This window comes from Oreochromis aureus, linkage group 3, assembly GCF_013358895.1.
Source record: "Oreochromis aureus strain Israel breed Guangdong linkage group 3, ZZ_aureus, whole genome shotgun sequence".
In the NCBI taxonomy this organism is placed as follows: domain Eukaryota; kingdom Metazoa; phylum Chordata; class Actinopteri; order Cichliformes; family Cichlidae; genus Oreochromis; species Oreochromis aureus.
This window is the reverse complement of record NC_052944.1, coordinates 129,798,250-129,870,338: the sequence shown is the minus strand read 5'-3', so window position 1 is coordinate 129,870,338 and position 72,089 is coordinate 129,798,250. Positions and strand designations below refer to the sequence as shown.

At 41.0% G+C, this 72,089-nt stretch overlaps 1 protein-coding gene and 1 long non-coding RNA gene across 3 annotated transcripts; both read left to right on the top strand.

The window, feature by feature from the left end:
* The first annotated feature begins 16,220 nt into the window (after nt 1–16,220).
* LOC120438080 lies at nt 16,221–19,860 on the top strand. Its single transcript, XM_039608534.1, has 4 exons — nt 16,221–16,931; nt 17,098–17,253; nt 18,055–18,147; nt 18,417–19,860. Exons 1-4 carry the CDS (start codon nt 16,587–16,589, stop codon nt 18,726–18,728), a joined length of 906 nt encoding a protein of 301 aa, XP_039464468.1. The 5' UTR covers nt 16,221–16,586; the 3' UTR covers nt 18,729–19,860.
* A 17,672-nt stretch (nt 19,861–37,532) lies between these two features.
* LOC120438082 lies at nt 37,533–41,293 on the top strand. Of its 2 annotated transcripts, XR_005611649.1 has the most exons (5): nt 37,533–38,126; nt 39,904–39,932; nt 40,495–40,791; nt 40,903–40,935; nt 41,176–41,293. It is a non-coding gene; the product is annotated as an uncharacterized LOC120438082 (long non-coding RNA). The 2 variants fall into 2 exon arrangements; XR_005611648.1 differs by lacking the exon at nt 39,904–39,932 and having other exon boundaries at nt 37,542–38,126.
* Nucleotides 41,294–72,089: the final 30,796 nt, after the last annotated feature.

Genomic DNA, 72,089 nt, shown 5'->3' with positions numbered 1-72,089 from the left:
AGACTGAACTATCTGTTCAACAGTCAGAGTGTTTCTGTAACAGGAGGACACTCTTTACACTCGTCTGTGAAGGTTCTCAGTCATCCAGGTCATCGTAGTCAAAGGAGTTTGCAAAGAAAAGCGTCTGGACTTCTTTGAGTTGCTTGAAGATGTTTCACTTCTCATCTGAGAAGCTTCTTCAGTTCTAAGGTCAAATGGCCGAGAGTCCCAGATTAAAACCTAGTGGGAGTATCCCCCCAAGGAGGGACAAAGGACCCCCTGGTGATCCTCTAATCACATGCGCCAAGGTGTGAAAGCGGGTGTGGGACCTAATCAGCCAGTGTTTCGGGTGAGCCCATTGTGAAACCTGGCCCCACCTTATCATGTGATTTCCTGAGGTCAGATGGCCCAGGATGTGAGTGGGCGTTAAGGCGTCTGGGGAGGGAACTCAAAACTGGATTATAGATGGCAGACAGTCCGTAGTCTTGAATTGTCCGAAGTCCGTAAATGCAGGGTACGGACTTCCTAAAATCCACAAGGAAGGGGTCCCACTCAGACCCATAGTCAGTAGCATAAACTCAGCCACTTATAGCATCTCGAAACACCTTGCTACCATCCTTGCACCTGTTTACGACCCCCTCTGCTAGGCGTCAGGGGAGGAGTAACATACACAAGCCCCCAACACAAAACTGATTAAAAAAAAGGTTTTAATTTCAATCTTTAAACAGAAAACCGACAGGGCTGTTCAACAGACCACAGGGCAAACAATTGCTACATAAAGAAAAAACAGTCAAGAGTAAAAACTAAAGGTTAACTAAGGCAAGCTGGCAGCACACAAAATAAAAGCTAAGGATTAACTAAGGCAAGCCAGCATCACAAAACTCTAGTGAAACTAAGTTCAGCTGGTTTAGCAAACAAAGGGCAACACAGCAAAAAGTTTCAACAAACAAAGTTCAAGTGTGAGGCAACAAGGAGGATACTACATGTCACTTCAGAGCAGCAGTTCCCCATAGTGTGAAGGATCTTCAGCCTTTTATACTCCCAGGTGCAGACAATCAGCCAGTCAATTGGTCTTGGAGTGGTCATGGGATCTCCAGGCAGCCAATCGTCCGCGAGGTCTGGCACACTGTGATCTGCATAAAAGAAGGCTGGCCCGGGCCTCCCAGTAACCAATCACCCACAAGTCATGGCACACACGGATTTGCATGAACACAAATAGGCAGTCTCACTCCCTCCGAGGCCCAGGGCCGTAACAGCACCTCTCGTGGGGAACACCCCACACCACATCAAGAACTCCACCGACTTCGCTGACAAGGTCCAGAAACTTACCCTGGATCCAGATGAAACCATGGTGTCCTTTGATGTAGTCTCTCTCTTCACTTGCATACCCACCACGGAAGCAGTGGAGACTGTCAGAAAATGACTACAAGAAGACAGCTCCTGATCAAATCTGCACACTGTTAGACCTCTGCCTTACCACTACATATTTCAAATACAACGAGGGTTTCTACAGACAAAAACATGGCTGCGCCATGGGCTCATTGTAGCCAACCTTTACATGGAGGAAGTGGAAAGGAAGGCTCTTAGCTCTTTCAAAGGAAGAGTACCCAGCCACTGGTACAGATATGTAGATGACACCTGGGTCAAAATCAAGACACGAGAAGTGGAATCCTTCACTGCGCACATTAACGCCGTGGATAAAAACATCAAGTTCACCAGGGAAGACACAAAGGATAACTGTTTGCCTTTCCTGGACTGCGCTGTGCACATTGAAGAGAATGGCAACCTCAACATCGAAGTTTACCGGAAGCCCACACACACGGACCAGTACCTCCTCTTTGACTCCCATCACCCTCTGGAACACAAACTTGGAGTAATTAGGACCCTACACCACCGGGCAGAACATGTTCCCTCTAAGCCTGAAGGGAAAAAGAAGGAACACACACATGTAAAGGAAGGACACACATGCGGTTATCCTAACTGGGCGTTCATAAAGTCAGCAAAGAGGCACAGAAAAGAAGATCAGACACCAGCGAGGGAGGATAAGAAAGACAGACGCAACAACGTTGTCATCCCCTATGTAGCCGGTGTATCAGAGAAACTCAGGAGAGTTTTCTCCAAGCACGACATCCCAGTGTACTTCAGACCCAGCAACACACTCAGACAAAAACTGGTTCACCCATAAGACAAAACTCCAAAACACAGACTTAACAATGTGGTGTATGCTGTACAGTGCAGTGAGGAATGCCCAGACCTCTACATTGGAGAGACCAAACAGCCACTTCACAAGCGCATGGCACAACATAGAAGAGCCACCTCCACAGGACAAGACTCAGCAGTCCACCTGCATCTTAAGGACAAAGGTCACTCTTTCGAGGATGCCAATGTTCACATTTTGGACAGAGAGGACAGATGGTTTGAAAGAGGAGTGAAAGAAGCCATCTATGTCCACTGTGAGTGACCATCTTTGAACAGAGGCGGTGGTTTACGACACCAACTGTCTGCCATCTATAATCCAGTTTTGAGTTCCCTCCCCAGACGCCTTAACGCCCACTCACATCCTGGGCCATCTGACCTCAGGAATTCACATGACAAGGTGGGGCCAGGTTTCACAATGAGCTCACCCAAAGCCCTGGCTGATTAGGTCCCACACCCACTTTCACACCTTGGCTCATGTGATTAGAGGATCATCAGGGGGTCCTTTGTCCCTCCTTGGGGCGATACTCCCACTGGGTTTAAATCTGGGACTCTCGGCCATTTGACCTTAGAACTGAAGAAGCTTCTTGGATGAGAGGTGAAACGTCTTCAAGCAACTTAAAGAAGTCCAGACGCTTTTCTTTGCAAACTCCTTTGACTCTTTACACTCAACTCAGCACGGGGACACTGAGCAACCAGGAGACAAGACTGTAAACCCAGGATAAAGGGTTTCAGTGAATGTGGTGTTGAAGGTGTGGAGGTGGATCAGAGTGTCAGAGGAGACTCTGTAGAAGGACAGAGTGCCAGCAGGACAGTCCACATACACTGCTACTCTGTTAGAGACAGAGGAGGAGGAGGAGATCGATGTTTCTCTGTTATTGTGCCTGACGTGACGAGGACCATCATCATAGCAGAACAGACTCCAGGACTGATCATTGTGTCCAAACAAACAGTCATCACTATCTCCTTTCCTTCTGATTCTTCTGTAACTCACTGATATATAAACCCTTCCTTTCCACTCGACCTCCCAGTAACAGCGACCAGTCAGACCATTTCTACACAGCAGCTGAGCCCAACGATTAAACCTGTCTGGATGATCAGGATATGACTGAACCTCCATCACATGCGTCACCTTCCTGTTGTTGTCAGACAGTTTGAGTTTTCTGCTCACTGTGTTTGTGTCGATTGTGAGTTGACAGGAATCTGATGGAGAGAACAAACACAATCCAGCTGCAGTTATTGATCCATCATCTGTTCATTGATTGACACTTTTATGATGACTCCTGACATCAGAAATGTGAATGAGTGATGTGACAGTTTAAAGATGGTTGAATGTGTGCTGCTTTGTTTTCATGAATCCCATTAAAAACACACTTACACTTCCTCAGACCTGGTCTCAACCATCGGACTCCAGCAGGCTCCACCCTGAAAGGAGGAGGGGTCAGAGCAGCACAGTCTCTTTCAGCATGAACACATGGACATTACATGGCTGTCATACACATACTGTTAGACACTGAGGATGGCTCAAAGCATGGCTCCACTGTTTCATGTCGAAATATATATCGACATTTATTTATAAGCACATTTAAAACAACACAGGTTGATCCAAAGTGTTGTACATAGCAGAGATAAAATAGCAAACATACACAGTAATTACCATAAAGACTCGTCAGAATTGAAAGCTACAGAGTACAAATGTGTTTTCAACCAGGTTTTAAAAATGTCGAGTGTTGGTGAAGACCTAATGCGAAGGGGCCGACTTTTCCTCATCTCTGTTTTTACGTCTAGTTCTGGGGATAGTTAGAAGGAACTTATATGCAGACCTGAGGGATCTACTTGGATTATTTTTGTTAAAAGATCAGAGAGGTAAGAGCTATACGATTCAGAGATTAAAACACAAACAACTAAATTTTGAAGTCGATTCTATGACGAACTGGTAACCAGTGTAAACATGCCAGGATTGGGGAGATATGATCAAATTTGCGAGTGCCTGTCTGGAGTCAGGCCGCCGCGTTCTGCAGACGCGAGAGTAGGGTCTGGTTATTACCAAAATAAAAACTATTGCAGTAGTCAAGCCTAGAAGAGATAAATGCATGTATCACTCTCTCAAAGTCGTCCGATGACAACATGGTCTTGTTTTTGCAATGGCCCTCAGCTGGAAAAAGCTGTTTTTAAGAACAGAATTTATTTGTTTCTCAAATAAGAAAGAGCTATCGCGAAACACTGCTAAATCTTTAGCAAACAGAGTTCTGAACTTGTCCAGTGGGCCAAGGTCAACATTAAGGAAAGAACAGGGGTGAGAGGGCCTAATAGTATGATCTCCATTTTTTGATCATTTATATGCAAAAAATTTAACACAAACCATGATTTAATGTCATCAAGACAGTCAAGTAAAACTTTAAAGGTGTCTGCAGAGTTCTTTTTAAGGGGAAATAGATTTGATAATTGTCAGCATAACAGTGGAACAAGATTCCATGTTTTTTAAAAATATAACCTAGCGGGAACATACACAGGGAAAAACGTATCGGTCCAAGGAGAGACCCTTGTGGGACCCCACAGGTAAGTGGGGTGGATGTGGAAGAAGAGCGTTCAAACCTGACAGAAAAACTCCTATCAATTAGGTAGGATTTGAACTATTTAAGTGCAGTACCCTTAATGCCCACACAATTTTCCAACCTTGATATGTTCCACTGTATCAAATGCCACACTTAATTCTAAAAGCACTAAAATGACAGAATTACCAGAATCAGTAATCAGTAAAAGATCATTAAAAACTCTTATGAACACAAGCATAAGTAGAGTAGTATGAGCATAAGTAGGCTGCCGTTAACGGCTAATGCTAATTTGATGTGAATTAGCATTATCTGCTAATGGTAACACTCTTTTCCCTTGCTTTTAAACAATGTGAATAGCTAATGCTAATACTCTTTTCTCTTGCATTATGATGATGTGAGGAGTTTACGCAAAGTAGTCTGCCATTAGCAGCTAATGCTAATACTGTTTTCCCTTGCTTTCTAACAAGGTGAACAGCTTGGCTAAGTAAGCGCTTTGCTCCACTCTGGATTTGTGTGACCATGATGCACTCTGACAAACTCTACATTCACAGCTGAATCGACAATAAATGTGTTCTCAAGTGCATATTTTTCTGTTATTGTTCTCAAACAACAGAATGATAATAAAATATTGATTTTAACACGGCCCATTAACAGCAGCACCACTATCACATTGGTACATCCCTCCAGGTAACCATTGTCTTGTACAGTAGAGCGGGACATTAGATTTACTTTCAGCGGAATTGACCGGAGAAGGCATCAGTTCATGCAATGCACTGGCCTGCACCATGATTAGTATAAGGTAAGAATGAATGAATTTTGTTCTATTCATTATTTCCACGGTTGCATTTGAATAACAGTAAAAAAGAAAAAACACAAACTCGTTAATGTACAGTTTCGGACAAAATGTGAGAGCCCGAAATTGTGTCTACTTTCATCTTACAATTTGGCAACAAATAAATTGCACTGTGAACAAAGTCTTTCAACAAAGAAAACATTTCCGTTTCATACTTTTCCATTATATTCCCTTACAAAGCTAGCTTTAACACTTCGAGGGTTCCTTTGTTCTTGCCGTCGCCTCGGCGCTTGACCCAGACTTTCGCTTTGTAGTTGCTTTTTAGCATAGTACTACAAAAAATTGTAAATCTGTGATATATGATTGATAAACGTAAAGTTAACTGTATAAATGTGTTCAATGACTTTGTTACTTTTAATGATTGGAGAGCACCCGCTTCAATTCGCACTCAATTCAAACTTTAAGCTGCACGCTCACCTAACTTGCATTTGCACCTTTTGTGCACACGTAAACTGCGTTTTTGTTAACTGAAAACTGAGATTTTTAAAGACGCCTGCCAAGGTGGATATTTTCCAAAACTCCATTTTTGCATTTACGTGTGGATGAGGAAAACGGAGAAAACGCAGCGTCAAAGGTGTGCGCGTATTTTGACGTCACACTCTGCGCCACGTTTTTGTATCAGTGCCATGAATTCCTACAATGGCAGACTTAGACAAAATACTGTTAACTAGTGATGTGCGATACCATTGATTTCCTTTCCGATCCGATACCAAGTAATATTCAGGGTGGTATCAACTATACTTTGTACAAAAACTTATTTTATTTATTGTATCTCAAATTATAGCGTCATAATGATTACAGGACATCAGATTACTTGTTCTTATCACTTAATAATGCAGAGTTCATCATATAGAAATAAAAAAAAAACTGAAGATGTGCTATATTTGAACACCTTGCCTGGCTGCAGCACTAAAGGACTCCGTGAGAGACGTCTGTCTCGCCCTAGCAGCAACTGTCCCTGTTCATCTCTTCAGTTCGCCTCAATTTACGCTCAATATATGCTCGTCATATTCTGTGATATGATTTACTCTGAGGTGTTTGACAAGGTGATGTTGCCACAACCATACATGCCAACCCTCCCGATTTTTCACTGAGAATACCGAATTTCAGTGCCCCTCCGGAAAATCTCCAGGAGCCACCATTCTCCCGAATTTCTCCCGATTTTCCACCCGGACAACAAAATAGAAAAACCATATCGCAGAATTCATAGCGCGGCCCAGCCAATTTCAGTCTCCAACAATGGCAGCAGCGACTTAGTTTTAATATTACTCTTATTTCTCTTTTTGGGTCGCAAAAAAACTTTTAACATATCTTCAGGTGAGAATGTAGCTGTGTAAACTTCAAATACCTGAGCCGACCGACACATCGTTTTCAAACCCTCGCGGTCTTTCACTATTCAGGTTAAACATGATATATAAGTCACTTTGATAACTTACAAATGCTATTGTTTGGCTTTTTCAGTGTTTTATTTGTTCATTAAATCGGTTTGGCTGAGATTAAAGTTATTAGATTAGATTAAATTAAATGTAACTTTATTAATCCCTCAGGAGGGTTCCTCCTGCGTTTTCACACAGCTGAATAAACGTCAAACAGAAAACTGATTAAACAGAAGTGTGAGACGGTCGAGAATTTACGCCAGTAGAATGTAGACAATACGAATGTTATAGTTTCTTTCCACTGTGTTCCTGTTAATGATAAACTACAAATGTCCCCCCAATTACTAAAATATCGATATTTTAATGTGAGAATCGATTCTAGAACATAAATGATTGGTATCAGAGGAATCGATATTTGGTAATGTTGTTTGTGATGGGAGCTTTGTGATTCTCTGGATTGGAGACAAGATGGCGCCAGTATGTTCGGCTCGCCGTCACTCCACCTGCTTTTTGGTTTTCTGTTTGCTGTTCATTGCCTTAACTGTGGAAATTAATTCGCTCCGGACCTATGACCGAAAAACTCTTTTTATCATCCGAGACTCAGCAGTGACAGCACCTTTGTCCTTTGTTTTTGATGGGCAAACAAGCAGTGCCCCTCCACCGCTCGATGGCATTTCGCCTTACCTACGTCGCACCTGGTTCCTCCCTCCCAAGCTACACCGGAGAAAACGCTGGAGAAGACGAGGGATAGCGAAGTGGTCTCCTGGCTCGTACAAAGGCATTCCTGTCACTTTCTTGCCTGGCTGATCCTCTCCTTGTACTAATGGGTTTCTGCTACTCTGCTACTGTGAGAGGCTCACTCCAACCCAGAGGACCCTGGGTGCGCACCTGGATCCATCTATACTCTCTAATTATAGGCTCATCTCCAATTTGCGCTTTCTGTCCAAAGTACTGGAACGAGTTGTCCTCAGGCAGCTCCAGTCATTTTTAGACAACAACAGTCTCTATGAGAAGTTTCAGTCTGGTTTTAGAGCTCGTCACAGCACTGAAACCTCCTTACTGAGAGTTTTTAATGATTTGCTTTTAACTGTAGACTCTGGTCGCGCTGCTGTCCTAGTAACCTTAGACCTGACAGCAGCCTTTGACACTGTCGATCACAACATACTGTTATCCCGCCTAGAACACTGTGTCGGTTTGAAAGGTACTGTTTTAAAGTTTTTCCAGTCCTACCTGGATAACAGGAGCTTTTCTGTTCACCTCGGTGAACTGTCATCTCCCAGAGCTCCCTTAACTTGTGGTGTACCTCAGGGGTCCACTCTAGGCCCCCTGCTGTTTATTCTGTATTTGCTCCCTCTGGGCGATGTGCTGCGCAAACATAATGTGTCCTTCCACTCCTTTGCTGATGACATTCAGATCTACCTCCCTCTGAGGTTAGACTGTAAGGACTCTCTGCAGCCATTATTCTCCTGTTTGTCTGACATTAAGACTTGGATGGCTCTTAACTTTCTACATCTAAATGAAAGTAAAACTGAAGTCATTGTGTTTGGGCTTCCTAAAGACCCCAACCTTTCCTTTGATTTTATGGGACCCCTAACTTCTGAATGTACTTCCTCCATTAAGAGCCTCAGTGTTACTTTTGACAGCGCTTTTAAATTTGATAAACAAATCAGCTCCGTACTCAAGGAATCTTTTTATCATCTACGGATTTTAGCTAAAGTCAAGTCCTACCTGTGCAGGAACGATCTAGAAAGGGTGGTCCATGCTTTTATTACTTCACGGCTGGACTACTGTAACTCCCTTTATGCTGGTTTAGATCGTTCCTGTCTGCATCGCCTCCAACTGGTGCAGAACGCTGCTGCTCGCATGCTGACCGGTTCCAAAAAGAGAGAACACATCACTCCGGTCCTCTGCTCTCTCCACTGGCTCCCAGTTGCTTTTAGGATTGATTTTAAAATTTTACTGCTGGTTTTTAAGGTTCTTAACGGTACTGCACCTCCTTACCTGGCAGAGCTTCTTAGCATTTACTGCCCCAGGAGATCTTTGAGGTCAGCAGACTTGATGCTTTTAGATATTCCCAGGTACAGATTAAAGACTAGGGGAGAGAGGGCTTTTGCTGTGGCTGCACCCAGACTGTGGAACAGTTTACCCCCTCACATCGGATTCTCCACAAGCCTAGGAACTTTTAAAACTGCTCTTAAAACTCACCTCTTCTCATTGGCTTTTAGCAAGGTTTAACCTATTGTTTTAATTTATTGTCTTATCAGTGAGGTATTTTATTTACCTGTGTTTTATTGTATTTTATATTTGTATTTTATTGTACAGCACTTTGGTCAGCCTTGGTTGTTTTTAAATGTGCTTTATAAATAAACTTGACTTGACTTGACTTTAGGATCGATTCGCACATCAGTACTGTTAATTTTATTATCTTCAGTGTTTAAATGGTTACATATACACACGCAGTTACTGTCCCTTCACACATAGGACTCGGTTCAGCTTCTATGAGCCGTCTTTGTATCTAGTTTTCCCTCTTTATTGACATTGTGCCCTATTTTTCCTCTTTTTTTCAGATTTGATTTGGTAACTACCACCCACTTCAAAAAATTAACTTTTTCTAAACAGCCCTCACCACTCCGCAGTCTTCCCCCCGACTGACCGCGGGTATCATAATGCCCCGCCCAGCTTCCGGCACCTTTCGCCACTCTGGTAGAACACACAAAACGACACAGCTTTGCGATCTCCCCAGCATGCAGAGTCTGATGTCGAGGACTTCCCTATAGATGGTATGCTTTTAAAATTGTTTTAAAGCTGAATAACAATGTCATTGTACTCTTATCTTCAAAACACCAATTTATACTCCTGAATGTCATCTTGTTGTGATTTCTTTTCTGTAGATTCCAGAGACTCTGTGAGGCCACTATTACAAGGCAAGTTCGAACATCTTGGAATTTCAGATTTTACATGGTATAAATGGTAAATGGCCTATATTTGTACAGCGCTTTAACTAGTCCCTAAGGACCCCAAAGCGCTTTACACATTCAGTCATCCACCCATTCACACACTGGTGATGGCAAGCTACATATACAAATATCAAATATATGTGACAGGCAAAAACTAGTAAACACTTTTAGCAGTTAAAACAACTAATACTTGAATGCAGAATGTTACACCATCACTTATGGATATATTAGTTTTTTGCCTCTCACTGCTTAAGCCATTAATCTTTCTGGAATTGCTCTTTGAAACAGATGAGACCTCACAAAAGATGTTAACTATGCTGTCAGACCTGACCAGAGCAGTTAACGAACTCCGTGAAGAGGTCAGAGCCATCCGCCATCCCTGCTGCAATGAATCGGTAGATGCTGGGGTACTGCCTCTGGATTTGCCCTTGCACAACATTGAGGAGCTAAACAATGCAGAGGCAGCTCTTCAATCACAAGAGGCAAATAAGGCAATGGTAATTACACTCAAAAAAATCAACTAGGGCATGTGTTTGATTAACAAAGTAGTAATATGTTTACATTACATGAAGAAATCATTTTTATGCTCATTAAATGATTCATTCTTTTTTGTTGAATATAAATCAAAGAAAACTTCGATGAGTTAAATTCGTTCATGGCAATCCAATGAGAATGAGGTCCATCAAACCAACGGCTCTGATAGTGTCATTTATTGCGCATGCTGCACGCCCACCGGATGCGGAAAGGTCCGTTGAGAAGTTAATGAGCGCACGTGGAGTTACTACGTGGAGTTACTTCTTTGGCATACCTGATAGTGAGGTAAGTAATTCACATATTTCTTGATATATTTATTTAGGTTAGTGGTGTGAGAGATAAATACTAGTAGTTAAATTTTTTTACCTGTGTAGTGTGGTGACTTAGGAGTTTTATATATAGCAGGGAGTGTGTAGAGCCAAACATTTTTCAAATGTAAGTTTTTGATTTTTTTAAAAACTTAACCAGAGTCGCTAATTGTTGCAACAGAGCAAAAACTGATGAGGTTATTTTGGTAAGTTCGTTTTTTTTGTTTCCATCAACTTTGAATGAGGTGTGTTTCATGGTTATCTGCATGGTTAGGACTGTTTTTTTTCTCTGGAGTTAGCTAACTTTGAAGAGCGGGAAAGCCGCGTAGAGCCGTTATGTCTTCGCTCCGTGAATGACGGGTTACTTTCTGCTTAACCGGAGTTGGTGATTGTTGGTAGTAGTGGTGAGACTGACCGACATGGTTTTGGTGATTTTTATGAGTGTTTTATGATGCTCTATCTACAATTCCTGTTTTTGTCAGTGAAGTTTAGTGGCGGGCAACCGCATTAACTGGATTGATGAAAGGTTTAATTCAACTAAACCACCGTTTAGGGGAGTTAATAACAAGGAGTAAGATAAAATCTGTCACAATAATTGCATGTGCATTTTATTTTTTTGTAATATATTCACTTAGTTTTTGAATTCAGAATGATTTAGGTGGATAATTGTTCCGGTTATAGTTTCTCTGGTGCTCTGCATTAAGGCTGACTAACGGTGCGTTCACACCGAACGCGATAGACGCCCCTAGCTGATCGTGTGCACATTTGCACCTCGAAGCGCGTCCAGCGTGAACTGGTCGAGCTTTAAGATATGCAATTTTCACGCGTATGAGGAAGAGATCTGGGAGGAAGTAGTGCCAGATGGTATGTTATTAAAATGGCAGCTGTCAATCTAGCGTTTGAAGTAAGAGTCTCCCTTCTCTATTTGCTGTGGAGAGAGAGCAGTGCGTAAAGGACGTCCTCACCGTACCTGGGTCCATCAGGTCTTCCACAAGCGTGAGCAGTTTGGTGAGTTTCACCACTTGCTCCAGGAGCTGCGTCTGGATGACGGCCGATTTCAGCTGTACCACCTTCTGTCCCTTGCCGAGTTTGAGGCGCTGCTGTCCCGCAGATTTTACCAGCTCGAGCGGTAGACGTGATAAGCGCGAATGCACAAAATGCACCACACAAACTGCAGCGCGTATTTTACTTCGCGCTTCAAAGGCGTCAGTCATGTGAATTAGGCAGAAAAGCGTTTTCACGATGCAAATCTGCTTCCGAAGTTTAGCTGGACCCCCAGTCGCGCTTCATCGTGCTCCTCCATTGACTTTACATGTAAACCTGAAGCTCTGGTCGAGTCTATCGCGTTCGGTGTGTATGCACCGTAACAGTCTTCACATTTCACAGTATGTAGATATTAACACAAATTTGTCAGAGTAATAACTTTGTTTTAATTAATTTCTCTCCCCAGAAATACATCACAAAATAAAGCCACATCCCCATGCTCTGAGATTCTTATGCACCTCCTCAACAATACATGGTAAGTTCATGTTTGCCATATTATTATTATTATTATTATTATTATGTTATTTATTTATTTATTTTTGGATGATGCAGAAGTTTAATTTCCTTGACATATCTAATGCATATTTCATTTTTTTTATCAGTGACGTGTATGTGGCAGTGCAAGCATTGTGTTACCAGAGAGAGCAGCAGGTACAAATTACTTCAACATTATAAACTACATCATCATTACGGAATAGGTCAACATTATCTGTGCATATATGTTAATTGTCCGTGCACATTTAAGACTTGGAGTGGACTGAACACTCATGTGTATAAAGCTCATTCATCTCAGTTTACACAGACAGCTTCAAGTTCAGTAACTTTTAAATGTGAGTTATGTGACTGCAGTGACGTCTTCTCTGAGAGAGATTTTTTTGTCCATATTGGAACACATCTGCGAAGTAACGAGACAGTTAGTTGTGTGTTTCTTGGTTGCCCTTTCAAGACAAATATTTACAATACATTTTATACACACAAAAAGAGGAAGCATCATCCACACACACTTAAAGATTTTAAAGGCAGTGTAGTTACACGTGTGGACCCAGTTCAAGTGATAGAGTCCTCTGATAACGTAAGGGCTAGCTGTTCTGAAGATGTATCCTATGGTGAATTTGAAAGTGAGTCAGTGACAGAATGTGATAATAGTGCTGTTGAAAATCAGCCCGAACTAATTGAACGGAAATTAGCAGTAATATTGTTGAAATTGGAATACATATTTCATGTTCCAGCAAAAGGATTAGATGAGTTCTTAGAGGAGTTAGTTTTTCTGTTGAGTTCAGCTAGTGTACCTCTGACAAAGCGTACAATTACAGAAATTTTTAAGAGCCATAACCTCCATATTAGTCAGGCTGTTATTGAAGAGCTTGCAAATTCTGTATGTGTTTCTAACCCTGTGGCTAAAATATTGGGAAAGTGTGGCCCTCTTGCCACTCCTTATAAAAGAAAACTATACTACATACAAAATTTTAGGGTTGTAGAGCCTGTTGAGTATTTTTTATCGATAGACCAAAGGAAGTCATTTCAGTACATCCCTTTATTACAGTTATTGCAGGAAATATTGAGTCACAATAAATTGCTGGATAGAGTGATTGAAGAACAAATAGCTCAAGAAAATAGAGAGAATCTGAATGGTGATCAGAGGGTTTACAGATCTTTTCGAGATGGTGAGCATTATAAAAGAAATAGCTTTCTAGATGGTGAGAAGTTGAGAATTTCTATTAACCTTTATATTGATGATTTTGAGGTTTGTAATCCTCTTGGGACCTCACGGAAAAAGCACAAGCTTTGTGGTGTATATTGGGTCTTGGGCAATTTACCACCTGGTTCTCAATCAGCCCTTTCATCCATTTATTTGGCAATCCTTTGCAAGAGTGAAGATTTGATGTCATGAAACGCTGTGTGGCAGGCAGAAGTAGGACCCAAGGTGCAGACACTCGGACTCGAGGGATGAACTCAAAACTCAGCTTTATTCGCTGGCAGGGGAAAGCATACAAAACTAAACTGGGAAATATACACTTACACTTGACGGAGAGGCACACGAGGAAACACACAGCTTGAGGGACGACGCGACACTGACACAGAGACACACTGGGCTTAAATACACTGAGGCAGTAATCAAGGGATAAGAGACAGGAGGGAGACACAGCTGGGGGAAATTAGGCTAACGAGACAGGGGAGAGGTGAAACTGAACACACTGACAAGAGACAAAGACTTTCACAATAAAACAGGAAACATGAATACTAAACAAGCACGCAGACTTGACACTGAGAGACAGAAAATAACACATGGAACTCAAAATATAATAAACTCAAAATACTGGGTCCAACGGACCCAGAACCGTGACATTTGAGGACATTTGGGTTTGAAAAAGTCTTTGATCCACTTTTGAGAGATCTGGTAACTTTGGAGCAACATGGTGTGTTCATCAGTACGAGTGTATTAAAGCAACTGTGAGCTGCGTCATAGCTGACAACCTAGGAGCCCATGGGCTGGCAGGTTTTGTGGAAAGTTTTTCTGCTGAATACAGAAAATGCAGATTCTGTACAGCTAAAAAAATCTGAAATAAAGTCAGTGACTGCTGGTGATTTTGAGAGTAGAACACCGGAACTTCATGAATTCCATTTGATGTGTGCACAAGAAACAGCAAGTGCTTGTTGTGGAGTTAAACGAGATTGTATTTTGAGTAAGAATCTGAGCCATTTTCATGTCACTGCAGGCTACCCTCCAGATGTAGCACATGATCTGCTAGAGGGCATAATACCAGTGGAGCTTATGATTGTTTTTCTTTTAATCTCTAAAAGTATTTCACCTTAGAAAAACTTAACAACTTGATCCAAAATTTTGAGTATAAATGGGCAGATAAAACCAACCGGCCTCATGCAATTCCCCAGACTTTCTCATTAAAAAAAAATATTGGTGGAAATGCACATGAAAATTGGTCTCTACTTCGTTTGTTGCCTCTAATTATTGGTCCACTTGTTCCAGAGGATGAACCTGCATGGCATATTGTTTTGGATCTGAAGGACATTGTGGAGCTTGTTGTAGCCCCTGTCCAGTCTGATGAGTCAATTTCATACCTTGAGTGTAAAATCAGTGAACATCGCCAGAGATACCAAGAACTTTTTCCAAACAACAGTCTTCTCCCTAAACATCATTATTTGGAGCACTACCCTGCTCTGATTCGGCATTTTGGGCCTCTTGTCCACAAATGGACAATGAGATTTGAGGCGAAACATAGTTTTTTTAAACAAATTGCTCGCCATACAAACTGTTTTAAGAACATACCTGTTACACTTGCCAAAAAACATCAGCTCGTGATTGCCTCTGACTTGCACTCTTCTGACCATAAGACACCTTTAATGGTAAATGTTGGATCATCAGTACCAGTTGATGTTCTGAAAAGTGATATCGCAGTAGCTATAAAGCAAAGATTACCAGATGAAACTGATGTCCATATTACAAAAAGCGTGTCATACAATGGCATGAACTACAGCACAGGAATGATAGTTGTTCATGGGCAATTATTTGGTTTGCCAGAGTTTGCAGAAATTCTGCAGATTTTTATTTTGCATGGCAGAATATACTTTTTTGTAAAAAAGTTCTCTCTCTATCGAGAGCACTTCAGAGCTTTTGAACTTGACATGTCACATGTGAGAGAGGTGTCTCTGATTGAGCATGGGGAACTACTCGATGACTACCCGTTAGCTGCCTATTCAGTGGGAGGCCTCATCTGGTTACTCTGAAGAGACACACTAACTTGCAGGGTAAACAGGAGTGATGTTTGTAAGTATTTTCCCCCTATATCACCTGGCACAGTAAATAATACATCATACTTTGCAGACCAATTGCTACTTAATTTATTGAGAGTAGATTTCTTTTAAGCATCTTATGCAAGAATTGTCATTAATTAGAAGAATGCAAGACAAATCTGGAAAATGCACTATTCACTTTTCCTTCTCCAGTAAAAAAAAAAAAAATCTAGAGGCCATGGTGACATCATCAAATTATCGTTGACATTAGGATTTGTTACACACACTCGCACAATAGTCAATAAGTACATCTTTATTTATTTTTTAAATATTTTATATTTGTCCAGGTCAACATGATGGTCCAGCCCATAAGACTGAGGATCATTCTCGGATATGATGATGCCAGGAAACTAATTTTACCAGCTGGGATATCAGACTCCATTGAGGAATTGTGTCAGGAAGTAAAGACAAATTTTGGAGTGCAACAGGATTTTCGTCTTCAATATCAAGATCCTGATTTCGGAAATGAGTTCGTAAATCTGACTGCGATCTCTGAAATTAATGATAAAGCAACTTTAAAGGTTGTATACTTGGATAGTGTGCAGTTGTAAAGTTTTACAGAAGATGAGGGAGTGACGTGTCAACCAGTGCGAAGTCCACCACATTCCTTTTCAAGCTCTTCAGCAGACACAGACAATACAAGGCCCGTTTCATCGTCAGGTTCATCACCGTCTACAAGACTGTCAGTGTGGCCAAGTGTCTTCACAGTCCCTCGTTTCAGCTATGAGGCTGAACTGCAACTTGAAAAGGCCAATGCTGAGTTCATTGCTGGTGGAACTCATTTGAGCCCCTCACCAAAACTGAAATCCCACCTTTTAGAAAGGCTGGCTGAAGAAATAATAAAATTTAAAGTCTATCCAACTGACAATGACCTGAATGAAGTTGCAGAAGCCCTTGTCAAACAGCATCCTTGTCTGAGGGAGCAGGGATCCTTCAATGGCTGTTATGGTTGGAAAATTAGCCTCAAGTATAAAATGGCCAATGTCCGGACCAAACTGAGAGGCCTAGGCTGTGCTGAGGTGTTGGTAAATTCACTAAAGAACAAGGCCCAAGACAAAAGTCAGGCAGCATTGAATATGAAAAAGCCTAGAAGAGCAGAAGTCAATTACTGTCCGCAGTATCCAAAAGGAGAAACTACTGACAGCCTGGAAAAAGAGAGAATTGCACTGCTTTCAGAGGTTCAGAAGAGAAACAATGACAATATAGTGACAATGAAAATGCAGAAGACTTTTTCGTATAGAAGGCAAGAAGTTATTCAAGGACAGCCCTTCATTGCAGATTTTAAAAGCAGATGGCCAGCTCTGTTCACCGAGAAAGAGGTGCATGTCCTATATGTCTAGCTTTATGTCGCAAGAGTGTGTTTATGGTTGACCAGTTATTTCTTGCTTCACTAATATTGACATAACATAGTGATAAAACAGCTAATAATTCCTGGTATGTTCTTCCTCTGGTGCATATTGTAAGTGCATTGTTCATGTTTTTCAGATTGACAAGGAATTCCTGCGCATATCGACAGTACCGCTGCTATCTAGATTCTTTTATGAGCTAGACTTGTACACTCCACGCATGATGGAGCTCTTTCGAGGCAAAGGTGGGGTGGCTGGCAGAAAAATGAGACACATCATGGTGGCCATTTCCAAGGTGGGTTAGATCTGTGCTTAAGAACTTTTTATGCCCATAATCTGGCAATTTTATGAGCAAAGATATCTATACATATGGTAGGCAAAAGTCCTAAGAGATTTTCATATTTTATACGAATTATATAAGCATCAGTCTTATATTAATAAGTAATTGATAAAATCGTATGGTTAATTTTTATCAAAATAAAAAAAACAAAAAAACATTAGTGTTTAGTTGCCTCATTTTGTGTCTGATTTGGTTTAGACAGATGTTTGGAGGTGGCTGTAGCTCAGGTCGTAGAGCAGGTCAGCTACTAACCAGAAGGTTGGCGGTTTGGTCCCAAGCTCCTCCAGTCTCCATGCCAAATATCCTTGGGCAAGATACTAACCCCAAGTTGCTCACCGATGCATTCATCAGAGTGTGAATGTGTATGAATGTTAGACAGTAAGCACTAAACCCGGTGGCGCCAGTGTTCGACAGCCTCGCCTCTGTCAGTGCGCCCCAGGGTGGCTGTGGCTACAATGTAGCTTACCACCACCAGTGTGTGAATGGGTGGATGACTGAATGTCTAAAGCGCTTCGGGGTCCTTAGGGACTAAGTAAAGCGCTATATAAATACAGGCTATTTAAACAGTTTAGAAAAAGTGATTGGGTGAATGAATTGTTGTATAAAGGCAGCTTTGAGTGCTCCGAGTAGAAAAACGCTATATAAGAACCAGTCTATTTACCATGTGGCCTTTTGGACTCTTCCAAACCAAGTATTCCTTTTTCAAACTGCTGCCTAAAAGCTAAATATTGTCATTATGGATTCCTTTTTTCTTAGGATGACACAATACATACAAGGCGAGCATGCATCCTGAAGTCCTTGTGTGTCTACCTGAATGAAGACCATGAGAAACTTGTGAAGGAATATACGATCAGTTACATTCACAAGATGTTCTGTGTTATGTAATTTGCTGCAGGAGTTATGGGTAATTTCGATATATGAAATGGTAAAATGTGACACCAGGTGTGAATAAAAGATATTGCAATTGGTCCTTGTTTTGTTTCATGTCAAATTTCTGAGGTGTGAAACCAGAGACATAGAATTTAGTAAATATATCAGCATATTCACGCTGATTGCTGAATTCCTTTTTTTTTCATATCTAGACTCAAACAAATGTATTATTATATTTTACGTCACAGAACACTGAGGCCAACACTGAAGCCATGGAACAAACTGTGATGGGAGTGTATGTCATACATCAGGAGGGTGCGGAGCCTGGAGATGACCCAGAGAACATCGGTGTCCTGATTGAAGGCGTTGAGGTTCTCACTGGTTTGAGGAGCATTGCAATTGCTTGTGCTCTGTTATTTGGACTGATATACTGTCTGAACCTAAGCTACCCACCGGAGCTCAAATGCACTTTTGAAGTCTTGCAAAAGATTATCATGAAGCTGGATGGGCAGAGGTTGTCATCTAAGGCACAGTTCCTAAAAAACAAGCTAATGGGGTGAATGAGCTTGAAACAGACTCAGGCAAGCCAGATATTTTTTTCAAGGTTTCTGCAATGCAAATATGTGTTTACCGTTTTAAAGTTTAAAATTGTAAGTTATAAAATGTTCATATAAACTATGTGGTTTGCTCTGTGGCTATTAGACAAAGATTGTTCGTTCATAACTTAAAGTCTTATACACTTGAAGTGTAAACACTGATTTTTGCCAGATGGGCAATTGTTACAAAGGCAAATGCACACTGGTTTTCGCAAATTGTTTGAGTGGAGCAGTTATACTCAAAATTGAATGTTTTCTCCACACGTTAAATAGCATAAAGTCACTATTAATGGATACAGCCTGATTAAATGGAGTACTAATGTATGCAAGCAACATAGTAATGTTGTAATGTTATAGTAATGTTGAATGTTATGTCTGAGCTTTAAATTGTGTTAAAATTCATATTGTTGTTTGCAATGCATCTTTTACGAAAAGTTGCTTTGGGGATAATATTTTTGTCTGCAAACTATTCAACAGACTTATTTCATTTTTATTATTAGGGTTAGGGTTATTTTATTGTATTTTTTTGTTTCAGTCAGCATGTCTTGATCTGGAAGTTCTGTGGTCTTAGTATGAGATGGTTAAAGGGGAGAAAGCTAGGCTGAACTGGGATCCTGCCAACTGTTTTAAGAATGTTCAAGCAAAATAAAAGAGATGGTTTTGCAAGTTATCATTTATGTATTATGTTTCATTAATTTAATTAAAAGTAATGTTTACATAAGCAATACAAACACTAACTGAAACATGATTGGTGTAAGTACTACAGACATAAATTACATTTGTTCATTCAACAAGATTAACATTGGTGTAACAAACAAATATTTTACTAGTTCATGTAACAAGACTGACTTTTGATGTGCCAAAGTGTTAAAACAATATAACATGAATTTAAATTAATTTAATTAGACTAACTTGGTACAAACATGTTAACTGAATAAAAATCAAATTAACTGAATGTTAATGTTTAAATTATGTTACACTTACAAAGATATTTATTGTTGAAACAACACAATCAATATGGATTAATATAACATGATTTGTTTAGATGGAATATAGGTGGCAAGATAAAATTAAGTTCATCCAATGAATTATTTTTTTGAGTGATCAACCTATCTCTAATAATCGGCTATGTACCAGAGGCCTTCAAGGTGGCTGTAGTTAAACCTTTACTCAAAAAGCCATCTCTAGACCCAGCTGTCTTAGCTAATTACAGTGGCTTGCAAAAGTATTCGGCCCCCTTGAACTTTTCCACATTTTGTCACATTACAGCCACAAACATGAATCAATTTTATTGGAATTCCACGTGAAAGACCGATACAAAGTGGTGTACATGTGAGAAGTGGAACGGAAATCATACATGATTCCAAACAGTTTTTACAAATAAATAACTGAAAAGTGGGGTGTGCGTAATTATTCAGCCCCCTGAGTCAATACTTTGTAGAACCGCCTTTTGCTGCAATTACAGCTGCCAGTCTTTTAGGGTATGTCTCTACCAGCTTTGCACATCTACAGACTGAAATCCTTGCCCATTCTTCTTTGCAAAACAGCTCCACAACTGCCCTGTGACGGCCTCAGAGGTTTTCTAAGAGAATATTTAGAGCAACAACACCATTAAGTCCAAAGAACAACTGCAAAGTGGGGTGTGTGTAATTATTCAGCCCCCTTTGGTCTGAGTGCAGTCAGTTGCCCATAGACATTGCCTGATGAGTGCTAATGACTAAACAGAGTGCACCTGTGTGTACTCTAATGTCAGTGCAAATACAGCTGTGATAGCCTTAGAGGTTGTCTAAGAGAATATTAGGAGCAACAACACCATGAAGTCCAAAGAACACACCAGACAGGTCAGGGACAAAGTTATTGAGAAATTTAAAGCAGGCTTAGGCTACAAAAAGATTTCCCAAGCCTTGAACATCCCACGGAGCACTGTTCAAGCCATCATTCAGAAATGGAAGGAGTATGGCACAACTGTAAACCTACCAAGACAAGGCCGTCCACCTAAACTCACAGGCCGAACAAGGAGAGCGCTGATCAGAAATGCAGCCAAGAGGCCCATGGTGACTCTGGACGAGCTGCAGAGATCTACAGCTCAGGTGGGGGAATCTGTCCATAGGACAACTATTAGTCATGCACTGCACAAAGTTGGCCTTTATGGAGGAGTGGCAAGAAGAAAGCCATTGTTAACAGAAAACCATAAGAAGTCCCGTTTGCAGTTTGCCACAGGCCATGTGGGGGACACAGCAAGCATGTGGAAGAAGGTGCTCTGGTCAGATGAGACCAAAATGGAACTTTTTGGCCAAAATGCAAAATGCTATGTGTGGCGGAAAACTAAGACTGCACATCACTCTGAACACACCATCCCCACTGTCACATATGGTGGTGGCAGCATCATGCTCTGGGGGTGCTTCTCTTCAGCAGGGACAGGGAAGCTGGTCAGAGTTGATGGGAAGATGGATGGAGCCAAATACAGGGCAATCTTGGAAGAAAACCTCTTGGAGTCTGCAAAAGACTTGAGACTGGGGCGGAGGTTCACCTTCCAGCAGGACAACAACCCTAAACATAAAGCCAGGGCAACAATGGAATGGTTTCAAACAAAACATATCCATGTGTTAGAATGGCCCAGTCAAAGTCCAGATCTAAATCCAATCCAGAATCTGTGGCAAGATCTGAAAACTGCTGTTCACAAACGCTATCCATCTAATCTGACTGAGCTGGAGCTGTTTTGCAAAGAAGAATGGGCAAGGATTTCAGTCTGTAGATGTGCAAAGCTGGTAGAGACATACCCTAAAAGACTGGCAGCTGTAATTGCAGCAAAAGGTGGTTCTACAAAGTATTGACTCAGGGGGCTGAATAATTACGCACACCCCACTTTTCAGTTATTTATTTGTAAAAAATGTTTGGAATCATGTATGATTTTCGTTCCACTTCTCACATGTACACCACTTTGTATTGGTCTTTCACCTGGAATTCCAATAAAATTGATTCATGTTTTTGGCAGTAATGTGACAAAATGTGGAAAAGTTCAAGGGGGCCGAACACTTTTGCAAGCCACTGTATAGGCCAATCTCCAACCTTCCTTTCATTTCGAAAATCCTTGAAAGAGTATGTCTGTGAAGGTTCTCAGTAATCCAGGTCATCGTAGTCTAAGCAGCTTGGAAAGAAAAGCGTCTGGACTTCTTTGAGTTGCTTGAAGACGTTTCACCTCTCATCCAAGAAGCTTCTTCAGTTCTAAGGGTCAAATGGTGGAGAGTCCCAGATTTAAACCCAGTGGGAGTTTCCCCCCAAAGAGGGACAAAGGACACCCTGATGATCCTCTACCTAATCACATGAGCCAAGGTGTGAAAGCGGGTGTGGGTCACAATCAGCCAGGGTTTCGGGTGAGCTCATTGTGAAATCTGGCCCCACATTATCATGTGATTTCCTGAGGTCAGATGGCCCAGGATGTGAGTGGGCGTTAAGGCGTCTGGGAAGGATCTCAAAACTGGATTATAGATGGCAGACAGTTGGTGTCGTAAACCCCGCCTCTGTTCAAAGATGGTCGCTCACAGTGGACATGGATGGCTTCTTTCACTCCTCTTTCAAACCATCTGTCCTCTCTGTCCAAAACGTGAACATTGGCATCCTCGAAAGAGTGACCTTTATCCTTAAGATGCAGATGGACTGCTGAGTCTTGTCCTGTGGAGGTGGCTCTTCTATGTTGTGCCATGCGCTTGTGAAGTGGCTGTTTGGTCTCTCCGATGTAGAGGTCCGGGCATTCCTCACTGCACTGTACAGCATACACCACGTTGTTCAGTCTGTGTTTTGGAGTTTTGTCTTTCCGGTGAACCAGTTTTTGTCTGAGTGTGTTGCTGGGTCTGAAGTACACTGGGATGTCGTGCTTGGAGAAAACTCCTGAGTTTCTCTGATACACCGGTTGCGTCTGTCTTTCTTATCCTCCCTCGCTGGTGTCTGATCTTCTTTTCTGTGCATCTTTGCTGACTTTATAAATGCCCAATTAGGATAACCGCATGTTTTAAGTGCTTCCTTTACATGTGTGTGTTCCTTCTTTTTCCCTTCAGGCTTAGAGGGAACATGTTCTGCCCGGTGTTGTAGGGTCCTAATTACTCCAAGTTTGTGTTCCAGAGGGTGATGGGAGTCAAAGAGGAGGTACTGGTCCGTGTGTGTGGGCTTCCGGTAAACTTCAATGTTGAGGTTGCCATTCTCTTCAATGTGCACAGCGCAGTCCAGGAAAGGCAAACAGTTATCCTTTGTGTCTTCCCTGGTGAACTTGATGTTTTTATCCACGGCGTTAATGTGCACAGTGAAGAATTCCACTTCTTGTGTTTTGATTTTGACCCAGGTGTCGTCTACATATCTGTACCAGTGGCTGGGTACTCTCCCTTTAAAAGAGCCAAGAGCCTTTCTTTCCACTTCCTCCATGTAAAGGTTGGCTACAATAGGTGACACGGGGGAGCCCATGACATAGCCAGGTTTTTGTCTGTAGAAACCATCGTTGTATCTGAAATATGTTGTGGTGAGGCAGAGGTCTAACAGTGTGCAGGTCTGATCGGGTGTGAAGTTGGTCCTGTCTTCCAAGGAGCTGTCTTCTTGTAGTCGCTTTCTGACAGTCTCCACTGCCTCCGTGGTGGGTATGCAAGTGAAGAGGGAGACTACATCAAAGGACACCATGGTTTCATCTGGATCCAGGGTCAGTTTCTGGACCGTGTCGGTGAAGTTGGTGGAGTTCTTGATGTGATGTGGGGTGTTCCCCACAAGAGGTGCTAGGACGGTAGCAAGGTGTTTCGAGATGTTGTTAGTGGCTGAGTTTATGCTACTGACAATGGGTCTGAGTGGGACACCTTCTTTGTGGATCTTAGGAAGTCCGTAAATGCAGGGTATGGCCTCTACCCAGGGGATGACCCTGGGTAGAGGCCATTGTCAGTAGCATAAACTCAGCCACTTACAACATCTCGAAACACCTTGCTACCGTCCTAGCACCTCTTGTGGGGAACACGGTTCAATATTCTCAGGAGGTGCCACCAACGGCTATACCTCCTTGGGAAACTCAACTTCTTTGGAGTCAGCACACCCATCATGATGACTTTTTACTATGCCTTCCTGGAAAGCATCATGACCTTCTCCATCACCTGCTGGTTCCACTCCCTCAGCCTTCAGAACAGGAACAGACTGCAGCACACTGCATCAGTGTGTTCTAAAATCATTGGACTACCTGTTAGAAGTCTGGCACAGGCTTTCAGCCAACAGGCCCCCTTAGACAGGCAGCCAAAATCATCAGTGACCCCTCTCACATTCTTCACCCCACATTTCAATGGCTCCCCTCTGGGCGGCGCCTCCGCTGCACTTCCTGCAGGACTGAGAGGAGGAGAGCCACCTTTGTCCCCAAAGCCACTCTGCTTTTTAACTCCAGCCGATAAGACCATTTCCCACACCAGAAATATAAACTACTCTAAACTCTTTTTATACTGCCAACACTTTACTCACTTTTAGTCACTTACAGTTATTTATTCACCTTTCAGTTACTTTAATTTTAAAACTGTGTATATACTGTATATTCTGTGTGTTTATTATCTCACTTGTGTTTATTATCTCACTATTACTGCCCTGTCCTTATCTTCAATGCCTCTTGGGGATAAATAAAGTCTTTCTGATTCTGATTCTAAACTTACTAAGTGTGTTTGACAGTAAAGTGAATGTAAATGTGAGCCACTGTGTGCTCACAGCTAAAGGCTGCAGTCAGCTGTGTTAGAGCGTCTTTCACACAATCATCCTTTAATAAACACTCAGAGCTCCATTTTGATGAAGCTGTCATGTGTGAGCTTGTGTGCTGACATGTTGACAGAGTGACCTCAGAGCTTCTATTGAGCCATAATGGCCCCTTTAAACTGTTGGACACTTCACAGATTTTTGAATAGCACAACAAACTGTAACTTTGAATGGGTACAACATGATTCAAGAGTGTAAACTAAGATTTATGATGTGTATTTTATGATGGTATTGTAGTATTGGGGTATTAGACGTAATTCTTAAATTTACATATTTTTCAGTGGACTCTGGTGGCAGCAGATTTTACTTTTGCAGTGATTGAAGGATACCCCCCCCCGTTGTACCGTAGAGCCGACAGTCTGCTGCAGGACCCTGAATGCATCATAAGTGTACAGGTAAACTCTCAGGTCAGGAACATGAATGTGATCCTGGATCAGTGTGTTTAAACACACAGTGAGGATGCGCTGCTTAAATTTCATGTATTTTCAGGGGTTATTGCTGCTGTCTGTAGATTGCTGTTGTCTCCAGTCTGTTAGGGTTAATAACAAACACATAAATGAACAATTGTTTCACTGTTTACAGAGAGGAAATCTGTTTCTACATATCTCTCTGCAGTACAGGAAGTCATTACATCACATCAGCTCACTTCCTGTGGTCTCAATCAGGAATGTGGTTGCTAAGCAGCCGTTATTCCAAATATGGACATTTTGGCCTGGTTTTGGACCTCTCCCAGTTCCCTTCATTGTTTGCTTCCTCTGTGTGACCCCCACCCAGATTAAAGAATGGATTTAGGAGTCTCCGTGCCTCCGTGTATCCTGTGTTTGCTTCCTCTTTCTCTGTGACTGTTACATAAATGTCAGTTTTCTCCATCACTCTGACTTGTTGACTGTTTCCACATCTGCAGGACTTTCCCTCAAATCAACAAATCCAAAAGTGTGGTTAAAATATGGTGTTCATTACAGCCTCTTTGCTCTTTATTGAACACCATAACCAAGATCGTAGGACATGTGGAAATGAAATTAAAATATTGTTTCATCTGAACTCTGTTCAGTGTTATAAGTAAGCTTTTCCAAAGTCGTGCATTTTACTAGTTCAGTTTTACAACTGTCCAAAATGGCTTTCAGTAACTCACAAAGCTCTATTCAGATTCTTTTCATGACTTTGTTCAGCCTCCTCCAGATTAAATAGACGTAGAGCTCAGGTAATAGACCAGACTGACAGCGTACACTCCACATGGGCTGTGTCCCAATTCAGGGTCTGCACGCTTGAAGTACGCATTTTAAGTGTGATTACGTCACCGCCACGCGACGACAGCTGTCCCAATTCGAAGTGTACTTCAGATGCATACTCCAAATGCGCCGTCCGATTTCCCCAAATATCAAGCGTGGTCCGTGCACGCTTTGTGGTCCCATATATCCCACAATCCATAGCGCGGCGGTGGGTGTGGATAATTTTACCGTAAAATACGGCAGAAGGGAGCGGCGTGAGAGAGTGAACTGTCAAAAGTAAGTACTGAATATGATGTCACTTATTTATGTACGAATGTTTAATAACAAAGAACATTAAAACATTATATTAAAACATATATATATCATAATAATCTGACAATACTATAATATTGGCCATATTATGTGAGATGATTTTAGTCTCATGAACAACGTTAGCTAATTGTTATTTACTAACTAATCTTAAATGACTGTTCAGTACAGAAATGAAGACCAACAATCATGTTTTACAGTCCTGTGGTCTCAGCCTCAGATACTAAACTAATCAAAGTGATGTCATGACAAAAATGAATGACCAACAAAACATTTTTTCGCCTTCATTTCTGTCAAACAAAGCTGTATGAAATATTTCTCGCGGTTAGTATCATGGTTGCTAGGCAACATGAGCAGCACGACGAAGGCTAGACCATCCCATTTCACAAGCCTCTCACTTCTGCACTTCTCGTACTTATAGTACGCACCGTACGTAGTACGCGTAGTGCGCGTACTTCAAGCGTGCAGACCCTGAATTGGGACACAGCCATGGATCAACCAGTCAGAGTTTTTTGTCCTCCTGCAGCCACCATAGCTAGGACTATGCACTTTGGAGGGGCAAGACAACAGAACTCAGCTGACTGCAGTCTGTAGTCTACTGACATCTAGTGGTGACTGTTCCTGTTAGGTTTTGTATTGTTGATTGTCATTTATGCTTAGAAATATCTACCCATATATGCTTAGAGGTTTATAATTAGTTGTAGATTGGTAGAGGTTTGATCCTTAATAGTCTGCAAACTTTGTGTGCATTCCAGAGCACTCTGGGAGCATGGGAGAGGTCGTACCTTGTCTTATTGTTTTATGGTAAGATAAACGTATCTATATCTGTTTTAGGCTAAGTGCCTTTTGTTTAGATGAACTGCTGGACTTCCAGGCCAGCAGGTTTAGGGAAGTCATTTATGGGGTCACACTCTGACCCCACACACACACACACACACACACACACACGCGCGCACACACACACACACACACACACACACACACACACAAGGTATTCTTTGTTCTCATGTATACCTATGTAAGATGTCATATGTTAATGAACCTATGCATATTCATGTAACCACAATAAAAGAGCAGTGTTACGGGGGAGTGGACGAGAGCAGGAACGGCGTTTGTCCGGCTCTCTCCCATGCACGGAAACAAAGAATGTTGCCTACTTGTGTCTTGCTTTGCTGTGTAATTACATTGTCTTCAACGTTCCAGCGAATAGGGTTAAGCTACAAACCCATCAGTTCCAAAAACAAACAAGTGGAATTACATTTAAAATGTATGACAGGAATCTGTACATTATTATTAAAAGGCACTAAATCCATGTACATGACACAGCATCCACCCTCCTCACAGATGATGCTTCAGCTCATGAGCTGCTTCTCTCTTTCTCCGTCCTGCTAACCAGTGATCGTGAACTCTCTCTTGATTGTGTACTTTAACAGTAATACACATGTAACCTTCTTAACAGCTCAACAAATATCAACAAACTGTTTCTGTGCAGTTAGTCACACCGTGTGTCTGCTAGCTAAAGGTACATTTGCAGTATTTCCCAGGGAGAGAAAATAATATGAGCTAACATCACTCAGAGATGGAGAATGATGCACGAAACACAGAAGAGGAAGAAGAGGGATTAGTTTGAAAGGTTAGGACTGCTCGCTGGAATTTGTTCAACTGCAAATTTAAAGCTGACTTTAATTTGTTTTAATTGATAGATGTCGATTGGATCGACAGATTGATGATGTGTTGTTGTCGAACTTCTTGCCAAATAAAGTGAAGCACACTGCACTGCACTCTGGGTGCAGATGTGTTTAGATTGACACAAGCTGAGACTGTTTCTGGACAAATGATGTCAGAGCTGGGTTACATCAGGGGGAACAGACGTCTCATTTCATTTGAATGCCTTTAATGTTCTAAGTGTGTGAGGAAAGTCACCCACCTACAATCATCAGCAAATAGAGACATTTTTATTCCCTTTGTTTTTCCTTTGTACATTATAGATGTTGAAGCTTTGTGAATTCATTAGAAGTTTTTATCCTTGTATTAAAATGATTTTATTATAATATTTATATAGCAGGTGGGGGAACTTTGTGCTGCTTCATTGCTCAGCTGCTCATCTTCTGTCCCAGTGTTCATGTCACAGAGGACGACTTTCACTCACATAACCTGCAACAGTTTTCATTTATTATCTGCTCTTTCAAACATTAATTAATAAAATGTCTGAAAACAATATTCATCACTTTGCTTTTATCTGCCTGCTATTATAACCATGTAGCATGTACTGTATGTTTATTACAGCTGGCTAATAAAAAGTCTTAAAGATAAAGCACCTGTCTGCTGAATGTGCATCTAAAAACAATGTTTCTCAGGAAAAAGTGCATCTATGTGGGAGAAAACAAAGAGTTGAGCCCTTGGTTTTAAAAGAGCAGCAGCAGATATAGTGTTCAACTCATTTAGGCCAGACAAAGCAACAGGCTCTGCAGTTTGGAGAAGAAAGACACAATTAAGCAACAGCTCATCCAAACAAGCTCAAACTGAACACAGCACACAGGACGAGTCCCAAACAAAACACCAAGTCTAAAGTGGATCAGATGAACTGCTGCTCAGAAAGTATACAGACTTTCTTTGATTCACTAGTGAGATAAAATGTATTTCTTGGACAACATGACTTTTATATATTTGTTTTCCAGGAGCAAAGGTCTGTTTATACTGGTGAGCGATGCAGGCAGGAGGACTCTTTACACTGTGACTGACTAATCAATCTCTTCATCATGACTTCTTGGTGTCATGGTTTTAAACCTCATGCAGTGGAGAAAAGAAGCTGAAAGAAGCTTCCTGCAAGTATCTGATGTGTCTTTAAAGAACTAAATCCTCCTCATCCTCACAGATACTCCCTCCTTAACCAGTTTCTTAAACCAGCTAACAGGTGGAACGACACCACTGCATCCCAAAGGTTATAAAGTTAACCACACAGCAGAGACTCTTGGTACGTTAGCTGTGTGGAATCGAGTTTTTCTTGCTTTAATACACAAACCGGAGTAACTGCCATGAGAAAGGTGAACTGATGCTTTTATGCTAAAGTTAAGAACCTTTTGTTCACACTGGCAAGTGTTCAAGTTGACCATTTATGCCAGTTTATTAATAAAATACTTTTAAAAACAGCAGCAGGGCTGACAAAAGTGCAGCACAAGCACTCACTAGTGCTTTACTATTATATTCAATCTGCTGATTGAGATCAGGTGACATTAAAAAAATCGCTAATGAATGAAATTTGAAAAAAAAATCATTGTGATCAAAGCTCTCTTGTTTACTCTGAGGCACTAAAGCCTGCACATGTAATAAGCTTCTTGGCTTTAAGTGAGGATTTCCATTAGTTTGCAAGCAAATGAAGAAACAAATGTTCCTACAGACTTTAAACCTATAAAAGAGAAACTACAGTGAAACAAGTTGAGGTTACCACGTGTGTCGTGTGTGTTTTTCTTACATGTTACTCTGCATGCCAGCAGGTGCCGACAGGTTAATCTGGCCCTGCTTAGTTTGTCCTTTTGGAGCAAAAAGCCTGTTTTTTCTTGTGTTTCTTTAACTAAATTTGATCATCACGTTGCTGATATCGTATGATCTACATCCCAGCTGCTAAGTTTGTGTTATTTAAGTTGTTTCTTTGAATGTTTCTCTTGCGAACTGTCTGACGTTCACCTCTCACACAGTGAACATAATTCTGCCCTTGTAGGATTAAACTTTGTGGTTGCAAAACCGTCCATTTGTTTACCAGATGTAGCGACTTCCACAGTTGCTAGAGGCCAGGGATGGAGTCTGCCTCTTTGCCTGACGCGCTGTCAACTTTACGCAATAATGCGAGAGGTGGAATTGTTTGCTTATTTATTAAAGTGCTTTGAGAGTTTACAGAGGAAGAACTCAATGCATCATGGGAATCCCCGGCAGCCTACGTCTATTGCAGCATAACTAAGGGAGGATTCAGGTACAGATAATAATGAATTACAGTAGTCCAGCCTGGAAGTATTGAATGCATGAACTAGTTTTTCAGCATCACTCTGAGACAGGATATTTCTAACTTTAGAGATGTTGCGCAAATGGAAGAAAACAGTCTTACATATTTGTTTAATATGTGCATTGAAGGACATGTCCTGGTCAAAAATGACTCCAAGGTTCCTCACAGCATTACTGGAGGCCAAGGTAATGCCATCCAGAGTAAGAATCTGCTTAGATACCATATTTCTAAGATTTTCAGGGCCGAGTACAATAACCTCAGTTTGATCTGAATTAAGAAGCAGAAAGTTAGCGGCCATCCAGGTCTTTATAGCAGGACAAGCACAGAGATGAGTCCACTGTCAGAGGCCATAAGAAGATCATTTGTAACCTTCACTAAAGCTGTTTCTGTGCTGTGATGAGCTCTGAAACCTGACTGAAACTCTTCAAATAAGCCATTCCTCTGCAGATGATCTGTTAGCTGTTTGACAACTACTCTTTCAAGGACTTTTGATATGAAAGGAAGGTTGGAGATTGGCCTATAATTAGCTAAGACTGCTGGGTCTAGAGATGGCTTTTTGAGTAAAGGTTTAACTACAGCCAGCTTGAAGGCCTGTGGTACATAGCCGATTATTAGAGATAGGTTGATCATATTTAAGATTGAAGAATTAATTAATGGCAGGACTTCTTTGAGCAGTTTTGTAGGAATGGGGTCTAAAAGACACGTTGATGGTTTGGAGGAAGTAATTATTGAAGTTAACTCAGAAAGATCAATTGGAGAAAAAGAGTCTAACTTAACATCAATGGTACTAAAAGTAGCTGTAGACGATATTACATCTGTGGGATGATTATTGGTAATTTTTTCTCTAATGATAAAAATTTTATTTGTGAAGAAACTCAAAAGAGCTCTAACTTTTTGTCAGCCTGGCTACAGTGCTGAAGAGAGACCTGGGGTTGTTCTTATTTTCTTCAATCAGTGATGAATAGTAAGATGTTCTGGCTTTGCGGAGGGCTTTCTTATAAAGCAGCAAACTATTTCTCCAGGCTAAATGATGATCCTCTAAATTTGTGACACGCCATTTCCTCTCCAGCTTACGAGTTATCTGCTTTAGGCTACGTGTTTGAGAATTATACCACGGAGTCAGGTACTTCGGATTTGAGGCCTTAGTTTTCACAGGAGCTACAGTATCCAGAGTCTTCTATGCCATATGTTAAAACAAGATCTAGAGTGTGATTAAAGTGGTGGGTGGGTTCTTTTACATTTTGAGAGAAGCCAATTGAGTCTAATAACAGATTAAATGCCATGTTGAGGCTGTCATTTTTAGCATCTACATGGATGTTAAAATCACCCACAATAATTATTTTATCTGAGCTGAGCACTAAATCAGATAAAAAGTCTGAGAAATCAGACAGAAACTCTGTGTAAGGCCCAGGTGGACGATAGATGATAACAAGTAAGACTGGTTTCTGAGTTTTACAGCTGGGGTGGACAAGGCTAAGCATCAGGCTTTCAAATGAATTAAAAGTCTGTCTGGGTCTTTCGTTGATTAATAGGCTGGTGTGAAAAATTGCTGCCACACCGCCCCCTCGGCCTGTGCTTCGAGGTTTCTGGTAGTTAGAATGACTCGGGGGTGTTGATTCATTTAAACTAACATACTCATCCTGCTGCAACCAGGTTTCTGTAAGGCAGAGTAAATCGATTTGTTGGTCAATTATTAAGTCATGTACTAACAGAGACTTGGAGGAGAGAGACCTAATATTTAATAATCCACATTTCACTGTTTTACTCTTTGGTTCAGATGTGGATACTGTATTGTTCTTTCTTTGTGATTTTTATGTTTAAGTTGTTTATTGCTGGTTTTAGTTTGTTTTTTGTCTGTTTGGGAGCTGACACAGTCTCTATGGAGATGGGTTTTGGGGGTAGCAGGAGGAGAGAAGCTGCAGAGAGGCGTGTAAGACTGCAACTCTGCTTCCTGGTCCCAACTCTGGATAGTCATATTTTGGGGGTTTAATAAATTGGTCCATATTTCTAGAAATGAGAGCTGCTCCATCCAAAGTGGGATGGATGCCGTCTCTCCTAACAAGACCAGGTTTCCTCCAGAAGGTTTGCCAATTATCTATGAAGCCCACATCGCTTTCTGGGACACCACTCAGACAGCCAGCAATTTAAGGAGAACATGCGGCTAAACATGTCACTCCTGGTCTGATTGGGAGGGGACCAGAGAAAACTACAGAGTCCGACATTGTTTTGGCAAAGTTACACACCGATTCAATATTGATTTTAGTGACCTCCGATTGGCGTAACTGGGTGTCATTACTGCCGACGTGAATTATGATCTTACTGTATTTACGCTTACCCTTAGCCAGCAGTTTTAAATTTCCTTCAATGTCGCCTGCTCTGGCCCCTGGAAGACAATTGACTATGGTTGCCGGTGTCTCTAGCTTCACATGTCTGAGAACAGAATCACCAATTACCAGAGTTTGACCCCGCGGGTGTGTCGCCGAGTGGGGAAAAACAGTTAGACACATGAACAGGTTGGTGGTGTACCTGGGGCTTCTGTTTAGGACTATGCTTCCTCCTCACCGTCACCCAGCCGCCTCTTTCCCCAGCTGCTTGGGGTCTGCCGGGGAACAGCTAGCGGGGCCTCACGCTATCTTCGGCTGCACCAGCTGCAGGGGCCTGGCTAGCTACGGGTGAATGAAGGGTGCGGCCGAGTCTCCAATTCAGTAATCCTGGCCTCCAGAGCTGCTAATATGCTATATTTGTTACAGGTATCATTACTGCTAAAGGAGGCCGAGGAGTAGCTAAACATCTGACACAATGAGCAGGAAAGTGCAGGAGGGACAGGTGAAGTAGCCATGGTGCTAATGAGTCGGCTACGAGCTAAGCTTAGCTAGTGAAACAGTAAAGAGACAGTGAGTGAATACTTTGGCTATAAATTAGGTAGTGAGTACACAGAAAGGGTGATTCAGATGAAGCACGTTAAGATTATACTATGAAAAAGGGATGTATCAAAAGATTTAAATTAAACTGCTAAGCAGAAAAGCTACTCAGAGACACCACTGTGTTTGAGCAGGAACAGGAAGTGATACTCTACCACAAAGCGAGCGAACACCAAGTGACAGCGCCACCAAGAGTCAGGAGTGACCAAAGCTAGCAAAGGCATTTTTCTTTCACTAGCGAGGCGCAGGAGAACAATGGAGAAAGACCAAGGAGGATGAGGAGCAATGGAGAATCTGGCTAAGTGCTCGCCTTCCGAGGAGAAGGAGAATGGAGCAGAAGGAGGTAGGAGGACTAGGAGGCAGGGAGTGTCTGAGGTCCTCACTTAGGCCAGTTTACCCGAACACTGCCCTCTGTAAAGCCGAGCCGTTGCAGGCACGGGGTAGAAGGACGGAGGAGAAGGAGGAAGGAGATGATGATGATCAAAAATGTGAATTCAATTCAATTCAATTTTATTTATATAGCGCCAAATCACAGCAAAAGTCGCCTCGAAGCGCTTCATAGGTACATAGAAAAACCCAACAATCATATGACCCCTATGAGCAAGCACTTTGGCGACAGTGGGAAGGAAAACTCCCTTTAACAGGAAGAAACCTCCAGCAGAACCAGGCTCGGGAGGGCGGGGCCATCTGCTGCGACCGGTTGGGGTGAGAGAAGGAAAACAGGATGAAAGACATGCTGTGGAAGAGAGACAGAGATTAATAACAGATATGATTCGATGCAGAGAGGTCTATTAACATAGTGAGTAAAAAAGGTGACTGGAAAGGAAAAACTCAATGCATCATGGGAATCCCCGGCAGCCTACGTCTATTGCAGCATAACTAAGGGAGGATTCAGGGTCACCTGGTCCAACCCTAACTATATGCTTTAACAAAAAGGAAAGTTTGAAGCCTAATCTTGAAAGTACAGATAGTGTCTGTCTCCTGAATCCAAACTGGAAGCTGGTTCCACAGAAGAGGGGCCTGAAAACTGAAGGCTCTGCCTCCCATTCTACTTTTAAATACTCTAGGAACAACAAGTAGGTTTGCAGTGCAAGAGCGAAGTGCTCTAATAGGGTGATATAGTACTATAAGGTTATTAAGATAAGATGGGGACTGATTATTTAAGACCTTGTATGTGAGGAGCAGGATTTTGAATTCAATTCTGGATTTAACAGGAAGCCAATGAAGGGAAGCCAAAACAGGAGAAATATGTTCTCTTTCTAGTCCCTGTCAGGACTCTTGCTGCAGCATTTTGGATCAGCTGAAGGCTTTTCAGCAAGTTTTTAGGACATCCTGATAATAATGAATTACAGTAGTCCAGCCTGGAAGTAATAAATGCATGAACTAGTTTTTCAGTGTCACTCTGAAACAGGATATTTCTAACTTTTCTGGTTTCTGTGAAGTTGAGAGTTGTTTGGCGCATCGCTTGGGGGTCCCTCCAGACCCCAGTGTTTGCCATCTTAACTTACGAATGTGGATTGGGGTGGTGAAATACCCCATTGCGGCTACTAAGGGGTTGGCAAATGCCCCCAACGTAATTAGACGGGGGTAACGAAATACCCCGATGTGAATAATGTGGGGTAGCGAAATGCGACATTGGTAAAGATAGCAATATACGAGTTACTAAGCATGTCAGGGTTGCGGACAAATTGCCAGCCAGAAAGACAGACAGAGCGCACACCACCGACAAGGAAATGTCCCACACAGGCCAAGGGCGCTGAGGAGGGATTGAGGCGTAGCAGCATCAACGGCATCAACATCTGTGGCAGCGCCACAAACCTCATGGGGAAACCGCGGCTCCTTCAGCGGAAGAAGGAGTGCAGAGCTGCTGCTGCTCCTCCTGCTACTCTATCACCACCCGCTACATTTCATTATCAAGGCCTAGCCAGCAAAGATGCAGAGGACAACATGGTCGCCAGTGGTCACGTAACAGACAGGTCCGAACGCGAAACCTTCTCCAGAAAGACAGAAGAAGAACAAAAAGAACAAGAAGAAGTAGGAGCCCATCTAACTGATGAGGTTGAACATGATGAGGCAATTATTGTTGTTGGGCCGAGGTGCAAGCATCCGGCTTTGAAATCTCATTGCAACATTACCAGGGTGACGACTGGGAAGATGACTCGAAAAAGAGTCGCAAGATGACAACGAGCACTCTGAGGGGGAGATTCGCGACAAGGATGCTGAAGGGGGCGCTGAGGGGTGCACTGAGAATGACGGTGATGATGGTCATGATGATAATTACGGTGAAGAAGCCGACGTAGATTACAACAAAGCTGTAGGGGATTGTCACGAAGGTGACGGTGATGACGGCGATGTCGACACCACGAAGATGGTAGGCCATTATGAGGAGGCCTCGTCTCGCGCTGCTGCCACGGCCTCTTCAGTGGGGCCTCGCCCTCGGATCGATGCCCTCTTTTCTTCGCCTTCTTCTTCATAGTCTTCGCCTTCTTTGTAGTCTTCGCTTTCTTCGAGTTTCCTCTCCTCCTCCTCGTCGCTCATGCACCCGATGCCTTCTTTCTTTTACATTAGTACTTCCTTTTGTGCATAATTTTATATTAATAATAAATTAATTAAAGCAACAAAACAACCTGAAGAGCCGAAAGATCCGGGTCTCTTTAGTAGGCCGAAAGTGCCAGTTCTCTAAAAAAGAGTCCGAATTCCAATCATTACATTCCACAGCGCAGTATCTCTGTAGCTTCAGTCCAGCTGATTATTACATGATTACATCAGAAAAGAAATCTGCCACCACAAGCCAAAACTTCAAACGTGAACGCAATTTTTTCTCACTTTTAACCTAAGCCTTTCATTGAACTACCAAATAAATACATATATAGACACTTAGCCCTGTACAGTCATACCAGCACTGTTGTGGATAGGCGTAGCTTTGGGCCACGTGGTGTCGGTAATAGTAGTAGTGATTGCTATATAACCTGTTCGCAGCCCGAGGGAATTTTTGTGAATTAGTGGGTGATGCTGACCGACTTTTGCTGACCGCTCAAGCCTGGAATGTTTTGATCTCTGTTTTTTCAATGGATTTTAAAGATTTAAACTGGAACTTTGAGTAACCTTTTAAACAGCGGGCCATTTATTCCGGCTGTTTGTTTAACATTATTCCCTATTCAGCTGCTTGGTGACTCGAAGGTTTGACAGTTGCAACATTTTCCTGCTACTAGGGAAAAAAAGCAGAAAACAAATTTAGGAAGGCTTTAGGAAGTAATAAAACAAAACATCACAAAGATGAGGGGGGGCTGTAACCAGGAACACTTGTGGTCTATATGTCAAATTTGTTAGTTCCCCTGAATACAGTTTCACACTTCCTGTGTCCTCATCTTTGTATCTTTGTGCTATCTTCAGTTCCTCTTCTGCACAGTTTTGAGATTCACTCAGTTATTCTTCTGTGTACAGTAGTAATGGAAATTCTTTTTAGAGAACCAGCTCTTTTGGCTCCTAACCTGCTCTTCAGGTTGTTTGTTTCTTTAATTAATTTATTATCAACAACAACATAAAATTATGCACAAAATGAATTACTGTATGCAATGGAAAGGAAAATTTGTTTTTATTTCTGTATGTTTATTATATAAATATGCTCTTATTTATTTACTCCAAATAAAATTTAAAAATGATAAAATACAAAACCAACTATTTACAGTTCTACTTTTAACTATTTAAATTTTTAGCTTTTTTCCTTCTAAACTAATTTAAAGTGAAACAACACAAAACCCTGCAAACCACTTACCAAAAATTATAAATTAATATGCAAAACAAAAAGAAAATGCACGTTCTCTGTCATATAGGCCTGGCATAAATTTTTGGGAGTGTTGTCCTACTTGGAATTGCATACATAGGATTCAATGCATAAATAAACTTTCTGATTCCTTTAACATCCTCAACTGAAAATAGTTGGAAATTATGTGCAATCATTTTTGTCAGCTCTTTATTAATTGAGTTCTGTCTTGCTGGGGTCACAGACTAATGCAAAATCTGTCTCATATAGCTCTGGGTTGGTTTAGGTGGTTGTGGTGATATATTGCATGATGCTGTAGAGGCAGCAGCAGCAGCAACAGTTGCAGGAGACACACTGGCATCTTCATTAAAATTACACTCAACTGACTGTGTTTTATCTTCCCATTGCACTGATGGGTGGACCCTGGGTGCAGGTTGTTTGTGGAGCTGGCTCTATATGATATCCTTTTCTTGCACACTCTTGCTTTATATTGTCAATAAAATTGAAATGGTTCCAGATTTTGCTTCTTTTCTTGATGTCAATCATTTTCATTACTATACCTTTCTAGTGTGATGATGTTGTCTCTTGTTGTTGCTCCTGGCTCACTCTCTCCATCGTGCTCTGTTCCTGTGCGACTGTGAGTGTAACTACTGCCCCTCCCCCCTCTGCTGGGCAAAGTTAAGGCTGTGTTTGCGCCCCTCCACCCTCTGCTCAGCGCAAACACAAGGCTCACGTGAGGCGTTAAGTGAAAAAAAGTGAGAGAGGGTGAGAGAAAAAAAAAAAGGAAACACAGCTCCCAACAATGGTCCCGTCGTTCACGGTTCTAAGAGCTGTTTCATTTGCGACCTACACATCACTAGTGTACAGGAGGAGCACGGTTTCCTCTCAGAATATTTAGTTTAAGTTTGCAGCTCTCAGCAGAAGCCAACTTCAGCACCCAAGATGAAGACCTACTTGCCAAAATTTGCCATCAAAAAATACAGCACGTATGTCGCAATGACTGTGATTTTTGTTCACAATTATGTGCTTGACAAGGATTTAAACTGTACTTGTGATGCTGAGGGATCCTGCAATTCATACATGTGTCTACCTTTTTTTATTTTATTTGCTTTACAACTCTGGACCGACGAGCTTTTCAAGAGAGTCTGGAAATACTCATGTCGAAGCCCTATTTGCTGCAATTTTTTTGTGTTTTTTTGCATTCACTTTATGAAAGCAGTTTGCATTGGTCTGCTTTGGGTAGTGTCTGTGTTCATTGAAGGAGACTGGTTTGTTTGCTGTTGGAATACATACAAAGAACATCCACAGTTAGGCTGCAAAGACAAAAAAAACATCACAGCTGAGGAGCAAGTCCTGATTGCTAAGCTGAAAAACAAATCCATGGTGAGTAAAGTTGTTATTCTTCATACATTATACAGTACCACTCTGTGCTGCTCTGTTGAGTTATTGTTGTCTTTTACACCTTTATTTAAGATTAACCTGAATATCTGAATATATAGTGACGTTGTATTAAGTTTAATTTGCTTAAATTTCAGTTTCATGGGTGTGGTTTTTGGGGGTTTTTTTTTTGTAAATTACAAGTATATACGGAAGCGTAGAGCTGCCACCCGGGCAAAAGAAAAAAAGAAGTATATCACGTTGTAACGTGAAAAATTTATTGTTCTAACAAGATACTTTTCATGTTTGTACAATATACTATCATGTACAAACATGATAGTATATACTATATACTTTTATACTACATACTTTTCACGTTTGAACAACATAATATCACGTTATTACAATATACATAATTACCACATTCGTACAATATAATATTTATATTGTACAAACATGAAAAGTATCTTGTTAGAACAATAAACTTTTCACGTTATAACGTGATATACTTCTATTTTTCTTTTGCCTGGGTGGCAGCTCTACACTTCTGTAAGTATAAACTCATAGATGGTTAAAGTAGAATTCAGAATAGAATTCAACTTTATTGTCATTACACAATTACAAGTACAAGGTACCGAAATGCAGTTACATCTATGGTTACATCTATGGTTACAAGCACAGATAATTACAGAATCAAGTGACCAATACAGGGAACTGGATGGTTTCACAGTTCTCTGATGTAATGTTTGGGATAACACAAGCAAATTTTGTTCCTATACAGTACACCCAATGAGTTGTTTTCTGTTTGATTTTCATATAACTGTAGTCCAAATTCCCGGTCCACTCTTCTTTACAACATTGCTTCAGTTTCCTGAGGCTCACAGATATTTGTCCATGAACAGCTCTCTAGGGGCAATTCAGTCTGGTTGAGGTCTGGAGTTTGACTGGGCAATGTTGGCTCTTTTCGTTTTCAGCCAATCTGTTGGAAATTTGCTGCTGTGCTTGGAACATCTTTCCTGTTGTTTGACCCAATTTGGGGACCTTTAGCTGTCAGCCAGACAGCCTCACATAAAGAGGGTTAGCTCCTGATACCTTTCTGATCTTTTAAATTGGTACACTCCTGCAAGATAACTTAAATCTGTGGACCAGATGGTCCTGGCTGTCCCAGATTAAAGCAGATCGGGCCTTTGCTGTGACTACTCCTAAATTGTGGAACAAACTGTCCCTTCACATCAGGACCTCCGCAACACTGGACACTTGTAAAACTCATCTGAAACCCCACTTTTATTCCTTGGCTTTTAAATCAGAATGAGTTTATATTACTTTTTATTTATCTTATTTCTTACTGAAATCTTCTAATTTTATGATTCTTTTTCTTAATTTTTATCATGTCTTTATATTTTTATTTCTTTTGATTATTAAGTGTACATCACCTTGGTCAACACTGTTTTAAATGTGCTATATAAATAAATTTGACTTTGAATTCAGGATACTGTAACATACAGAGGAATTCCCGGTTCAGTCAAAGCAAGGAGCCAGTCAGGGTGCTAAACAGCCTCAAACCATCACACCTTCACCACCATGCCTGATAATTGGTTTCAGGTGTTCACTAAATGTGGTGCTGTACATTACACCAGAGATCTTGACTTTGGTCTCATTTGTTCAAAGGATGTTGTTCCAGAAGTCTTTAGTCATCATTACCTGACGAGTTTGTTGTATTCTATTCTGGTCCACTTCCATTTATTTCTCTCTCCTCTCACTTTTCACCTTCGCAACTTTATAGGTAGGACTTCATTAGCTGATGCACACCAGGTATGCTGGCTTTTGTAATTTTACTGTTATGAACTTTATCATTTGATATGCTAACTCAGGCCTCTAGAGTATGAGATTTAGTACTTGTGTATTTTTACAGTTTCGGTGAGTGTTAAACGCCTGAATTTGGGGTGAATTTGCTTGGACGATTGTAGCATTGTCTAAAACACATCTAAATGCTCCAGACCAAACTTACAAACAAAATTTTAAAGTCGAGCTCACACTTTATCACTTGACAAATTAAAACCTGAAGACAGTAACACAGCTCATAAATTAATATTTTCATACCTTTTAAACTGTCTATTGCTTTACTTAATTGTAAAGGTAGAATCTCACCAAGAAATTACAATGGATAAGATATCACTCACTCATATCACTCACAGGTGGAGAATGGTCAGGTGGAGCAACCAAGTCAAAAGAGGGAGAAACAGATGCGTTAAAAGAAATGGATACAGACAGCAATTCTTTCACATTTCACCTGTTTAACTAAATACATCCTCTTTTACAGTTTGTGATTTCAGAATATGAGTTTTAAATATCACATTTGTTGCTTCTCCTTCAGATTATTGGCTTGGGTATACTCTTGGCTGGCTTTTTGGTGGTTAGCCTTGTGTTGCCACTTGGATGGAAGAAATGCTGTGAAAAGAACAAGAAATGCTCAAGTTGCTGTGACAGAAAACTGCTATATGACCAAATGATTTTGGAGGAGGAAGAAAATGTACTCACAGAGATGATAAGAAAAGCAGCAAAAGATAAGCTGTCAGAAGAAATACAGAAAACACTCAACAGTGAACGTTGGGGGGAATCTTTTGATGTTGCTGATCATCTGATTACAAGCAGAACTCCACCAGGACGCAGGGTAACATCATGTTGCTTTTTGTTGAGTCCAGTGACTTTAAAAAAAAATATGTACACCACTTTAGTCCAGACGGGACTGAAGAACAATCATCTGCTTTTTCTGTCTCTGTAGGAAGACAGTTCTATGGAAAATCGGCAGCCAGAGGTAAATATATCATTCTGTTGTTCACCTGTTCAGGTTTGATTTTAATTATTTTGTTTTGGACCTACAAAAGTAGTTTTACATTCTGTATTATTTAAGCTCGTGGTTTAGGGTCCCAATTAGATTTGCTCAGGAACATAATTTCTTATCATCACTTTGTCTCTTCTGTGCTGACTTTGCTTTGTTTGTATTCTATTCAAACTTAAGTAATCTAAGTTGTGTGTGTGTTTTATACGTAAACAGGGGGGCCCCCTAAAGGATGAGCATGTTTGACAAAGATGCACAACAACAATGTGAGGAAAGTATCGCCACTGCCATTCTTATCAGAATTCAAGTTTCATTTTCAGTTTATAACAAAAAATATGTATAGTACATCACAAGTGAAAATATATTTTCACTTGTAATATCTTAAAGATTATAGTAAAATTTTTATGTTATCCTTATAAATACCATGTTACGGTGACACATGTATGTTTTTCTATAATTCAAAGCTTTTTATATGTCACATGAGTGTAGATTTTTAATGGTGCTTATTTTAACGTGTGAACTTGTTATAAGAATCATCTACAGAAAGCTTTTGAGTCACGCATGACTTTGTAGTTGACAACTTGCCTCTAGGCGCCTTGCAGCCTTTCGTTGCCTTGGGAACCCCTTAAGATATTTACCATCCTTTTATATTTGAATCAACTGTAGTCTTCACTCTTGCTGGTGGCCACATTATCACTCTGTTTAGACCCCAAAGTTTAACTTTTGACCTGCTCACTTCACACTGACGTTGGCTATTTTGCTTCGTGTTGCTTTCTGTGTGACCATATCTTTAAGCTTATGTCACCCTTTTTAACTGAGTAGTCCAAAATCAGTCAAATCCGCAGTAATCTGTCATTCAAGGTCAAGTAAGAACAAATATTTGAGAATCTAGTCTCGTTGGGTTAAGTTAGGATCGTAAGGAGACTGGCAGTGGTAACTCAACTTAAAGAATGAAAAAACCTCCACTCAGAATGAGACACTAACAACAACTTAAAGGAAAAAAAAGTGATTTGAGTGTATTCAACATTTAAATGGTCCAAAACATAGATGTGAACAAAACATTTAAATCATTTCAACATGTAATCTTCAACAATGTGCAATATATCACTTACAGTGTCCATAAATGTATTAGGTAGGCTGTCCGTTCAGTTCAGTGCACTTAGTATTCAGTGTTCTTAATAAGTTTTAATTGTCTTTAGTCACTGGTTTGCTACGGAAACTAAGGAATCGTTAGCAGCTTCTACGACAAACATCACATCTTTGACAAACATATCCTGACTGGTTTTATACTGAGAAACTGGACTGTGAATCACAACTTAATCTGCAACTGTGAGACTCACCAGGATATTCTTCAAAGAAAACGGTGTTCCTCAGGGCTCTGTGCTGGGCCCTAAATTATCCATATTATATATAAATGACATATGTAGTGTTTGCAAGCTGTTAAAATGTGCATTATTTGCTGATGATACCACTCTGTATTGCTCAGGTAAAAAAAATAGAACAGCTTCTGAGTACAGTGGAAAAGGAGTTAAATAAAAAAAAAAAAAAAAGGTTTGATATAACTAAGTTATTTTTAAATATAAACAAAGCAAAATTTATTATTTTTGGCACTAGACAAATGAAAAATGTCTCTAAAATCAAAGTTGATGGAATTAAAATTGAAAGAGTGTATGAGAATAAATTTCTTGCAGTGATAATTAATGGTAAGCTAAGCTGAAAGTCTCAGAAAAACCATGTGAAAACAAAAATGTCAAAAACTATTTTCATTCTCTACAAAACAAAGTATGTTCTCAACAACAAATCAGTATACACACTTTATTGTACTCTGTTGCTTCCATATATAACTTATTGTCTGGAGATATGGGGTAATGCATATAAAACAAATACTCTTCCTATTTTCAAGTCACAAAAAAGAGCTATAAGAATTATAAATCAATCAAACTATATAGAACCAACTTACATTTTGTTTATTAATCTAAATACCCTGAAATTTTATGATTTATTGAATATAAAATGGCACAGATAATGTATAAAGCACAAAATAACTTGCTTTGTCGCAGTACTCAGAAGCTGTTTAAAGTCAGAGAGAGTCTCAGTGATTTGAAATGATGTTGATGTGATGATGAGATGATGAAATGTGTTTCTGTTAGAGGAGTTAACCTGTGGAATAGTTATGACAGTGAATTTAAAAGGTGTAGTTAATGGTTTAAAACATGTTTAAAAATAGAGTATTAGAAAAATATAAATCAAGAATGAAAAGAGCAAAAATAATAATGCTGAAACTCTTGGTTGTTTTGCTTTGATTTAGTTACTTATCTAAGGTGGGAAGTTTTTGTTTTGTTGTTGTTTTGTTTGTTTGTTTGTTTGTTTGTTTGTTTGTTTTTTGCATTGCTTTGTTTTATTCTTTGCTTCGAGCCCTGTGTACAGAAGCTGCATGCTAAAAGATCTTTTGTTAAAATGGTTGGCGTAATATGCACATGCTTCAGCCAATACCTTTTGATTAGCCTTGTCTATAGAAAACAATATGAAATGAAATAAAAATTAAAAATAATCATTCTTAGTGAGTGTGATCAAATGACTTTATGATTCTAAAAATGGTTTGTGTTTAGATTACTAGTGACATTTGTAATCTTGACAGCCTCTAAATGTGTTATTCAATTTTCATTGCAATTTAATTAGCATGACGCCAAATTAGAGCAACAGTTTCCTTAAGGCACTTAATACTGTAAGGTAAAGACTTTTCAATAATAGGGAATCAAGAAAAGAAGCAAGTTAGGGCAGAGCAAGAATGAAATTGTCAAAGTTGAAAAAAGAAGAATGTTGTGTTACATTCAGTTAGAACAGGCTCCGGGCTGAGGACAGGCTGAGACAGGCTATGGGTGGAAGGGAAGGAGTTATCAGATGAATGGGAAAGTACAGCTGAAGTAGTTATGGAAACTGTTACTGTCAGGTTGCTGGGTCATTGTCCCAGCATTTTGAGTTCATTTTGTATTTATGATTCCCTTTGCTCCTCTTTGGAAGTGTTTAAGTTCCAGCTTTTACAGCTAGTGCTCTGGAATGCACACAAAGCCTTTTACAGCCTACTGAAGATCATGCATCCTATCACTACACAATCGATTATACACCTCTAAGCATATATGGGTAGATATTTCTAAGCATAAATGACAATCACATTACAAATCCAACATAAACTAGCATTTATTATAATGTTTTGCAAAAGTGAAGGACATTTTATTCTTCTTTTGCGGCTGGTTTGGTGAATTGGTGAGGACAACGACATTTACAGTTTTGGAATCTGTGAGATCTCTATTTCAAACCAGGTGTAGTTTGTTCGGTTAGCTGTGACACCGTGCTAACGAGGCTCCGTTGTGTTGGTTTACTGAAATTTTGCGAAGTGACGTAACTGCTCTTTTAACTGTTTAGTGTCTTCGCTTTGTTTGGTGGTTTTAGAAATGGTTTAGATGAGGTTTTACATGAGATTCAGAGGTTTCTGTGGATACTACACATGTTGGGGATTAAATTTTCGGACCCCATGTTATAACCGATTAAACGCAATGGCATCGCTTTTGCCCCCGGTACCGGGCGTGGGGCTTAAGTGGTTAAGAGGTGTGGGTAAGTTACTTTAAAATAGCAACTTAGTTACATTACTAGTTACTTCTATCAAAAGTAAATCAGTTACTTCAAGTTATTTGTTACTTTCAAAGTAACTAGTTACTAGGGAAAGTAACTTTGGTTTTACTCAGATTTCTCTTATTAATGTGTTGCTTCCCCAACTGGATACCCAGCAAGGATGCCAGTCTTCTAGCTTGCTTACATAACCTGTCACAAGTGCACTGTGCCACCTACCAATAGTAAGGAAAAAATAATGTGCATGTTTCCACGAGAGAAATCCCACGCCTGGACTGTCATCGACTGCCGCTATGGTTCTAGCCTACATCACAGTGTCACATGCGCTTTTTATATCCAACACGGAAACTACAGTCGTGGTGATTTCGGTTGTGATATTTTCATAAACTATTTATTTACCACATCAATAAAAAGCATGGCAGGGCTACATATTGACAACCTTTAAAAAGTGAAAGGAGACAGAAAGACAGGTGAGAAAGAATAGAACTTAATTGACTTTTTGATGGCATTTTACACACAGTAGTGGTACAGAATCCAGAAAATGTGGGAAAATACTGGCATCATATACAGTACTTACTTCTGAAGAAATTATGATGGGACCCTGAAAAAAATTACTATGTACAGTAATAAACTTTGCTAGACCCGCCCCTGCACAGTTACCAGCTGTCAGCTACACAGAAAAGGATGCTGGTGTTATTTGTCTCTCAGAAACAGCTCATAACTTCCCTTCAACTCATTCATGTCACCTAAAAGGTAAACCTGTTTCTCCATCACCTGTTCAGCTCTGATGATTCATCTTCATGTTTCCCTCTCACCACATATCCAAACTGATATCATGACCAGCAGCTTTTACAGCTGTGGCTCCAGCAAACATAGGTTGATACTAGAAAGTAATATTAAATAAATTCTAACAACAGCTGATCAAGCTTAAACCTACTGCTGTTGTTTAGCGTGACATCTGCTGTTATTTTCTTTCTGGCGCAAAGTGAGCGATAAACAAACAAGAGAGAAAAGCCGATCAGCTGATCTTTGATCAGTTTTATGATTGAAGTAGCAACAGGAGAGAGAGGGGAGAGAATGAGAGAAGAAGAGGCAGCTGTGCAGCGTAAAGACACAGGAATAACTCCAGCTTTGTGTCTTTTTCATTCTAGCTGAAATCCGGGACAAACTGCGTTCCTTCTCAGCTCAATACGAAACGCGTAATATTTTCTCTGAATACGAGACGATTACGTTTTTTACTGGACGGTAAAAAGGCCAGCCTCCACCACTTGCTTATGTTACTAAATCTGTGGAAGCTCCACCATAGCCACCACCAAACAATTTTACACATCTGCTAACCAGAACGCCGTTTACTAACGTGTGACATCATTCCCAGGTCCGTGTTCCGATTTCCGAGGTAAGTCGAATGTAACACATGAAGTAACAAATAACGACCCTATCTAAATCCCAGTAACGATTAACGCATTCCTGATTTTGGCATAATAACTAGTTACCGTGCTCGTTACCACCATAACATAGTTACTGTAACGCGTTACTTAATAACGCGATAGTTCCAACACTGCTTTTAACAAAACAATACTAGAATGCCAGACATCAAGCTGTAGTTCTTAAGGAACGTCTATTGCTCTGTGCTATTCTAGGGTGGTTTGGGGGTCCTCAATACTCAGGTTACCAGCCTAGGACCCCAGACGCTGCTGGTCCGATGCGGCGTCCAACCATCAGTGGGTGAACCAACCCCAGGACAAAATTTGTACCCTTAGACATCAACCTGCAGTTCTTAACAAAAGTCTCTTGCTCTAGTGCCCAGACACTGGAATAATTTTGCATGAGTGCTGTTTAAATTAGCGAACAGATGATTTAGGGTTCGTCCAATATGCACACTTGGGTGTAACAGGTGGTGCTTACCTTTAAAATTCTGTTAGACCTGTCCTCTGTTCGCCTCATTTCACGACCCCATGATTACGCCTAATTTGTCTCTCTCAGCCAATTTGGATCCGGGTCACAGGCACCAATTATCGACCCCAATTCCTTTGTCCTCAGGCTTTTCAGAGAAGATGCAAACTCAGTGTAATCAAAACATATGCATTCACTTTATTCAATACAATCTTTTTCAATAACACCTTCAGGAAGGGAGATGTGCACAGCGTGAAAGCCTTCTGCAGATCTACTGCATTACTGACAGGATGAGTGTGATATACTCTGCACCCCCACTCCTCACAGTTTAATTTCTCCAGACAGTCTGACCTAAAGCACAGTGTTAGATTTGTATTGTGATTGTCATTTATGCTTAGAAATATCTACTTATATATTCTTAGAGTTTTATAATTAGGTGTAGTGATAGGAGGTTTGATCCTTAATAGTCTGCAAGCTTTGTGTGCATTCCAGAGCTCTCTGACTTTCACACCCACATTTTAGGAGCACGGGAGAGGTCGTACCTTGTCTTATTGTTTTATGGTAGGATAAACGTATCTATGTCTGTTTTAGGCTAAGTGCCTTTTGTTTAGATGGACGGCTCTGGGGAGTCTTCCTGGGGTCACAGTTTGACCCCCACACACAGATACACACATACACACACACACACAAGGTATTCTGTGTTCACATGTATACCTATATAAGAGGTCATATGTTAATGAACCTATGCATATTCATGTAACCACAATAAAAGGAGTGCTATGGGGAACCTGACTGAGAGTCTGACGGAGGTCAAGTAGGTGGAACGACACTTGGCTCCAGGCAGGCCTCCCTCATGCATGAGTAACCCAAAGGACTTTGCCTACTTCGTGTCTTGCTTGCTGTGTAACCACATTGCCTTTAACGTTCCAGCGAATAGGTTTAAGCTACAAACCTATCACACAGTATACATGAAAACAAAGCAGCACACATTCAACCATCTTCATCATGTCAGGAGTCATCATCAAAGTGTCAATCAATGAACAGATGATGGATCGATAACTGCAGCTGGATTGTGTTTGTTCTCTCCATCAGATTCCTGTCAACTCACAATCGACACAAACACAGTGAACACAAACCTCCAACTGTCTGACAATGGTCAGGCTCCTGCCTGTATCAGAGACGCTGACTCCATGAGCTGCTCGCTGCCTCAGACCTTCTGGCGTGGCCTTGTTGGTGCTCCCAAAGACTCGTTTAGCCACTAAAGCTGATCCGGCCTTTGCGCTCCACATCATGACTGGAATTCCCAGCCTGAGGATCCCAGAAGATTTGAAATCTCTCAGCTTCCATTTGTTTGGCTTTTTCTAAGTGCTAATGCCTTTTTTCTGTTTGAAGATCCAGGATTGTTTGTGTGCTGGATTCATAATGTGTACATATGTACAAACTGAGACAGCTTTATTCAGCGCACAGTCTGTCCTGTGATTGGCTGGAGCACACAGTTGATGCTTGTTTGTTTGAAAGGACAGAGATGGACCTTTTTCTTTTTCCTTCTTTCCTTCCTTTTTGTGTCCTGTTATTTCACTGTGTGCAGAGAGGAAATCTGTTCCTACTGATCTTCCTGCTGTACAGGAAGGAGTTTCATCAGCACAGTTCATTCCTGTGATCACAGTCATGACTCTGTTATGTTGCTAAGCTACTGTTCCATGTACGGACTTTTTTAGTTTTCTTTCTGTGACCTCTGCCCAGAGTGGATTTTTCCACTTTATCTGTGACAGTTACACAAATGCAATTCTTCACCATCACTCTGACTCATTGACTGTTTGCAGCAAGATATTTTAAATGGTTTTTCTCATTTGTACATGTTCCCTAATATATATACATATATGTATGTATATATATATACATACATATATATAATTTCTGTAATATTTACTCCTCTAATATTCACAGCTCTGCTCCACAAACACAACACGTCAGGAGTTATTCTTTAATTTGTGTAGTCAGATCTTTTCTTCCGGGAGCGAATCAAACCTGATCCTGCTGTTTGTTCCTCCTGACATGTGTCTGAGTATAAATGCAGTCTTTGCTCATTAACTGCTGCTGTCCTGCTTCTAAGTTCACCTGCTTTAGTTTAAAGGTGACATGAATCCATGTGAAGCTTTCATTGAGAGCAAACACTGAGAATCTTTCATCTTAGCAGTAGGATTTACATTAAAAGATAAACAAATTAAGTTTGAGTGAAAATATAAATTTTTGGACTCTCTGGTCAACTGATTCAGTGACTCCAATGACTTAAGAAACCCGATTCACTTTGGTGAGTGACTCATTAAAACTCGATTCAGTAAAAAGAATCGAATTTACCATCACTAGTTTAGACCTGCTGGCTGTCAATGGGCTTCATTCCATTTCAGACTGCCGGTGGTCGCTGTGATCTAAACTCAACATGGCTCCTGTGTTAGAAGAGCCTCTGATTTTAAATTTGCACATTGAATAGTTTCTTTGCAACACTATGGAGCTACCAGCCCAGTATATGTAGCCCACAGTAGATGGAGTTATCAAGCTGCACTGACAAACATCAGGACTCATGTGATCCCTACATGTGGACCTTTCACACATGGATCCAAGTGCAGATTCAACTCTGCATTACATTTGACTTCAGCTGTTACACACTTTCATTTTCTAGCTGTGTCACTTCCTGCTTTTTGGATCAGAGAGTTTATCCATGTCCACAAATGTTTGGCTGCATATTTGTATCATCTATATTTTCCAGTCTTCATACAGCCGATATTTCATGTGGACTCCAATCTGCCACCTGCCATCACGTTTTCAGGGTTCATTCAGTGTTGAAATGTAGGACAAACAGCAGCACATGTTCTCTAAATGTTTGCAGTCATTTTAAATGAAGCTGATACTACATGAGACATTTTCCACATTTATTGTCTTTGAACAGAGAATAATAAAGCCATCAAACATATACAGGCTGTGCAAATACAAACTTCTGTGGTGCATTTGATGACCTGCAGAGGAGAACAAGTCGGGCTTTTCAGCCCTAACACAACCTCTTTGTTCTCAATACTACAAAACCTTCAAAGGCTGATATGCAAGTTTGCATGAATCACCAACACAGTTGTGTTTGTTTCTAGTATAGTTATAAATAAGCTGATCAAATATCTGCTGACTGATTAGATCCAGTATCTATTACAGATGAACTGGATATCACAGCATGTTGTTAATCCGTCATATCAAACTAAACAGTGTTGCTGGTGTAAATATCCTCCAATAAAGTCAGATGAGGGCTGCTGTTGCCAGGTAACAATGATGTCACACTGGTTCTTCTGATCTTTAGCATCGTAGCGCTCGGAGTCTGATGTTGGCTCATGTGTTGTCAGACACCAACATGACGTTCTACTAGTCAAGGCCTCACCTTAACCCACTGATGCTGATCACACAGACCCACTAATAGAACTGTTTGATCAGGTTTATGCAGCGTCACCATTAATGTCACATTTAATCACATTTACATTACAAGCCCACTACAACCATTATCAACATGTTAAATTACATTATACATCTGCACTGATTTAAAGTATTTTAACCTGGTTCATTTTTCCACCTTAACAGTTTATAACTAAAATCAAACAAGATATTTGACCCTCAAAAAAATGTACCAACAAATAATTTTGCAATAAAATATTTATTTTTCAGCTTTTCCAAGTGAAATCAAACAAGTGTGTTTAACAGTGAAACCAGAGTGGAAGCTGCTCATATAGAGTCCAACCCAGGCTAAAGTAAGTTGAGTAGAGCAGCATCATCAAAGTGTCGGCTCTCTGAACACGGTGCAAGATCGCCATCTGCAGGACAAAGCTACTTTTTCTCCTTGTCTACGTCAAGATGACATCATCGTACAGCAAAACATGCAGATCAGGTGACCTGACTGTCTGAGAGGTGAAGTTAAACTGTGGCAGGTAAGCATGTGGAGGAGGAGCAACAACATGATGCTGGAACATCATCATTGCATTATACAGTTTCCTCTCTAACTGGATGCAGCTGTGAACAAGAACAGCTGTGGAACCAGGTTTATAATGAATATAAATAACATCAAACAAAACAAGTACCAGGATATTTTCTTTTGAGATTGAGTAAAGCGATACTTCTTCCTTTGTTCATTTCCTTCTCGCAGCATCAGTTGACCTTTGACTACCTGGTCAAGGTCTCTCAGCGTTGACTGGAAAATTAAATTGGACTCACACCATCTTCTTGTAATGTGGTCGTGTCTGTCAGTTGTTTCTTTTGTGGAGGCAAATCCATCCCGTGGTTCCTTCAAAGCATCATTTCCACTTCAAAGCTGTGAAAATGTGTCAGATGAAGTTCCCTCTTTACAAAGTGATGATGAAACTGTGGCACTTGGCCACAACAAGAATTTTTCAGACTAGTGACTGAACTGTGATCCAAACTGCGCTTTAGTTTGAGAAGCATTCAAATCCACATGTTCATCCAGGAGCAGCAGCAGCAGCAGCAGCACAGGAAGTAAAGCTGCCGTTGAATCATAGACATCAATGTGTTGTTTTCATTTAGCAGCAGGTTAAAGTGACACGTCACTAACACTGAGGGCAAAGCTGAGAGTTTCTGCTCCCAAACATTTGGACCAAAGAGTCCCTCGAGCTGACATGCTGCTTCTATATAACCTTTGCAATCAAACACTGCAGCATTCATTTGATGCTGCTGATGTCTGCTACTTTGTATTGATGAGGATTTTTCATTGATATCCAAATAAAGACACATCGCTAAAACCCTCCATGGTCAGGCCCCTGCCTGTATCAGAGACGCTGATTCCATGAGCATTAAATCCGTCTTTTATGTCACTGACACAAGACAGATGCCAATTATCAGCGCCCGAGAAGACATCGCAAACGCTTCCTGGCCATCCAGTGTAGATGTCAGTGAAACTGCTGGGAAGACAGCGTTGGAGAAACGTGAACATTTTATTTGTACTGTATAATCTGCAGATTCTGACAGGAATCTGCAACTGTCCTTTGAAGCACCGCTCCTCTTTAAAACAGCAATAAGGATCATTATTAGGCCAAATGTAAATAACAAAATAACTTTATAACTTAAAGCTAAATTGGGAAACATAAAGTCCGAAGTCTTTATATTAAGGGCCATCAGTCAAACAATATTGTTTGCTCTGGGTCTAAACAGAGCGCGCTGTGTGTGACGTCTTCTTTTGCGCATGTGGGCCGCTTTGAGCGTTCACACTAGAGAGCGTTTGATGTCACATTTTATTTGTAGTGTGAACAAGCAGACCAAAAAATCGGATTTGATCAAAAAATCAGAATTGAGCATTAAGACCTGCAGTGTGAACGTAGTCCGAGGTTCCAAAGCAGGCGGCAGGCAAGGGGGGAGGCAGGGGAGGTGAAGGGAATCCAAATTGGCGGTGGAGAGAGGAGAGATTTTCTGGCTGGAAGCTGCTTGTCAGGGTAAGTGATGTGACCCCTGCTCTATTACTTATGTCTGAGTAAAGGAGCAACCAATCACACAACTGGCTCCGCCCTGTCTTTCTTGATTGACAAAGTCATTCTGCTGAAAAGTCGCATTATGAAATAAATAGGCCATCGGGAAAAACGGGATTTTGAAATAAAGACTGACTTTGAAAAAAGGACATTTTGGATTAAAAAGGGCTGGAAATAAATAAAATGCCTCAAGAATAATCTCTGTTATTGTGAAAAATAATGACCATGAAATAATATTTTACAATAATAAGTAAATTTAGATAGCAGAATGTAATATATTTCACAATAAGGAGCTTTTTTTTTCAAAATGTGTTCCATTATTTCACAATATCATTCTCACATTACATTTCTGTGTCCTACTTATTCACATAGTTATTTATTTCATCATGTCCTATTTATTTATTTAATTTTGAACACTTTGGAGTTCCATAATTTCCCACCTCACTTTTCTCAATACTAAACTTTGTATTTGAGTTCTTTGGATTTGAAGCTTCAGCAAAAAACAAGCTTTTTCCTCTTTCGTTCCTCAGAATAAATTGTGAGCAGCTGATCGGCTGTGATGGAGGAGCAAAACAGCCACACATTACCTGCGACTGCTGAAGTTCCTGTATGAAGCAAACAAGTGTGAAAATCCAAGGAAAAGCTGAGTGTGTTTTCTTTAAAGCTCAAATGGAACTTGGTGGACTAACATGCAAACTGAGGCTGGATTCAGGACTTTGTCACACTGGTATATGAAGAGTGGGACCAAGAGAAAGTGTGCACACACAATGGTCGCTTCATGCTTGCTCTTCTCCAGCCTCTGGTGTCACTTTGTCCAAACTTGTGTTGTTATTGTCTTATTTGTTGTGATTGAGGCTCTGTGAGCACAAGCAGAGGTTTTTGCTTGGGAAGTAACCGTGAGCTGGTTTTCAGAGGCTTCTCTAACATTTAATGATGCTGGAATATGTCAAACTTTTCTCCTCGACTTTAACAGCTGAGGGCATTTGAGCACAGCGGAGAAAAATGAAGGATTTTGATGTTTAAGTGTTGTCACTGCTGAGGATTGGTGGACACAGATCTTTATTCACTTAGCTGCTGCTTACAGGTTCAAAGTCTTCATCAGAACAAGCTCTTCTAATTGGACTTTGCTCTTAACTGTCTTTGAAAGGCAACAAATCCTGTAAATGTACTTTGATCTTGAAGTTTGGTGTAAAAACATCCTGTCAGCCCTGTGCTAAGAGGGCTGTGCTCATCCATCCATCCTGTTCTAATAAAGCCACATTTAGTCTCAAAGCTCATTATATCATTATATTATAAGGTAAAGAGCCCAAAGAGTTCTCACTGGGATTCACTGATGAAGTGAATGTCATTCAGTAATCAGAGGTGGCTTTTTGGCTCTGATTACATGTGTGTCCTGTATCATGAGTGGACAGACATGGATGTGAAGCACACTTAACTGTTTGGCTGAACCAAAACAAGCACAGCACTGATTCCAACAAAAGGATCATCGGGGGTCCTTTTGTCTCTCTTTGGGGCGTTACTCCCACTAGGTTTAAATCTGGGACTCTCCGCCATTTGACCCTTAGAACTGAAGAAGCTTCTCGGATGAGAGGTGAAACATCTTCAAGCAACTTAAAGAAGTCCAGACGCTTTTCTTTGCAAACTCCTTAGAATAGTTGTTCTCCATGATTTACTCCTATGACATGTTTGTTAGTCAAAGACTGTCATGCTGCCTTTATCTGGTTTTTACTGAAAACTTCTTCAATCTTGTTTCAAAGAACTGAAGTTTTTTTTTTCCCTCTCAGTATATTTGTGTAAATATCAGTGTGCACAGAGGACCACTAGATGGCAGAATAGTCTGAGCAGCTCATAGAGCCAACAGCTCCTCAGCCTCCTCAGTCCTGAACTCCTTCAACTTTGTAAGAAAACCTTTGAGCCACATGGATGTAGAGTAATGTTGGCCAGTACTACACTTAAAGCAAGAACAGCATTATAAATATTTGTAATGATGTCACTAATGATTTTTTCTCAGATACTGTCTGACATATAGCACAACACAACATGATACGACACATCACAACGCAACACAAACAACACAACTCTAACTTAACTTAGTAATAAAAATGAATAGGTGGATGTGTATTGTACACTGTTATTATTGCACATTAATTATTATTGCACTTTGTGATTAATATTATTGTTTTTACTGTTGTTCCCCCAAAAAAAAAAAAAAAAAAAAAAAAAAAAAAAAAAAAACATCCAGGGAAGTAGCCAGTCAGGTCAGCTATTTGTATTGATTAGGGCTGTTGTAAAAGCTGGCTTTGAGTCTATTTGTTCAGGACCTCAGCAGCCTGAACCTCCTGCCAGACGGCAGCAGCTTAAACACCCGGTGTCCTGGGTGTGTACAGTCCCACAGGATGCTGCGTGCCCTCTTGAGACAGCGAATGCTGTACAGGTCCTTCAGGCAGGGAGGAGGATTTTCAATTATTTTTGGGCCATATTGATGACCCTCTGGAGTGCCTTTCTGTGTGCTGTGGTGCAGCTGGAGAACCATACACCGATGCAGTATGTCAGAACACTTTCAATGGAGCAGCGGTAGAAGAAGGTCAGCAGCTCCTTCTTCAGGTGCATTTTTTGGAGGATTCTCAGAAAGTTGGGCCTTGAAACTGGAGACCCTTTCTGCGCACTCCCCGTTGATGCTGACAGGCTGTAGTTCAGACTTCCTCCTTCTGCCCCGAGGTCAACCTGCTGTTTCTCTGTTTTTGCAGTTTGCGCACAAATAAATCTGTTGCACAGGAGATGAGTTGGCCCATCATTTTCTACAGTGTAACAAACACCATACAGGCCGATGGACTAACAGCGTGTTAACTTCCATCCAAACACACAGCCAGCGAATCACGTACTAACCACAATAATCAGAGTAAGAGCAGCTCTGACTGTGCTTCTCTGTGAAATCAGCAACAGTTCACATCAATGAGAGGAGCCTGAAGGAGGATCAATGTGTTCCTGCTGATAGAAACTGCTGGGACTGTGCGAGGTCCTGAGGACTGAGACTCGGGTGGAGCTCAGGATTTATCAGAGGAGAGCTGCGTAATTACAGCTTTATTCTTTGTTTTCAGCACATTCAAGCATCGAGGCATGAATCTCTCCACATTTATTTATACTGGCCACTGAGATGCTGCCTATTGACCTTAACACATGTGATGATGTTAAGGAACTAAATGTAATGGGTACAGACATTATCATAAGTCATTTATCATTAGAAACATTATTTCTAAAAGTTAAAAAAAATAATCATATTCCAATAACTATTAAACAATTTTAAAACTTTCCAAGAAATCTGGATTAACATTAAATCTTAACAACTGAACTCTTTGCCATAAATGATAAACTAGAAAATGATGTCTGTAACATTCCTGTTAAAGCTAAAATCAGATATTTAGGAATTCATCTCACAAAAGATCAAAAACTGTATCAGTCGTTGAACGTGGACAAAAACTAAGAATGCCAAACTGAACTGGGCTTCATAGAAATTTATCAATTTTTATGAAGCCCAGGGAGAATTAGGGAAAATTTATTGAACAAAAATGGAAAGTATATCAAGATGTATAAATCCAATGCCAACGCCACTAATGCCATGTCATCTGCACTTCATTCCTCTGTCAGTCACTGCTGGATGAAGCTCTCCTCTCCACCTCCCAGTAACATGGCCCAGTCAGAGCGTCTCTACACACAAGCTGCTGCTGCTTCAACCTCTCTGGATCATCAGCACACAGCTCCTCCTCTCTCAGCACACACACCGTCCTGTTACCATCATCAGCTCCACCTGCAGAGAGAAGAAGGAAGAGCAGAGGAGATAAACGAGTGTTTCCAGAGACTCTTCATCAGCTGTCAGTCAGTGATGCAGCACATCCAGTATACAGTAAAGAGCAGCAGGGACTTCAGTGCTGGGACTGTACTAGGACTCATTGTTGCTTCACTTTTTCTAATCTTTGGATTTTTATTGAAGTTGATGAAAATGTTTTTCCCTCCTAGTTTGAGTTTGGACTTTCATTCATTAGAAGAACCTTGGTGTGTCCACTCTGAGCTCTGTAGGAACCCCAACAACAAGCCCAACAATCCAGATGGACGGTTCCAGCTGTTAACTGGAGGAATTCCATCCAAACATCTGCTCTCACTAAAGTCTTCCTCACCTACAGACTGTGTTCTTCACTGCTTTAAACCTGGAAATGAATGCAGTCATTGGTCTGCCTGCTGCTTTGTTCAGAGAGCTGATTGGCTGTTGACAGCGTTTGATCACAGCGTGTCAGCCGTTACTATGGTGACCATAAAGGTGAGAAACAGGAAGTCTTTGTGTCCAATCCTGAAGCCTGCCACCATTCTTCTCTCACAGCTTCACTGAGAAGCTGCAGCTTTACAGGAAACACTGGATCTTTGTTTCACTGTGTTTAGTACAATACTGCTGACAGCACCACCCACTCACTCCATCACTTTACTTACTCAAGAGTTTCCAGTCTGTAGTCTGGATTCTGCTGAAGATCAGACAGCTGCTTCATATCTGGAGCCTGCAGGTTGTTGTTCTCACTCAGGTCCAGCTCTCTCAGATGGGAGGGGTTGGACTTCAGCGCTGCTGCCAGATAATCACAGCTGATCTTTGACAAACCACAGCGCTCCAATCTGTATAAAGAATGAAAGATGTAAGTTTATTAGACAAAGTGCTTGAAATCATTCAGTGTTTCATCATCTGTTCAGAGCTGAAGAAGGTTCAGAATGTAGAAGTTTAGAAAATGGAAACTCCAAACAGCTGAAGCCAACAGGAAGCAGCGTCAAACAGGAAACTGTGCTAACAATGCCTTCTCTATTAAACCACTTCTAGCATGTCTAGAAGACATTAAATATTGGATGTCCCTAAACTTCTTAAGAGGTAATTCAAGCAAAACTGAGGTGATTGTGTTTGGTCCTAGCGGACCTTGTGACCGATCCACTATTGACTTGGGACCCCTGGCAGAGTTTTTTAAACCTGGTGTTACTAACCTGGGTTTTAAGACAGGCAGCGACTTTAAGTTGGACATTCAAATTACTACTACAAATTGCTACTGTCAAGTCCAGTTTTTACCATTTAAGGTGCTGGGCAAAGGTAAGACCTATATTATCCAGGCCACATTTTGAAACCGCAATCCATGCTTTTATTTCATCTCGCTTAGATTTCTGTCATGCACTGTATTTTGGAGTTAGTCAGCATCTTCTCTCTCATCTGCAGCTGGTCCAAAATGCTGCTGCATGACCTTTAACCAGAACTCGTAAAAGAGAACACATAACTCCCATCCTGGCTTCACTCCATTTGCTGGCTGTATATTTTAGAATTCATTTTAAAATTCTGATGTTCGTGTTTAAACGGTCTTGCCCGACCTTACCTCTCTGAATTTCTGCATCCTTACTGTCAGGTCAGCTGACAAGCTGCTCCTGGAGGTACCCAGGTCTACGAGAAAGCTCAGAGGGGACAGAGCCTTCTCTATTGCTGCTCCTAATCTGTGAAACATTCTGCCCCAGGACATTAGAGAGGCCCCTTCACTGTCCACTTTTAAAATGCATCTTAAAACATTTCAGTCAGTGGATGCTTTGAAAATTCATTTAACACGGATACATTCTCAGAAAGTTGTGCGAAGTAGAGATAAAAAATGCAGCATTTCTTTGCCTTCCTTGTAGCCAACCATTCAATGATAAAAAAATCTCCTTAGTCACTTAAGGACACATCTAAAACAGCATGAGACATTGGATTGTCATTTAAAAAATTGTCACTATCGTACTAATGTGTATTCTTCCTTCAATACCCAAAACGTTGGTGTCATCCTGATGGTGACATTTCAGCCTTTAAGTGTGAAATTATCCTTATCCTCCCAAGACCCAAACTCTGCCATGGCATTCATTTTTAATTTCTCTTTGATATTTGGGCATATTGGAACCAGATGAATCTAAAAACAAAGAATTACCAGATTTTTTTTTTTACCGAATTTTTGTTTCTGAGCGTCTAATATTTTGATAGAAGAGTGGCGTTGTAATGTCCTCGTAAGTGGATATCATAGTAAATGGATGGACTGGTTCTTATATAGCGCTTTTCTACTCTTCTGAGCACTCAAAGCGCTTTATACAACTTGTGCATTCACACCAGCACATTTTTCCTAAGTGCTTTCTAACTAACATTCACACACACTCACACTCCGATGAGTGCTCTTCGACGCATCAGAGAGCAATTTGGGGTTAGTATCTTGACCAAGGATATTTGGCATGCAGACTAGGGGAAGCCAGGAATCGAACCACCAACCTTCCGATCAGTAGATGACCTGCTCTACCACCTGAGCTGCAGCCACCCCTAATATCAGGCCCATATAGAGCGGAATTTTGTATTTCGATCTAGACAACCCAAAATTTGATGTCCACATTTGTGGACGCCAGGTCCTAGGAGGTTAAAGAAACTGCCAACCATCCTTTACAGAGTAATCTAATGTGAAGATGCTTCATCAAACTATGACTATGAACTTGGAAGTCCTTCCTCTAATCCTTCTGAGTCCACACATGACACCGAGATACTGCAAACTCAGTAAAAAAAAACAACAACAACAAAAAAAAAAACCAACTTGTCTTCCCTCTTCTTAAAAATGCATAGTGTTCTTCATGTGTCAGAGAGAGCAATACAAAATATAATTGATTACTTGTTACAGATATTCTCACTGTCCAAACCTCTTGTGAGAGACTCTATTACCAATATTCTGCACCAGCATAGTCAGTCAGTGAGTAAAGTCATACTGAATGAGTTGGTGGAAGTTGTCATGAACACAAATGTTTTTGTTAATGCAGCTACAGCAGGTGCAGAGCTATCCACTGCTAATCGGAGGAAAACCTTTGTGATGAGCCATTACCCTCCAATAAAACCTGTCCAATGCACTCTAGATTCTAGTGGCTCCACAGTAGTATGTCCCATTATTGCAGATTCAAAAATACTGATATTCTTGATAAAATCAAAGCTAAACAATCACCCCCTGGAGTGTACATGTCCTATACAGATGGGACACATTTAAAAGAGAACTAGTTTCGGTCAGAAACAGGACAGCTGAGGTTTTCACTGATTTTGTACGTGGATGACATTGAGCTAACCAATCCTTTAGGCACAGCTAGAAAGATCTACAAACTTACTGCAGTTTATTGGTTACTTTCAATCGGTGTTCTCTAATTTGTGTTATATAACTTTGCACTGTCCACTTTATGATGCAACAAAACAAATTTCCCATGTGTGGGACTAATAAACGGTTATCTTATCTTATCTTATCTACAAAGTCAGTACAGGTCCAGCCTACATGTTAAACAACTAGCTTTGCTGTTCAAAGTGTCTGACCTTCAGAAGTATGGTTATGAAAGTGGTCTTTCCCCTTTGTTGAAAGATTTGCAAACTCTGGAGCAGGAGGGCCTCTTCATAGAAACCCTTGGCGAGCCAATGAAGGGTTCTGTGCTCCATGCGGGCTTTGTTCAGTCTTTCAGAGCACATCTGTCACAGCTGGGGCAGCAGTCGTGTGATATATAAGAAGAGGACCCAAGCTGCAGACAGCGCCGGTGATGAGAGTACATTTTATTTACAGGGTGGCAAGTGGCAAACAGGAAATGTGGAACAAGTTAGACATAACCTAAACTGGGAAAACTAGAAACCAAACCCGAAATCATAGTATACAGAGTCACACGGGATGAGGAGCAGAGAGACGCTGAGAACAGCAGATTACACAGAATAACACAGACAAGCCCACAAGGAGCAGAGGTAGACGCACACTATAAATGCACACAAGGCAATGAGGGAATGACACAGTAGAGGGGAACACAGATTAACCTAATTTGACACGAATAAACACAGACCTTCAAAGTAAAACAGGAAATTCAGTAACGGGAGTATGGGCTGTCTGGCCCATTGCTACGGGCCATTCAATCCTTGTACAACTGTTGCAAGTGCTTGCTAGGCATAGTTTAGAAGAAGAAGGAAGAAGTTTACAAGGAATCATTTAGAAGAGTTTCAAACATCAACTGATTGAATCCATGAATCTGAAAACGTGTTTGTGAGTGAAAGAGACAGACATGTACAGACTGAACAATCTGTCCAACAGTCAGAGTGTTTCTCTAACAGGAGACACTCTTTACACTCCACTCAGCACAGGGACACTGAGGAACCACAAGACCAGACTCCAAACCCAGGATAAAGAGGTTCAGTGAATGTGGTGTTGAAGGTGTGGAGGTGGATCAGAGTGTCAGAGGAGACTCTGTAGAAGGACAGAGTGCCAGCAGGACAGACCACATACACTGCTGCTCTGTTAGAGACAGAGGAGGAGGAGGAGGAGGAGGAGGGGAAGCTGGATGTTTTTATCTTATTGTGCCTGACATGATGAGGACCATCATCAGAGCAGCTCAGACTCCAGGACTGATCATTGTGTCCAAACAAACAGTCAGCACTGCCTCCTTTCCTTCCGATTCTTCTGTAACTCACTGATATATAAATGCCTCCTCTCCACTCGACCTCCCAGTAACAGCGACCAGTCAGACCATTTCTACACAGCAGCTGAGTATAATGGTCAAATCTATCTGGATGATCAGGATATGACTGAATCCCCACATGTGCCACCTTCCTGTTGTTGTCAGACAGTTGGAGGTTTGTGTTCACTGTGTTTGTGTCGATTGTGAGTTGACAGGAATCTGATGGAGAGAACAAACACAATCCAGCTGCAGTTATTGATCCATCATCTGTTCATTGATTGACACTTTGATGATGACTCCTGACATGATGAAGATGGTTGAATGTGTGCTGCTTTGTTTTCATGAATCCCATTAAAAACACACTTACACTTCCTCAGACCTGGTCTCAACCATCGGACTCCAGCAGGCTCCACCCTGAAAGGAGGAGGGGTCAGAGCAGTCAGCATGCACACATGGACATTACATGGCTCTCATACACATGAACATTCATAGTGTTGATCAAAGTGAAAGCCCGGGGGAATGAATTGTCTGTGGTGTCTGTTGTTTGTTAACAACAATCTGTATCATCTGCCTGAAGGAAGAAAAGTGAACAGTTTATCTCCATGATGTGAAAGGTCTGTAGAGATGTGTTTGTCCCTCATTCTGGACCTTTACAGGTCCTGGATGGAGGAAAGACAGCACAGATGAGCCTCTCTAAAGACCTTATTGTCTGGCCCCGTCATGATTCATGACTGAGGCCAACCAGACAGTGATTGATGGAAACAGGACAGACTGGATGATGGCCATTTCTCCAGACTGCACAGGTTTATATCTTTGGATTAGTTCTGACACATTCATCAACACCATATCTCCAGTCAAGTAAAGGCAGCAACTTTGACATTCAGTAGTAGAACTGAGACACAAAACAACGACTACACTACACACTGACTGTAGCCTCCAAACACGCTAAACATGACAAATCTCTCACGTATCATAACTCTCTCGCACTCTCAACATTACATGGCTCTCATAAACATACTGTTACATACTGATAAAGGAACAGTCCAACATTTTCACAAATAAACTTCAAGTAGTCAGAGTAGTCTGACTTGAAATGGTCAGTCACAGAAAGAGGCCCCACTCACCCCAACACCCCCAAACGCTAGCTAACAGCAGCCTATTATCACTATGCTAATTGTATTGCTGTGAATAATTAGCAGCAAATCACATTTTGTCCAACAACAGTCACTCTCCGTATAACTATACACTTTATTTGAAGTGTTGTCAGGGCTACAGTTACTGTGGAACAGCTCTTAGCAGTGTTAACTGCTCTGATTAGCGCAGTTTGCGGCTAATACTAATTTAATGTGAATAAGCATTATATGCTAACGCTAACACTGTTTTCCCTTCCTTTTTAACTATCGGAATAGCTAACAATTAGCTGCCAATGGCAGCCTACTTAGCATTTGTTACTCACATTGTTTCAAACCACAGGAAAACATGTCAGTGTTAAATGCTAATTCACATCAAAATGGCATTTGCTGTAATGGCAGCCTACTTAGCATTAGCTGCTCAAATTGTGATAACGCAAGGGAAAAGGGTAAAAAAAAAAATCAATTAGTAGCTAATGCTAATAACAATGTGAGCAGCTAATGCTAAGTATGAAGGCTACTGTTATTAGCTAATGCTAACTTGACTTGAATTAGCATTATTAGCTAATGCTAACACTTTTTTCCGTTACTTTTTAACAATGTGAGCAGCTAATACTGAGTAGGTTGCCGTTATTAACTAATGCTAATTTGATGTGAATTAGCATTACCCGATAATGCTAACTATTTCCCCTTGCATTATAATGATATGAGGAGTTAATTCTAAGTAGGCTGCCTTTAGTGGCTAATTTTAATTAGGAGTGAATAATTATTACCAGCTAATGCTAATATCGTTTTCCCTTTTACTTTTAACAATGTGAGCAGCTAGTTCTAGATAGGCTGATGTTAACAGCTAATGCTAATTTGATGTGAATTTGCATTATATTAGTAAGGAGTTAAATGGTAAATGGCCTGTATTTGTATAGCGTTTTACTAGTCCCTAAGGACCCCAAAGCGCTTTACACATTCAGTCATCCACCCATTCACACACACGTTCATACACTGGTGATGGCAAGCTACATTGTTGCCATAGCCATTCTGGTGCGCATTGACAGAGGAAAGACTGCCGGACACTGGTGCCACCAGGCCCTCTGACCCTGAGTTAATGCTAAGTAGACTGCCATTAGCAGCTAATTCTAATTAAGGGTGAATAATTATTACCAGCAAATGCTAATATCGTTTTCCCTTTCCTTTTAACAATGTGAGCAGCTAATGCTAATTTGATGTGAATTAGCATTATATTAGTGAGGAGTTATGCTAAGTATGCTACCATTAGCAGCTAGTAGCTAACGCTAATACCCTTTTCACTTGTGATATAATGATGTACCATCATTATAACCATTATTATATCGGCCAGTCTGCCCCAGGGCAGCTGTGGCTACAACTGTAACTTGCCTCCACCAGTGTGTGAATGTGAGAGTGAATGAATAGTGGAATTGAAAAGCGCTTTGAGGGCCCCAAAAAGCGCTATATAAATGCAATCCATTACTATTATTATTATTATTATTATTATTATTATTATTATGTGAGAAGTTAATGCTAAATAGGTTGCCATGAGTGACTCTTTTCCCTTGCGTTATAACAATGTGAAGAGTTTATGCTAAGTAGGCTGCCAATAATGCTAATACTGTTTTCCATTGCTTTCTACAACTTGAGCAGCTAATGCTAAGTAGGCCACTTTGCTCTGCTAAGGATTTGTGTGACCACATTCACAGCTGAATACACAATAAATGTGTTCTCAAGTACATATTTTTCTGTTATTGTTGTCCAAAAACACAATGAGAATGAAATATTGATTTTAGCATGGCCTATTAGCAGCATTAGCTTATCAGAGTTTCCAGTATTTAAACTTCCATTTCCAAATGTTAGCTGCTCCTGTCTGCCTCTTTGTCATGCACACAGACTGAAATTATTCACAGCCTTCTGTCAGTGTCACTGACTGTGACTATGACTGTGGACATACAGCATGGGAAACATACACATGGCTGACACTTTATTAGGTACACAGTGGCCACTATCTCAGGTACAATACACCCTGTGACCTAATAAAGTGTATCTAAAGTTACACAATGTTGTCTCTGTCCAAATATTTATGGACCTAACTGTAGGTCTACTTTTAATAAAACTCAACATGATTTATCAGTTATCATTAATGTTCCTACAAACAGACTCCTTGGAGACCCAACTACATAAATATCCATGTACTATCCAGCTAGACTAGTGTTTCTGTCCCTGAAAATATTCCTGCATGTGTGATTGTTCATGTCTCATCTGCAGGAAACAAACAGGGAGTGAGTGAAGGACACAGGAAATGTTTCCAGCTCTTCCTCCTCTATCAGACCTTCTCTCCATACCTGAGAGTGTCCAGTCTCCAGCCTGGATCCTTCAGTCCAGCCGACAGCAGCTTCATTCCTGAGTCACCTGGGTGATTGTAGCTCAGGTCCAGCTCTCTCAGATGGGAGGGGTTGGAGCTCAGAGCTGAGGCCAGAGAAGTACAGCCTTCCTCTGTGATCAGACAGCCTGACAGACTGCAGACACACAAAACAACAATACATCTGTCAACAATCATTTTCTCTTTGTCACAATAACATCTATCCATTTACATCCATTCAATGTAACTTTATTTATAAGTGACAATTCCCAACAAAAGTCATCTCAAGATGTTTAACAGAGTAAGGTAACAGCCTCCAACATTAGAGAGAAAGCCCCAAACATCAGACAATCCACTGTGAGCTGCACTTGGTGATGGTGGGAAGGAAGAACTCCCTTTGACACAAAGATCCTCCCAGTGAAAACAGGCTCCAGGAGGAGCATCTACCATGACTGGTTGCAGGGTGAGGGGAAAGAGAAGAGATGATCTCAGAGAGACAAGAACAAAACACAAACTAAGGAGAGAGAATACAAAAGTTAAGGACATGCAGTAGTGACATAAAAGCATCAGGAGTGAAAAGAGGGGAGTGAAGAAATCAGAGCATCATGGGAAGTCCACCAACAGCCTGAGCCTATAGCAGCATAGCTAAGGGATGGTTCAGGGTCACCTGATCCAGCTCTAACTATAAGCTTTATCAAAAAGGAAAGTTTGAAGCTGATCTTCAAAGTAGAGAGGGTGTCTGTCTCCTGAACTCAAACTGGGAGCTGCTTGCACACCAAGTCAAACATAGCCAGGCTTTCTTTGTGTTTGCTGCTTTGACAAAACCTCAAATCCCAGTCAGAGATGATGAGCATCATCACAGTGATTGTCAGGTTTATATTGTTGATTGTGATTTATGCTTAGAAATATTTACTCTTATATGTTTACAGTTTATAATAGATGTCATATTGATAGGGGTCTGATCCTCAGTGTTAGAGTGGATTGTTAAATGTTTGTCATTTTTATGCTTGCCAACTCTGATGAAAGGGATTCCACTGTCCTTCCCCCCAGATTCTCGGGGTTCTGGGTAGGGGGCTGTAATGTTTTATTGCAGATACATCCTATCTGGAGGATCTACTTCTTTTGATGTAAGCTTCCTGCCCAGCAGGAGGTCTCTCTCTCTCACACACACACACACACACACACACACACACACACACACACACACACACACACACACACACACACACACACACACACACACACACACACACACACACACACACACACACACACACACACACACACACACACACACACACACACACACAGTGCCTCGTCTTTGTAACCAAGGGGTTAAGAGGGAGGTACGTGTTGTAAACTATTGTGTGAACTGTAACAGTTTGTCAATAAATAGCTGCGAGGGAAGCTGCTCTTGGAAGGACTTTGGGCTGGAGACAGGTTAGGAGCGTGAGCTCCAAGAGCTGGTTCTTGACCAAAGGCCTCCCTTGCGCAAGTAATCGATCGAACACTGTTGCCTTGTTTTTCTTTCATGGGAATAAGTCCTGGATACAGCGGGGTCTGAGTTTAGACCCAACACTCAGTAGACTGCAAAGACTTTGTGTGCATTCCAGAGTGTTCTGGCATACACACTCAGATCCTAGGGTCATGGGAAGAGGGCCAATCTTCTGTTGCTGATATATATGGTATAGCAAACACATTTATATTTGTTCTAGCCTAAGTGCCCTTTGTTTAGATGGACTGCTGGACTTCCAGACCAGGGGTCCGTTCTTCGTACCTCGCTTACTACATCCAAGATCAAATGACACATCCAAGATCAAAACATCGCGCCAACTTTGAGCTCGCTAATCCGGTTCTCCGAACACACCTGTTGTTGACGATTAGTACAGCTGGATGAAGTAATCTGAGATCACTGGGTGGCTTAAAAGGGGCTACGCATCGAAAGTAGAAACATTGATCGGCAACCCTTTGATTGGTCGGCGAAGATGTCGAAGGAGCGCGCTCAGTATTTCACGGCAGCAGAGCAAGAACTCTTGATTGAGGGATTTCAGGAGTTTCAGAATTTAATTAAAATGCAAGGGAACACTGCAAAGGCTGCAAAAGCAAGGAGAGAGGGCTGGCAGAAAGTTGCTGACAAATTAAACTCGTAAGTGATCCATGATATTACATTATATCATGTGATATTATATTATACCACATTATATTATATTACATCATATCCTCTTTCACATTAGAGCCACAACAGGACCCACTAGAACATGGGAACAAGTAAAAGTGAAATATAAGAATATTCTACGAATTGTAATATTTATATTGCTTTCAGTCTCTTGAAAAGAGACCCTGAAATAATCTGTTTGTTTATAACAGCAACCAAGAAAAGGGCAGAGCAAATAAAGACAGGTGGTGGTCCGGCACCCCTTCGTCACACCCCGGCTTTTTGTACTGTGACATTTATTGACATTGTGGGGTTTTTTGTGTGTAGTTTCACATAACACTCCATCACCTTTACCTGTTCCCATGCAAGGGGTGACTGAAGCATGCACAGTAAGTTGGGAGATATATATATATCTATATATGTATATATAGAGAGAGAGAGAGAGACAGAGACAGAGAGAGAGACAGAGAGAGAGAGAGAGAGAGAGAGAGAGAGAGAGAGAGAGAGAGAGAGAGAGAGAGAGAGAGAGTGTTAAGTAAATAATACCCTCACGGGAGAATCGATATCTCTCTATGAGCACACTATCGCGCTGAGCTAAAGGATCCTGTCTATCCCGCAATATCCGCTGAATTCTGAAAACTCTCCTTATCAATCTTGCACCTTCCGCAATGGGTTGCTCGCGTACAAACGGACAGGACATGGCTGCGACAGACTTCCCAAATCCACCTTCGCTTTTATAGCCGTGGTCTCTCATCTTGATTACACGAAGTGTTTTACTATTACTACTCTAAAATATGAATTACATCTGACATAATCTACTACATGACATAGAATGATTAATAGTACATTTCCCTTTTTTTAGGAAATGACCTGTATGTATCTGTATGAAATCAATAAAAGAATCAAATGCTGCATTACCTTTAGTTACATTGATAATATTTATTTATGGAAAAACAGTGGAGAAATGTCGCTGTTGCTTGCGTATAAATGAAGCGGACATACCTGAGTGGCCACGATCTAATCCTATTTACATAAAGTAAGCCTGCTCCCAAGCAGGTTTACGCTTACGGATCTGTTGCTATGACAGCAAGTCCTGGATGAGCTTCGGAGAACCGAATGATCCAAGATCACGCGAAATCGTCAACAATCAAATCCAGCTAACTTACTTAGCGAGGTACGAAGAACGGACCCCAGCAGGTTTAGGGAAGTCGTTTATGGGGTCACATTCTGACCTGCTGTGTAGTAGAATTGTCTTGAACATTCCAGCGAATAGGTTTATGCTACAAACCTACCAGTGATGATCATTTCTCTGTTAACCCAGGCTTTCTGCTTCAGGATCTGTGCACGCTCACAGAACAAGGAGACCTTTAAACATCATTTCACTAAATGGATGGACTGAGCTCGGCCTACAGATGAACTGGTGCCAAAGATCATAAAGAACATCAAACAGTCAAATTCAACACTTTAGATGGAAATATGAGATTAATGCTGCAGACAATCATGAACCTGCTGAATTCATGAACATCAAGAATGCAGCGAGTGGTAAAATAAAGATTTGACCTCAGTGTTTCTGTCTATTCCTAACATATTCCTAACATGATAGCTGCACTTTAGAGCTCTAAAACTGGAACTGACACATATTTAAACTCTACATGTTACTCAGTACATTCAGTTCTGACACTCGCCCACAGTCCAACAAAGGAAACATGGAGATCACATCAGTTTGTCACCAAAGTCTAATTATTAGGGCAAGTTAACCTGTTATTTTCTTGTTAACTCATTAATTGATTAACACCAACAATTATGTTATCATACATTAACACAGTTTTTAAAATTATGATTATTGTGAAAGTGCTGACTGACTCTGAATATAAAAGCCGTGGGTCACAGGAGGGATGTTGATCAGTGCTGGCTTTAAATGGGCGTCATTATGCGTCTCAACTAATGAGAGCATTGATAGTGGGCCTAATACTACTGCAGTGCTCGCATGAACCGGGACAGAAACATGGAGACAGGTCCAGATCCTTGACATGGACATGTTCATTTTAAACAGTTCCAGAGGGCAGTGTTGATACAACTAAAGTTATTTGGAAGCAAAGTTGAGTTTTCTTATCATCGGAGTACTTCATGTCTGAAGTATCAATTAAATGCATTACACACTGTTGATGGCAGCAAACAAACCACCCAAACAAACAGTGGCAGGACGCTTTCACAGCACAGGTACAGGCTGTGTAAAGATGCCCCAGAGACAATCCAGCACATAACAGCAGAGTGCAAGATGCTAGCAGGCAAGGCATACATGGAACGCCATAACCAAGTGGCCGGCATAGTGTACAGGAACATCTGTGCCGAGTATAACTTGGAAGTCCCGAGGTCAAAATGGGAGACGCCCCCAAGGGTGATAGGGAATGACCAAGCTAAGACCCTGTGGGACTTCCAGATACAGATGGACAAAATGGTGGTGGCTAACCAACCGGACATAGTGGTGGTAGACAAACAGAAGAAGACGGCTGTAGTGATCGATGTAGCGGTTCCGAATGACAGCAACATCAGGAAGAAGGAACACGAGAAGCTCGAGAAATACCAAGGGCTCAGAGAAGAGCTCGAGAGGATGTGGAGGGTGAAAGTGACAGTGGTCCCAGTGGTAATCGGAGCACTAGGTGCAGTGACTCCCAAGCTAAGCGAGTGGCTCCAGCAGATCCCGGGAACAACATCGTAGATCTCGGTCCAGAAGAGCGCAGTCCTAGGAACAGCTAAGATACTGCACAGGACCCTCAAGCTCCCAGGCCTCTGGCAGAGGACCCGAGCTTGAAGGATTAACCTCCCACAGAGGCGAGTGGGGAATTAATTATGGGCACAAATGAAATTAGGCAGTACATGAAGTATTTTTTAAATAAACAAAGACATGACTAAAAGAACTTTTAAAAGTCCACTCAAATGTAAATAAAAGTTCACTTGACAGCTGTATAAAGGTTACCCGTTTATACAATAATATAAATCACATTTTAAATGATCAGCTGTGGAAAAGTTTGAATCCTGACCTGAGAGTTTCCACTGCACAGTATGAACTCTTTAGTCCAGCAGACAGACACTTCACTCCTGAATCCTGTAGGTCAGAGTTACTCAGGTCCAGCTCTCTCAGACTGGAGGACTGGGAGCTGAGAACTGAGGACAGAACTTCACAGCTCCTCTCTAAGAGGTGACAGTCACTCAGTCTGAAAAATAAAAGACAATCTATAAAACAAACACTCAGGTAGAATTTGTCGATCGTGGCTCAAGAGTTGGGAGTTCGCCTTGTAATCGGAAGGTTGCCGGTTCAAGCCCCGGCTTGGACAGTCTCGGTCGTGGTGGTGGTCAGAGGGCCCGGTGGTGCCAGTGTTCAGCAGCCTCGCCTCTGTCAGTGCGCCCCAGGGTGGCTGTGGCTACAATGTAGCTGCCATCACCAGTGTGTGAATGTGTGTGTGAATGGGTGCATGACTGAATGTAGTGTGAAGCACTTTGGGGTCCTTAGGAGCTAGTAAAGCGCTATACAAATACAGGCCATTTAACATTTACAGGCCAATACATTTGTTAATACATTTCACAACTTTCTATTTTTAAAGGAAACATTAACATACTAAGATACAATATCATATGGATGAACTTTAATTAATAAGTCTAAGAACAAAATGTTTTCTTATCTGACCTCAGAGTATTCAGTTTACAGTTTAAACTTTGTAGTCCAGCAGACAGAAGCGTCACTCCTGAATCCTGCAGCTTTCTGATACTCAGGTCCAGCTCTGTCAGACTAGAGGACTGTGAGTTGAGAACTGAGGACAGAGCTTCACAGTTTTCCTCTAAGAGTTCACAGATGTTAAGTCTGAAGATTAAAACATAAATAAAGATTTTTGTTAAAGTGTAATCAGTGTGCAATAGCTTATTGTCTTGTGCTGAACAGGTTAGTAAAACTTCAATTTAACTTAGAAATGAATGAAAATGCTATGAAACCAAGATGACTAGATAAAGTTTACCTTTACTGGTTAAATTTTTGAATATTTTTGTCAGTTGATATAAACAAAAGCAAACATCAAACATATAAACAAACAGATCTAAACATCATACAAACTGATCTGACCTCAGAATATTCAGCTTGGCGTGTGGACTCTCCACTGCAGCAGACAGAAGCTTTACTGCTGAAGCCTTCAGGCTGTTGGTACTCAGGTCCAGCTCTCTCAGACTACAGGACTGGGAGCTGACCACTGACAACAAATTTTCACAGCCTTCCTCTGATACGTTACAGTTGCTCAGTCTAAGAGAGAAAGGAAAAACACAAAACACAAAAAACCAAACAATATATGTGATGAAATCTGTTTATATGTTGAACCTATTTTTTAATTTTTATATTAAACCTATGTGACTATGAGTGCTACCAGTCCAGTGCCCACTATTGTTATCTTGATGGTACCTTGCTCAGGGGTACCTTAGGGTAGCTGTTCGGTGGATTCGACCCCTGATCTTACAATCGTGGGTATAAAACACTGTATAAAGAAGATGAGCAGAAATGCAGACTTCATGGAGAATATTTGCTGTCAGGATATATCAAAGGCAAAGCCCACAGAGGGACAGACAAACACTCTCACTCACACCTGCATGAAGTTTAGATCACCAGGTAATCTAACTGCATGTCTGTGGACGTTGGAAACTGTAGAGGACCCAGAGGGAATCCACTGTAATTCTGTGGGAGCACTGGTTATGGCAGCCTTACAGTTAGATATGAATACTGTCAAGAAACAGGACCTGTGTGGCAATTTCAGTTATGAAGCCTGAGTTTTTCCCTCCATACTGGATGAAAACAGGACAGTCACAGCAGAGATTTATAATAAAAAAGGGAGACTGTGCACTGAAAGTGAGACAAAAAACAAACTGCTGGATTTGGAGACGTGAACAAGCTGAGGATAATAAACCTGTCAGAGGGGCTGAAGGATCAGAGCTCATGTTCTTATTGGCTGGGTCTGGAATGTGCTTTGATAAGAGTTACAGACAAAAATGTGTCAGAAATGCTGACACGTCCTGCTGGACTGAAAAAATATTTACTGAGTGACTGATGATCATTTAATTCACTATTTTTATGTTTTTAACCTGTTCTTTGAACTCAGCATTTCTGATTTATTTCCCATGGTTTTAAGATTTTTGTTGATTATAAGATTTAAAGCAATCAGTTTAAGCGATGAGTTCATGTTTACTCACAGAGCTTTGTTGCAGGCTTTGACCACTGGCAGCAGCCTCAGAAGAGCCTCCTCTGAAGCAGAGTATTTCTTCAGGTCAAACACATCCAGATCTTTTTCTGATGACAGTAAGATGAAGACCAGAGCTGACCACTGAGCAGGAGACAGTTTATCTGTGGAGAGACTTCCTGATCTCAGGGACTGCTGGATCTCCTCCACTAGAGAACGATCATTCAGTTCATTCAGACAGTGGAACAGATTGATGCTTTTCTCTGCAGACAGATTCTCGTTCAGCTTCTTCTTGATGTACTGGACTGTTTCCTGATTGGTCTGTGAGCTACTTCCTATCTGAGTCAGCAGACCTTGTAGGAGAGTCTGATTGGTCTGCAGTGAAAGACCCAGGAGGAAGCGGAGGAACAAGTCCAGGTGTCCATTTGGACTCTGTAAGGCCTTGTTCACAGCACTCTGGAATAAAATCTTTATCTCAAGAGAATTTCTTCGCTTAAATATCTTGGAGGTTGTTTGTTCCTCTTCCAGCAGATTGAGTCCAGAGTTGATGAAGGCCCGATGGACATGAAGAGCAGCCAGAAACTCCTGAACACTCAGATGGATGAAGCAGAACACCTTGTCCTGGTACAGTCCTCTCTCCTCTTTAAAGATCTGTGTGAACACTCCTGAGTACACTGAGGCTGCTCTGATATCGATGCCACACTCTGTCAGGTCTGATTCATAGAAGATCAGGTTTCCTTTCTGCAGCTG

What these genes read in the sequence shown, in the direction of transcription:
- LOC120438080 (XM_039608534.1), top strand. Translation starts at nt 16,587, where the DNA reads ATGGCCAATGTCCGGACCAAACTGAGAGGCCTAGGCTGTGCTGAGGTG. An exon ending in CTCTGTTCACCGAGAAAGAG is followed by an intron (nt 16,932 to 17,097) that starts GTGCATGTCCTA and finishes CATGTTTTTCAG; the next exon opens with ATTGACAAGGAATTCCTGCG. An exon ending in TCATGGTGGCCATTTCCAAG is followed by an intron (nt 17,254 to 18,054) that starts GTGGGTTAGATC and finishes CTTTTTTCTTAG; the next exon opens with GATGACACAATACATACAAG.